Source organism: Oncorhynchus clarkii, chromosome 4, assembly GCF_045791955.1.
Source record: "Oncorhynchus clarkii lewisi isolate Uvic-CL-2024 chromosome 4, UVic_Ocla_1.0, whole genome shotgun sequence".
Classification (NCBI taxonomy): Eukaryota; Metazoa; Chordata; class Actinopteri; order Salmoniformes; family Salmonidae; genus Oncorhynchus; species Oncorhynchus clarkii.
In genome coordinates, this window is record NC_092150.1 from 33,104,870 (window position 1) to 33,176,958 (window position 72,089).

At 43.1% G+C, this 72,089-nt stretch overlaps 2 protein-coding genes across 2 annotated transcripts; one reads left to right on the forward strand and one right to left on the reverse strand.

The window, feature by feature from the left end:
• Positions 1-11,506: 11,506 nt before the first annotated feature.
• On the reverse strand, positions 11,507-16,100 carry LOC139406740 (glutamine synthetase-like). The gene is made up of 7 exons (XM_071149723.1): positions 15,951-16,100; positions 15,148-15,336; positions 14,650-14,811; positions 14,266-14,412; positions 13,992-14,119; positions 12,563-12,762; positions 11,507-12,337 (listed from the first exon to the last, which is right to left on the reverse strand). The coding sequence occupies exons 2-7, from the start codon at positions 15,311-15,313 to the stop codon at positions 12,019-12,021; spliced, it is 1,122 nt and encodes a 373-aa protein (XP_071005824.1). The 5' UTR covers positions 15,314-15,336; positions 15,951-16,100; the 3' UTR covers positions 11,507-12,018.
• Positions 16,101-16,829: 729 nt separating this feature from the next.
• On the forward strand, positions 16,830-57,058 carry LOC139407971 (regulator of G-protein signaling protein-like). The gene is made up of 21 exons (XM_071151830.1): positions 16,830-16,863; positions 17,025-17,104; positions 17,279-17,353; positions 17,763-17,892; positions 20,971-21,069; positions 21,202-21,363; positions 21,590-22,472; positions 22,744-22,933; positions 23,277-23,496; positions 25,423-25,636; positions 25,860-26,050; positions 26,299-26,416; positions 26,714-26,801; positions 26,954-27,122; positions 27,317-27,446; positions 32,946-33,084; positions 33,261-33,385; positions 33,573-33,718; positions 33,907-34,066; positions 34,208-34,249; positions 56,932-57,058. Exons 1-21 carry the CDS (start codon positions 16,830-16,832, stop codon positions 57,056-57,058), a joined length of 3,522 nt encoding a protein of 1,173 aa, XP_071007931.1.
• The last annotated feature ends 15,031 nt before the right edge of the window (positions 57,059-72,089 follow it).

The following is a 72,089-nucleotide window of genomic DNA, read 5'->3' on the forward strand; positions in this document are numbered from 1 at the left end:
ACAGGTCGGTGCATTCAACATGTCAATCTCTCACAAATACAAGTAGTGATGAAGTCAATCTCTCCTCCACTTCGAGTCAGGAGAGATTGACATGCATATCATTAATGGTAGCTTTCTGTGTACATCCAAGGGCCAGCTGTGCTGCCCTGTTGTGAGCCAATTGCAATTTTCCTAAGTGTGGCACCAGACCACACGACTGAACAGTAGTAGTGACTGAACTAGGGCCTGTAGGGCCTATCTTGTTGATAGTGCTGTTAAGAATGCAGAGCAGCACTTTATTATAGACAGTCTTCTCCCAATCCTAGCTACTGTTGTATCAATATGTTTTGAGCATGACAGTTTTACAATCCAGGGTAACTCCAAGCAGTTAAGTCTCCTCAACTTGCTCAATTTCCACATTATTCAATACAAGATTTAGTTAAGGTTTAGGTTTTAGTGAATGATTTGTCCCAAAAATAATGCTTTTAGTATTTGAAATATTTAGGACTAATTTATTCCTTTCCACCGCAGCTCTTTGTTACGTGTTGCTGTCATTTCAGTCATTGTGGTAGCTGACGTGTATAGTGTTGAGTCATCCGCATACATGGACACACTGGCTTTACTGGCATGTCGTAAAGATTGAAAAAAGTAAGGGGCCGAGACAGCTGCCCTGGGGAATTCCTGATTCTACCTGGATTTTGTTGGAGAGGCTTCCACTAAAGAACACGCTCTGTGTTCTGTTAGACAGTTGTCACACCTGCTCCCGCTCTCCCTCTCCTGCGGTCGAGGGTTCCAGACTGCCTATCAATTATGCCCACCTGTACCCTTCGTTACGCGCACCTGCGCCTCATTGGACCCATCTGAACTCCATCACTATTTGATTGCCTCCCTTTGTCTGTTTCCTGTGTCTGCATTGATGTTGTTACTTTGTCCCCTGTCCAGACGCTGTTCCTGGCCTGTTTTAAGTCTGTTATTCATTAAATATTCTTCCTGTACCTGCTTCCTGTCTCCAGCGTCGATCCTCACAGAATGTAGACACCACAATTGGAAGCATCAGGGAGGCCTGGGGTTTTGTTGGTGACGTCGGGTCCGGGTGCCATTTTCGATAGAACTGGGGGTGCCTCAGCTAGCTTGTCAGGCTTCCACGCCCAAACTGGCTTGAGAGGTTTTTCTTGCCCCGGTGGGCTCGGCAGGCGCCCACCCCATGTCAAGCCATCAGGCTTTCATGCCTCAACTGGATTGTCAGGTTCCCACGCCTCTGCCGGTTCATCTGGCTTCTACGCCCCAGCTGGCTTGTCCAGCGCCCAGGCGACCCGCTAGGCTCGCCCAGATGGGACGCCTGGTGGCGCCCCTAGTACTGTCACGTCTGCTCCCGCTCTCCCTCCTGTGCTCAAAGGCGCCAGATTTCCTATCATTACGCACAGCTGTCCCCTTCATAACGCGCACCTGCGCCTCATTGGACCCACCTGAACTCATCACTATTTGATTGCCTCCCTTTTATCTGTCTGTTTCCTCTGGGATAATGTACATTTGCTGAAGCATTATGACAACTCAGCGACATAATGGTAGGGATTAAATGAGCTGGACTTAGGTCATTGTCTCAACGCAGACTTAAACTTTTTTATCTAGGCAAGTCAGTTAAGAACAAATTCTTATTTACAATGACAGCCTAGGAACAGTTGGTTAACTGCCCTGTTCAGGGGCAGAATGATAGATTTTTACCTTGTCAGCTCGGGGATTTGATCTAGCAACCTTTTGGGTTACTCTAACCACTAGGCTACCTACCGTCCCCACATAATGCTGTGAAAAGAGCCAGGAACCCAACTGATTTGGGTGGATCCCATCCTCTTTATAATACAAGCTTTGTTTCCAGAAAGTATCAAAATTGTCAATAAATGTTACACCCCCATTAATTAGAATCAACATAATAATTCACATTTCCTGTTGCTGCAGAATTATTTTCCTGATGTAGCAAACTGGCTCAAATGAAGATCCTTCATCTGTACAGAGACAGCACAATTCTAATATTTTTCCACTAATTGGTTTTTTGACCAATCAGATCTTCTGGATCAATTGGGGGGGAATCTGAATTGGGCTTCCTAGGGAATATGTTGCCATTTGGAACGCAACCAGGGGGTTGAATTAAGACCAAGAGAGAACCAGCTTGTTCTTCTTTGCCCGTCTTGCTTATGAGATGGTCAAAGTAAAACATTTAGCTGGGTGTTTGTTTTGTCATTGACCTGAGCTGCAGTAGTTAACAGCTGTGTACAGCTTATGTTCCATCTCCAGCAGTGGAGTGGCACATGCCTGGACCTGTGGGACTGTTTCTATCCATATGGGATTTGTTTTACATGGTTGTTCTTCCAAGCTTGTTTGTTTGAACAGGTCAGTAACTCTCACGCTTTCCCCCTACAGCTGGGATGATGACGTCATCATGTGGTTATCCACGTACTGTGCATTCGGAAAGTATTCAGACCGCTTGGCTTTTTGTTACAGCCTTATTCTAAAATTGATTAAATTGTTTTTTTTCCTAATCAATATACACACAATACCCCATAATGACAAAACAAAAACAGTTTTTTAGAAATGTTTACAAATGTATTACAAACAAAAAACTGAAATATTACATTAACATAAGTATTCAGACCCTTTACTCAGTACTTTATTGAAGCACCTTTGGCAGCGATTACAGCCTCGAGTCTTCTTGGCTATGACACTATAATCTTGACACACTTGTATTTCGGGAGTGTTTCCTATTCTTCTCGGCAAATCCACTCAAGTTCTGTCAGGTTGGATGGGGAGGAACACTGCACAGCTATTTTCAGATCTCTCCAGAGACGTTTGATCAGGTTCAAGTACGCACTCTGGCTGGGCCACTCAAGGACATTCAGAGACTTGTCCCAAATCCACTCCTGCATTGTCTTGGCTGTGCGCTTAGGGTCATTGTCCTGTTGGAATCCCTCTGTACTTTGCTCCGTCCATCTTTCCCTCGATCCTGACTAGTCTCTCAGTCCCTACCGCTGAAAAACATCTGCACAGCATGATGCTGCCACCACCATGCTTCACCGTAGGGATGGTGCCTGGTTTCCTCCAGACATGATGCTTGGCATTCAGGCCAAATAGTTCAATCTTGGTTTCATCAGACCAGAGAATGTTGTTTCTCATGGTCTGAGATAGAGGTCGACCGATTAATCGGCATGGCCGATTAATTAAGGCCGATTTCAAGTTTTCATAACAATCGGTAACTTTCCTTTTTGGATGCCGATTATGGCCGATTACATTGCAATCCACGAGGAAACTGCGTGGCTGGCTGACCACCTGTTACGTGAGTGCAGCGTCAAAAGCACCTTGTGGCTGCAAGGAGCCAAGGTAAGTTACTAGCTAGCATTAAACGTATCTTATAAAAAACAATCAATCTTAACATAATCACTAGTTAACTACACATGGTTGATATTACTAGGTTAACTAGCTTGTCGTGCGTTGCATATAATCAATGTGGTGCCTGTTAATTTATCATCGAATCACAGCCTACTTCAACTTCGCCAAACAGGTGATGATTTAACAAAAGCACATTAGCGAAAAAAGCACTGTCGTTGCACAAATGTACTTAACCATAAACATCAATGCCTTTCTTAAAATCAATACACAGAAGTATATTTTTTTAAACCTGCATATTTAGTTAAAATAAATAAATTTCAGCAGGCAATATTAACTAGGGAAATTGTGTTCAGTGCAAGCAGAGTCCGGGTATATGCACAGTTTGGGCCGCCTGGCTCATTGCGAACTGTGAGAATTGCCAGAATGTTACATAATTATGACATAACATTGAAGGTTGTGCAATGCAACAGAAATATTTAGATTTAGGGTTCGATAAAATACGGAACGGTTCTGTATTTCACTGAAAGAATAAACTTTTTGTTTTCTAAATGATAGTTTCCAGATTTGACCAAATTAATGACCAAAGGCTCGTATTTCTGTGTTTATTATATTATAATTAAGTCTATAATTTGATATTTGATAGAGTAGACTGAGTGGTGGTAGGCAGCAGCAGGCTCGTAAGCCCCCATTCAAACAGCACTTTACTGCATTTGTCAACAGCTCTTAGCAATGCTTGATGCACAGCTCTGTTTATGACTTCAAGCCTATCAACTCCTGAGATTAGGCTGGCGATACTAAAGTGCCTATAAGAACATCCAATAGTCAAAGGTATATGAAATACAAATGGTATAGAGAGAAATAGTCAACACGTCATAATTCCTATAATAACTACAACCTAAAACTTCTTAACTGGGAATATTGAAGAACTGGGAATATTGAACCACCAGCTTTCATATGTTCTCATGTTCTGAGCAAGGAACTTAAACGTTAGCTTTTTTACAAGGCACATATTGCACATTCACTTTCTTCTCCAATACTGTGTTTTTGCATTATTTAAACCAAATTGAACATGTTTCATTATTTATTTGAGACTGAATAGATTTAGTTTATGTATTATATTAAGTTAAAATAAAAGTGTTCATTTTTCATTCAATATTGTTGTAATTGTCATTATTACAAATATATACATAAATCGGCAGATTAATCGGTATCAGCTTTTTTTGGTCCTCCAATAATCGGTATCAGTATTCGCGTTGAAAAATCATAATCCAGAAACAAGTCTCTCATCGTTGCCGCTTGCTATAGACCACCTTCTGCCCCCATCTGTGCCTTGGTCACCATATGTGAATTGATTGCCCCCCATCTATCCTCAGAGCTCGTGCTGTTAGGTGACCTAAACTGGGACATGCTTAACACCCTGGCCATCCTACAATCTAAACTTGATGCCTTCAATCTCACACAAATTATCAATGAACCTACCAGGTACAACCCCAAATCCATAAACACGGGCACCCTCATAGAAATCATCAGAACCAACCTGCCCTCCAAATACACCTCTGCTGTCTTCAACTAGGATCTCAGTGACCTCATTGCCTGCGTCCGTAATGACCACCCCTCATCACTGTCAAACGTTCCCTAAAACACTTCAGCGAGCAGGCCTTTCTAATCGACCTGGCCCGGGTATCCTGGAAGGATATTGACCTCATCCCGTCAGTAGAGGATGCCTGGTTATTCTTTAAACGTGCTTTCCTCACCATCTTAAATAAGCATGCCCATTCAGAAAAATTAGAACCAGAAACAGATATAGCCCTTGGTTCACTCCAGACCTGACTGCCCTTGACCAACACAAAAACATCTTGTGGTGTACTGCATTAGCATCGAATAGCCCCACGATATGCAACTTTTCAGGGAAGTTAGGAACCAATACTCACAGGCAGTTAGGAAAGCAAAGGCTAGCTTTTTCAAACAGAAATTTGCATCCTGTAGCACAAACTCCAAAAAGTTCTGGAACACTGTAAAGTCCATGGAGAATAAGAGCACCTCCTCCCAGCTGCCCACTGCACTGAGGCTAGGAAACACTGTCACCACCGATAAATCCACTATAATTGAGAATTTCAATAAGCATTTTTCTACGGCTGGCCATGCTTTCCACCTGGCTACTCCTACTCCGGTCAACAGCCCTGCATACCCCACAGCAAATTGCCCAAGCCTCCCCCATTTCTCCATCACCCAAATCCAGATAGCTGATGTTCTGAAAGAGCTGCAAAATCTGGACCTCTACAAATCAGCCGGGCTAGACAATCTGGACCCTCTCTTTCTAAAATTATCTGCAGAAATTGTTGCAACCCCTATTACTAGCCTGTTCAACCTCTCTTTCGTATCGTCTGAGATCCCCAAAGACTGGAAAGCTGCCGTAGTCATCCCCATCTTCAAAGGGGGTGACACTCTAGACCCAAACTCCTACAGACATATATCTATCCTACCCTGCCTTTCTAAGGTCTTCGAAAGCCAAGTTAACAAACAGATCACCGACCATTTAGAATCCCACCGCACCTTCTCCACTATGCAATCTGATTTCCGAGCTGGTCATGGGTGCACCTCAGCCATGCTCAAGGTCCTAAACGATATCCTAACCGCCATTGATAAGAGACAATACTGTGCAGTTGTATTCATCGACCTGGCCAAGGCTTTCGACTCTGTCAATCACCACATTTTTATTGGCAGACTCAACAGCCTTGGTTTCTCAAATGACTGCCTTGCCTGGTTTACCAACTCCTTCTCAGACAGAGTACAGTGTGTCAAATCGGAGGGCCTGTTGTCCGGACCTCTGGCTGTCTGTATGGGGGTGCCACAGGGTTCAATTCTCGGGCCGACTCCCTTCTCTGCATACATCAATGATGTCGCTCTTTTGCTGCTGGTGATTCTCTGTTCCACCTCTACGCAGACGACACCATTCTGTATACTTCTGGCCCTTCTTTGGACACGGTGTTAACTAACCTCCAGACGAGCTTCAATGCCATACAACACTCCTTCTGTGGCCTCCAACTGCTTTTAAAGCAAGTAAAACTAAATGCATGCTCTTCAACCGATCCCTGCCCGCACCTGCCCGCCCGTCCAGCATCACTCCTCTGGACAGTTCTGACTTAGAATATGTGGACAACTATAAATACCTAGGTGTCTGGTTAGACTGTAAACTCTCCTTCCAGAGTCACATTAAGCATCTCTAATCCAAAATTAAATCTAGAATCAGCTTCCTACTCCGCAACAAAGCATCCTTCACTCATGCTGCCAAACATACCCTCGTAAAACTGACCATCCTACCGATCCTTGACTTCGGCGAAGTAATTTATAAAATAGCCTCCAACACTCTACTCAGCAAATTGCAATCTATCACAGTGCCATCCCTTTTGTCACCAAAGCCCCATATACTACCCACCACTGCGACCTGAATGCTCTCGTTGGCTAGCCCTCACTTCATATTCATTGCCAATCCCACCCACTGGCTCCAGGTCATCTATAAGTCTTTGCTAGGTAAAGCCCCACCTTATCTCAGCTCACTGGTCACCATAGCCCATCTGTAAATAACCCATCCAACTACCTCATCCCTATACTGTTATTTTTATTTTTTTATTTTGCTCCTTTGCACCCCAGTATCTTTACTTGCACATTCATCTTCTGCACATCTATCACTTCAGTGTTTAATTTCTATATTGTAATTAGTTTGCCACTATGGCCTATTTATTGCCTTACCTCCCTTACCCTACCTCATTTGCACACACTGTATATAGACTTTTTCAATTGTATTATTGACTGTATGTTTGTTTATTCCATGTGTAACTCTGTTGTTTGTGTCGCACTGCTTTGCTTTTTTTTGGCCAGGTCGCAGTTGTAAATGAGAACTTGTTCTCAACTAGCCTACCTTTTTAAATAAAGGCGAAATAATGTTTGTTTTTTAAAATTAAAATAATCGGTCGACCTCTAGTCTGAGAGTGAGCTGTCATGTGCCTTTTACTGGGGAGTGGCTTCCGTCTGGCCACTCTACAATAAAGGCCTGATTGGTGGAGTGCTGCAGAGATGGTTGTCCTTCTGCAAGTTTCTCCTATCTCCACATAGGAACTCTAGAGCTCTGTCAGTGATCATCGGGTTCTTTGTCACCTCCCTGACCAAGGCCCTTCTCTCCCGATTGCTCAGTTTGGCCAGGCGGACAGCTCTAGGAAGAGTATTGGTGGTTCCAAACTTCTTCCATTTAAGAATGATGGAGGCCACTGTTCTTTGGGACCTCCACCGCAGCAGATTTTTTTTGGTAACCTTCCCCTGATCTGTGCCTCAACACAATCCTGTCTTGGAGCTCTATGGACAATTCCTTTGACCTCATGGCTTGGTTTTTCTTTGACATGCACTGTCAGATGTGAGAACTTCTATAGACAGGTTTGTATGCCAGCAGCATACCACCCTGCATCCCACTGCTGGCTTGCTTCTGAAGCTAAACAGTGTTGGTCCTGGTCAGTCCCTGGATAGGAGACCAGATGCTGCTGGAAGTGGTGTTGGAGGGCAAGTAGGAGGCACTCTTTCCTCTGGTCTAAAAAATATCCCAATTCCCCAGGGCAGTGATTGGGGACACTGCCCAGTGTAGGGTGCCATCTTTCAGATGGGACATTAAACAGGTGTCCTGACTCTCTGAGGTCATTAAAAATCCTATGGCACTTATTGTAAGAGTATGGGTGTTAACCCCGGTGTCCTGGCTAAAATTCCCAAGCTGTCCCTCATTCAGTCACCTAATCATCCCCAGCTTACAATTGGCTCACTCATCCCCCCCCTCTTCCCTGTAACTATTCCCCAGGTTGTTTGTTGTAAACGAGAATGTGTTCTCAGTCAACTTACCTGCTAAAATATTGGTAAAATAAAAAACTTGTACCTTTCCAAATAATGTCCAAACAATTGAATTTACCACTGTTGGACTCCAATCAAGTTGTAGAAACATCCCAAGGATGATCAATGGGAACAGGATGCACCTGAGCTCAATTTTGAGGCTCATAGCAAAGGGTCTGAATACTTATGCAAATAAGGATTTATTTTATTATTTACATTTGCAAACATTTCTAAAAACCTGTTTTTGCTTTGTCATTATGCAGTAGTGTGTAGATTGATGAGAATTGTTATTTAATCAACTTTAGGATAAGGCTGTAACGTAACCAAATGTGGAAAAAGTGAAGGGGTCAGAATACTTTCTGAATGCACTGTAGGTATAGATGCCGCGTTCAACATAAAACATTTGAACGATCATCCAACTCGGAATTCCAAGTCGGAAGCTCGGTTATCTTTCTAGAATTCCAACTTTCCGACCTGAAGATGAGTGACGTCATTATCTGACCTCGATTTCCCAGTTGTCTTTTATCAGATGTATGACAAACATATCAACAACCTTCCAGTAGGTATAGGGATAAATAGCATACTGGACATATTCACATCAGCCCTATGTAATGTCTAAATTTACAAATATGATTAGAACACTTGAACCTGGATAAGTATCTTTAAATCTAAACCAAGGGAGAGACAGTTTGAAAGATGTTTCCACTGTGGCTGGTTTCCAGGTTTCCTTGCCTTGCAGCCTTTAGGGTGGCTCAGGAACAGGCAGGCACCCCTCCTTCCTTTGTGACTGCAGTCTGCAGAACTAGGCTAAAGGTCCCAAAACAGACTTGTTTCCCTCACTTGCCAAGTGTGTCGTCATCTACAAGAGCAGAACGTGATTGGAGGGATGTTGGAAGCTCTCTCAGTATACTAAATATTGGTTGTGCAATTCCTTGTGTGGCTATTGTGATTTGTGCTAAAGCTTCTCTAGAAATATGCAAAAACCTGTCAAGAATGTGTAGACAGGCCATTGTCTTCAGATACTTCCTCCCTCACTGAATCTTTGCCGTTTGAAATACAGATATTAAGTTAAATTGATACCTATTCAAGTGAAAATTAAGTCTGGTCTGTACCATCATGAGTATTCAGTATGCATCAATCTTATTTCAATTGTTAAGCACTCAATATACAAATTTTCCTACAGTAAGTTATTAGGCTAATTTCATTCAGTCTCGTGAAACTAGTAAATTCAAGATGCCCTAAAAGATCTGAACAGCTGAGTGAAGAGGACAGGAGGGAAATTATATACTCATACTTTCATCACATTGTGGATTGATCCAAGGTTATGCTCCTGATTAAAGTCTAAATTGAGAAGCACATGTCCTCAGTGTTGATCTGACAAGCTTACCTTTACAGTCAAGTCTTACAGAATATTGCGTGTAAACCAGAATTAATCTCTGTGCCCTTGCTTCTGCTTTGCGGGGATCTAGGCCAGGTTACAGTAAAGCAACGTTAAAAGGGTAATCAGCAGTTGCTACAGCTGTTTTTCTACTTAATACTGTATGTACCCATTGATTATTGAAGATTAACTTAAAAGGCCTCGTGAGATTAGTTCAACTGTCGTACCCCATCAGAACCCAAAATAAGCTTCTTTTACTCAGTAAAATTGCCTCAACATTGTTAAATCTAATTTTGATTAGAGGTCGACCGATTATGATTTTTCAATGCCGATAACGATTATTGGAGGACCAAAAAAGCCGATACCGATTAATCGGACAATTTTTTTATTTGTAATAATGACAATTCCAACAATACTGAATTAACACTTATTTTAACTTAATTTAAAAAATCTATTAAATCAATTTAGCCTCAAATAAATAATGAAACATGTTCAATTTGGTTTAAATAATGCAAAAACAGTGTTGAAGAAGAAAGTAATATGTGCCATGTAAAAAAGCTAACGTTTAAGTTCCTTGCTCAGAACATGAGAATATATGAAAGTTGGTGGTTCCTTTTAACATGAGACTTCCATATGCCAAGGTAAGAGGTTTTAGGTTGTAGTTACTATAGTATTTATAGGACTTTCTCTCTACACCATTTGTATTTCATATACCTTTGACTATTGGATGTTCTTATAGGCACTATAGTATTGCCAGTGTAACAGTATAGCTTCCGTTCCCCTCCTCGCCCCTACTGGGCTCGAACCAGGAACACATCGACAACAGCCACACTCGAAGCATCGTTACCCAGCGCAAGGGGAATAACTACTCCAAATCTAAAAGCGAGTGACGTTTGAAACAGTATTAGCGCACACCCAGCTAACTAGCTAGCCATTTCACATTGGTTACACCAGCCATTAGGCTGATAGGCTTGAAGTCATAAACAGTGCTGTGCTTGAGAAGAGCTGCTGGCAAAACGCATGAAATGCTGTTTGAATGAATGATTACGGGCCTGCTGCTGCTCAGTCAGACTGCTCTATCAAATCAGACTTAATTATAACATAATAACACACAGAAATACGAGCCTTTGGTCATTAATATGATCGAATCCGGAAACTATCATTTCGAAAACAAAATGTTTATTATTTCAGTGAAATACGGAACCGTTCGGTATTTTATCTAACGGGGGTGGCATCCCTAAATCTAAATATTCTTGTTACATTGCACAACCTTCAATGTTATGTCATAATTACGTAAAATTCTGGCAAATTAGTTCGCAATGAGCCAGGCAGCCCAAACTGTTTCATATACCCTGACTCTGCGTGCCATGAACGCAAGCGAAATGACACAATTTCACCTGGTTAATATAGTAGTTATAACTAGCGATTATGATTGATTGTTTTTTATAAGATAAGTTTAATGCTAGCTAGCAATTTACCTTGGCTTCTACTGCATTCGCGTAACAGGCAGGCTACTCGTGGAGTGCATTGCGTTGGACTGTGCGGTTGCAAGATTGGAACCCCTGAGCCGACAGGGTGAAAATCTGTCGTTCTGCCCCTGAACAAGGCAGTTAGCCCACAGTTCCTAGGCAGTCATTGAAAATATGAATGTGTTCTTAAACTGACTTGCCTAGTTAAATAAAAGGTATAAAAAATAAATAATAACAATAATAATAGGAAATCGGCGCCCAAAAATACCGATTTCAGATTATTATGAAAACTTCAAATCGGCCCCAATTAATCGGCCATTCCGATTTATCGGTCAACCTCTAATTTTGATATCATGGATGGCCAGTTAATGCAGCCATAGCGCATTCTATAAATGTGATAAAATCATATACTATTAAAGTCAAACAAGAAAGATTATGGTAAAATTAGAATTTTTTTTATGTTACAAAAAATACAGAACCTGTCACTTGCAATATAAATTCCATAGCTGGCCACTAGAACAGTATACAAATCCTTAAGAGACGGACCCCCCCCCCCCCCCAAATCAAAAATCTACAGCATCTTGGTTAGTAAATCATGTTAAACAATATTATGAGTAGCAAATTGATACACAACTAGAAGTAGACCTATATATAGAAAACATGTATCCCTCCAACAGACATCTGTCTGGAATTGTTAAATCCATAGCATCAATTAAAAAGGGCAATGTTGGCAGTGATCAAAACTCTACCCTGAACATAGACTGCAGAATATACCGAAGATTCTCCCATGAAAAGGGTTAAAAAGCAAGCCATACATGGATGGTCAAGACTTGCAATATGCAAGGGGTTTACAAAGCCACAGACAAAACAGTACTTGGAATGACACTTGAGATGTAGCTCAATAGGACAGGAGGGGGATTATTTCAGACCAAAATAGTATCTAGTTCATTTGCTGTATTCTTTAGGCTCCTCCCCCTCTTCACTGAGCAAACATGTGCGTATCAGCGCTTCCGTGACTGCATATGGGTCGCAGTTAGCAGATGGACGGCGGTCCTCGAAGTAGCCCTTCTTGTCCTGACCCACCGAGCGGGGTATGCGGATGCTGGCGCCGCGGTTCGCCACGCCGGCAGAGAACTCGTGGATGTTGGACGTTTCGTGGTGACCGGTCAAGCGGCGGGCGTTGTCCAGCCCCCCTTTGGGGTCGTAGGCACAGATGTGGTAGCGGTGTCTCCTTCCCAACTTCTCAATCGAATCTTCGATGCCCCTGTGTGGATAGAAGACAGAAGGGGTTAATCCACTGCTGAAGAGACTTGAGATTTAAAAAGCTTATGAGGCCGGTTTCCCAGGTTGGATTAAGCTTAGTCTTCAACTAAGAAGCATAATCAATGGAGAATTGCCATTTGTCTAGACCTAGGCTTAATATGGGTCCAGGAAAACCAGCCCTAAAAATAGAGCAGTGGGTTTACAGCACAATTGAATCCATGCCTACCTCAATCCGCCATCTTCTCTCATCTCCTTGGTGCTGAAGTTTGTATGGCAGCCAGCGCCGTTCCAATTCCCAGGGATGGGCTTGGGGTCGAATGAGGCCACCACGCCAAAGTCTTCACACACCCGGTGGAGGATGAACCGAGCAGCCCAGAGGTGGTCACCCATGTTGATACCTTCACATGGCCCAACCTGGAACTCCCACTGGAAGACAATAAGAGTCAGAGAGATGATGGTTTTGAATATTTACAGAGTTTCATGGACACAGATTTAGCCTAATCCTGCACTAAAACTAATTCTAGGACTATGCTTTATCTGTATACTGAACACAAATATAAATGCAACATGTAAAGTGTTGGTCCCATGTTTCAGGAGCTGAAAAATTAGCCAAGAACTCTTCCAATACGCAGAAAAAGCTTATTTCTCAAATTGTGCACATTTGTTTACATCCCTGTTAGTGAGCATTTCTCTTTTGCCAAGATAACCCATCCATCTGACAGGTGTGGCATATTAAGAAGCTGATTAAACAGCATGATCATTACACAGGTGCAACCTTGTACTGGTGACAATAAAAGGCCACTAAAATGTGCAGTTTTGTTACAACAATGCCACAGATGTCTCAAGTTTTGTGGGAATGTGCAATTGGCATGGTAACTGCAGGAATGTCAACCAGAGCTGTTGACAGATAGAGAAATTAACATTCAGTTACCATAAAAGTCACCACCAACATCGTTTTAGAGATTTGGCAGTACATCCAACCGGCCTCACAACGGCAGACCGCATTTATGGCGTCGTGTTGGCGAGCAGTGTGCTGATGTCAACGTTGTGAACAGTGCCCCAAGGTGGCAGTGAGATTATGGTACGGGCAGGCATAAGCTACGAACAATTGCATTTTATCAATGGAAATTTGAATGCACAGATACCTATCCTAAGGCTCATTCTCATGCCATTTATCCGCCGCCATCACCTCATGTTTCAGCATGATAATGCGCGGTCCCATGTCGAAAGGATCTGTACACAATTCCTGGAAGCTGAAAATATCCCAATTCTTCCAGGACCTGCATAGTCAGACATGTCACCCATTGAGCAAGTTTGGGATGCTCTGGATTGAGGTGTACGATAGCGTGTTCCAGTTACTGCCAATATACAGAAACTTCACACAGCCATTGAAGAGGAGTGGGACAACATTCCACAGGCCACAATTAACAGCCTGATCAACTATGCAAAGTGTCGCTCTGCATGAGGCAAATGGTGGTCACAAGATACTGACAGGTTTTCTGATCCACACACTTTTTTTATAAAGATATCTGTATTCCCGGTCATATGAAATCTATAGATTAGGGCCTCGTTTATTTAAATTGACCGATTTCCTTATATGAACTAAAACGTTGCATTTATATTTTTGTTCAGTAGAATAGTCAAGTGGTTCTTACCTGAGCTGGCATGACTTCAGCATTGGTGCCACATATCGTAACCCCAGCATAAAGACAAGCTCTATAGTGGGCTTCTACGATGTCTCTACCATACGCCTTGTCTGCTCCCACACCACAGTAGTACGGGCCTGTTCAAAAACACTGCATCATCAGGCTCAACAGTTTAGATGCTAAACATTTAATACTCTACTTGAATATACCGACTGAAAGTAGCTATGGATAAAATATGCTAATGAATGGTATTTTATACTTAAACTTAACCTCTCAAACTAACCTTGTGGACCAGGGAAGCCGTTTGAAGGCCAGCCAAACGGATGTCCGTCTGTTCCCAGGATGGTGTACTCCTGTTCCATGCCAAACCACGGCACCTGGTTCTCTACCATCTCCATGATCTTCTTACACATCAGCCTGAGGTTCGTTTCTGGAGGGGAACAAACATTGTACTGGTCATTCAAACCATTTCTGCTACACTGAGCCAATGGGGCCTGGGTTCAATAAGATACTTAAGGCTGGGCCATGTTCAGCAGGCATGAAATGGAAGAAAACAGGGTGGTATTATCCAAATGTATCCAATAAACCTAATTTTAATTTTCTATTTCAAATGTTTGAGCGCCAATGAATATGACCCCCCCAATGTCACTTTACTGCTTAGGTTTACCTGTAGGCTTGCGGTTGTATTTGAGCACTTCACACAGGACCAGTTTGTTGGGGTCTTTCCTGAAGGGGTCTCTGAACATGGCAGCAGGGATAAGGTACATATCGCTGTTGGAGCCCTCCGACTGGTACGTACTAGAACCATCAAAGTTCCACTCTGGGAGATCTGAAGGAGGGAGGGAACCGTGCGATAAGAGCAACTCAGGGATTCAAATACCCGTTAGGTTCAGGGTTATTAGTCAAAGCAACCCGTATTTTTGAATTTATGCTGTATTAGAAAAGTAACTGTTGGAGCTCTTTGAGCAATGTGTTACAAGGGTGTAACCAGTCTCATCTATATTCATTTAGAAAATAGTTTGCCACTCCGACCCCCCCCAAAAAAAGTAATTTCTGCCACCCACCACTGAAAAAACATTAGGGAAAACACTGGGTGTAGCACAAAAGTTTCTTATTACCCATTTCAACAGGCATAGATCAATGCAAATCAAATGTCAGATCTTACCATCAATGTTCTTGGGTTCAGAATCCAGAGTTCTGGTCTTGCAGCGGAGCCCCTCTCCAGTCCCATCTATCCAGATGTACATGGCCTGGACCTTGTCTCCCTGAGAAAGGTCCATATAATGCTGCTTCACAGTTTTACTCAAACTGGCACTCTCTGACGTGGCCATTTTTCAATGAGCGCCTGGAAAACCTTGGAACAAAGAGCAATCATTTGGAATCCACTTGAAGCGTTTGATTCTTAGAATTAAGCCATTTGAGGTCTACAACTATGGTATTATGCCCACCCACTGATTTATAGTAATAGTTGATCTACTCAAAACGTCGTAACAAAAAAATAAAATGTTCAAAACTTATGTATTGTAAGTTTGCCTAATTACTATTACACCAACGTGTGATGAGAACGCAATCAACATTCTGCAATATCGAGTTAAATCCATGAACGTTTTCCACAAGAGAAAACAGTCCGGGTTACAATAAAGCACGTACGCGAGCATGCTGCTATGTCAGTTTACAATAGGTTACAATACTGATGCCTGTTTACGACTGGTTACGATGGAAAATAAAAGCGCAATGGTTTCTGTTGCCAGGTTATGATAGTCAAAAACGTCTGGCACGCACTATCCATACATGGCACATAATCAACAACAATAATAAATAACTAATATAAATGGAATTCACCATAATTCGGCTAAGAGGTGCGAAACTATAAAGAGAAACAGCACACCAATTAGTCAATATGATAAATACACAATGTCATTTTCGTAGTCGCTCCTAGAACTTTTAAAATAATTTAGGAATAATGACCTTATATCAAGTAAGGAATTAGGATCAAAAGCCTGGTACAGCCTTCTGTAAATGTTCTGTGTAATTCCAAATGTTTTTGTTTCATTCTCTACCGCAAAATTTGTCCTAACGGTTCGATTTATAAAAGAGAGATATGACCCCCTCGCCTCAGATTGGCTAGAAAAGAACGTGATCCCTTCGTGATCAGGTGATGGGGAGCTCATGGTTTGCGTTCATTGGTCGTCCGGAAAAATGTGGAGTTTCATTCAATAGCCTGGCTAAAATCCTTCCAAACAAGTATTTATTTCAAGACTCTACTCTTTGTTTGCTAAAGGAATGATAACTATCCTTACCAAAACCTCAAATACGTTTATTTATTTGAACAGTATGATAATTTGTTTAAAAAATATGAAACGGGGAAAAAGATTATGCATGGAATAATTTATATAATATGGTAATTATAAAGAACGATGATTAAGTAAAATACGCCCCTTGACGAAATGAAAACGGAATATTCCTAGAATCAATTATGTTGTGGTGCCTCTAAAGAACAAATGTTCCTAAATTATGAAAAATAAGACCATGATGCTCTTTGACTGTTCTTTGCCTTCTATTGGCTAAAATATCGACGTTCCGTACTATTTTATTATAAGATGGACATTTGTTATGATGAAGAAACAAGAATGAAAAAAATACAGCCTACCGATTTACAAGCCAATTAACCAACAACGTAATGAACTGTAACAATTCATACAGGTTTACGTTACGATTTTATGATTAAATTATTACGTCATTGGTGAAATAGAGCGACTGTATGTGAAACCACATGGCTGAATAAAGGCACAGTCTGCCTAGTAGACAACCTGCGTTTTTGAGGTATTATAGAATGAACGAATAAAAATGACCAACAACTCATCAATACTGAAACCATCTGGTATGTTCTGCATAATACTATAATACCGGTAGGCCAGCACAATGCCATTCCTTAGGCCATTATTTGCTGAAGCCTAACATGACCCACTTAACATGATAAAATGTAGGCTTATGTTTTTTTTCAACAACACCACAATTTGTTCACATTTGTATCTATTTTAGGTGGCGATGATGACCGACTGTCAGATCTTCTGAAAAATGACGTTTTCGTGGATTTCTTTAACACGTTTCTGAACCTACCGGTGAGCCCCTTCTGCGATATAAAATAGAACACAGCTCTCTCACAGAATTTAGAATAGAATATAACTGAACAGAATAGAATAGATCTTTCACAGAATTTATACTAGAACATAACTGAGTAGAATAAAATAATTGTCACAGAATGTATGTCACATTTGAATCTGTTTTCTGCCTAGGTGTTTGGTCAAACTCCTCTCTTCTTTCTGTCGGACAACGAATGGTTAACTTGTCCTGAGTTACTTCAAGGCAAGGTAGAGAATACAAAACCTAACGAATGGCGCCCTCCTGTGGCTCATTTATGAAACAGTACTCGCTGTCTATATATAAAAATAAAAAAAATTGAACCATAGGGTTCAAATAGAGTTCAAAACAGAACTTTTACTCTCCATACCCATGAGAAAGACAATACAAATGAATTTCTTCATTTTGAAAAAAAAATGTCAGTAGGCCTGGGTATTTTTTATTTAATATTGTAGCGACCTTAACGGAACACCTATCAACCTCAGCAAGAGGTTCAGACCACTTGTCATAAAGGTTAAGGTGTTGGATTAATAGTTGCCAGACCTGTGTTCGAGTCCTGGTCAAGGCTACCCCCTGAATTTGTTATACTTTGTTAAAATGTTATGATTTATATGCTATTCTAATTTTTTGACATAACAGGAGGTGAACAGAGGAGGATTTCAGAAGTGGTTGACTGCTCATCGCTTCACCTTGTTCAAGGAAACAGAGTTGTTCCATTACTACACTCTCTGTAAAGAATTCTTGGAGTTCTCAAACCATCATTCAGAAGGTAATCCGATTAGTTATATATACAGTATATATATTTTTGCAGTATGATAGCGGTACTGTACAACTAAAGCATAGAGAAACGTGACAGGGAAGGAACCATAGTTTTGGTCAGTGTTTCCCTGTTGACTCTTATTAGTGATGAACATCTAAATGGTACAAAAACACCCTTTACCTGTTGAAAGTGAAAGTATAGGAAGGGTTTCTAAGTACAAATATTTGGGTTAAGGGTACAATGAGCGATATACATGGAAAGGTAATGTCATAAATGTTGAAACGAAGTGTAAGAAGGTGGTGAATCATACGCACTCGGTCTCTGGTTATGAATGGGGGGCTGACAGACAATCGTTGATGGACATTTATAGAGCTCTGATTAGGATGACACTTGATTACGGGTGTATAGTTTAAGGAAGCGGCAAAGACTTGGCTTCAGAGGCTAGACAGGATCCAGTATATAGCTTTAAGGATATGTATTGGTGGATTTAAATCAACATCTGTATGTGCATTACTAGTGGAGACAGGTGAGATGCCTTTGGATAAATGGCGTAAAATTGTCATTAGCTTGTTGGGTTAGGTTGAAAGGCTGTGAGGTTGAGCATCCCACTGCTACTGTTCTAGATAACTGTTGGGAATACTAGTAGGCAGTGGTTTGTACCTTGTCAGCTCTGGGATTTGAACTTGCAGCCTTTCGGGTTAATAGTCCAACGCTCTAACCACTAGGCTACCCTGCCGCCCCATAACAGATATATTCAGTTGAATTGTTGGTGATATTAGTTGCCCTCCAGTGGGTGAAGGACATACAACCTGTTAGTATGCTCAGATTCTCTGTTTTGGTTGGACAGTTTTTATGCTTTTTTTAGCCACTTTTCACGATGGATCCAAGGACCCAGATAGTGGGCGCACAGGAGCAGGTGTTTACATTTCTGAATTTGATGTGCAGATATGTAGAAAATTAACAGTCCATTTGGCCCAGCTGGAACAGCGTTGTGTTCTCCAATTCGTTTTTGAAATAAGAAAAAAAAAATCAAGGACACCAGAGTTGGAGGGCAGCAAAAGCAATGTGGTCGCAAAAGCAATCTAACCACATCGTCATCATTGCGTTGATCCAAATAATTGTAGTCACATATTCAAATGATCTGTAGAACAAACATTACTCATCTTTCGGCATTGGTGCGCAATTGCCTCAACTGCCCCACCAGTCTATATTGATCCTGGGGATGGGTTGGGGCTGTGGTCTAGCTGTTGCTACAGCTTCGGTGGCCAGAGTGGCCATCTAAAGCTCAATTTTCCTAAATTCTTCGTCCGAATACTCAAGCTCAAATAAATATGTTTCGAAGACACAATCGGTGCCCCTCCAGTAGTGGCGACCCGTCAGTCAGTGCAGGTGGGGCTCTGTTTTGAGCCCCACATTTTGAGCAAAAAAACAAAAATTCTAATAAAAATGTCTATTTTTGGAGGGGAGGCATACTTATTTTGCATGTTATTTTGGCATTAATACGTGTCACATATCAGTTTGCAAACAATGTAAAATATATATATATGTCATTGAGGTAATAAAGCCTCATACAAACATGGTCTCTTTTTTGTTTTCTTGAGGTAGCTCAAAAATGCTGGTGTTTCAGCCTAGCTCAGTGCTTTCTGTGGTGGTGGGGCAAGCCAGCAGAAAATAGGAGCACTGCGCCGTGATTGGCTCAGTGTTCTGTCACTCATGGGGACATTACGTCACAGGCCAAGTCTAAGTCCTTAGTAAGGGTAGACATCGAACATTTAATCTACTTTGGGTCCTGCCATAGAGTTACATTAGAAGAGCCCTTCCAAAAAGGCTCAAGGTCATTGGCCACAGATAAAATGACATAATCGCCACTGCCCTCCAGTAGTTTTCTTCATCACTCACAACTATTTCATCGTCAGACATGTTCGTAGGTTGTTCTTTACTTTGTTTAACTAATGTGTAAGGTGGTCTTCACTTCTCTGCCCAGAAAATACCCACATGAAAAAAGTGTAGTTTACTATAGAATAAATACTCCAGTACTTACTATAGAATTCTGTAGTAAATTGTAGTATACTGTAGTATCCCTCGATCATTTGTAGTACTTACTCAATAAATTTGTAGTAAACTGTAGAACACTATAGTAAATACTACAGTATTATCCGCCAAGAAACACTGTAGTAAGTACTACAGTAATCTCCACAAAACACTAAATTTAAAAAAAAAACAACTATATATAGCGCACATGCACAGTTGTTACCCAGCTGTGGCAGTCGGCTACATAAAATAACTATATAAAATAATCGCAAAAGTTTTAGGTGGAAAAGTACACATTTACTGACTTAAAACCAATAGTATTTTTTTTTTTTTTTTAAATAGCTAATTTGGCCGTACGCTTTCAATAAAACAACTAATTTGTCCACACCACAGATTTCTGAATCATGAATCATGAACTGGCAATGGAGCAGAGCGAGACATGCATCCAGCAATGTCATGAGTCACGTGACCCATTTTTACAGCTGTTTTAGTACAGCACTGCAGGGAGAGAGAAAGGAGGAGAGGGCAAACTCCACTGAATTAGTTTCAATGTATGAAATCACTTGGGAATTCCAGGATTTTGGGTAAACTTTTCTTTTAACCTTTTACAAACAAGAAAACCTGAGTCATTTAATAAACTTTGCTTGTTTTTTTATATCTGCCTCCCACCAGGGGTGGACTGGCCATCTGGCATTTCTGGCAAATGCAAGATGGGCTGGTCTATTTTTAGCCAAGTGGGCCTGTCTAACTTGTTTGTTTTTTTGTGTGCAAAATGATCATTATCTGGCTAATAATGGGGGCCTCAATGAAAAAAATGGGCCAGTGTGGAGTCCTCGAGGGGGAAAATGGGCCGGTGTGGGGGGGGGTAGGGGGGGGTAGGGGGGGGTAGGGGGGGGGGGGGGGGGGGGGGACAAGTTCGCTACCCTGCCCCATCCGCCATGTCTTTATGGCACATGTGTTTACTGTCAATTCCATGAAGGTCTGTGTGAAAACCCTGCTGACAGATTCAGAGTAAGGTGCTGTACAATGCTAATTTGAGGTTCTTGTTGGTTAAAGTGTTGAAATGGACAACAGCGGACCAGTGGCTACTAAGGAGATGCATTGGGAGTGGGAGAGGGATGAGACGATTCAGCACTTTCATCAAGGGCACTTGTGGTAGGTGACTGGTGTTGGTGTGTGTGTGTGTGTTCCTGGCCTATGAAGTGGCATTACTCATTTATTTTCTATGCTACTGTGTATTTTCCACGTGTGGTCATTCATCGACTCATGCTTCCTGTGTGTGTGCAGGGAAGGAGCTGGTGTCGTTCTGTGTGAGAGTGTCCAGGTTGTTCAACATGGACTGTGAGGATGCAGGTCAGAAACACAGATACCGGGCCCTGCTGACTGTCATCAGAGCCATCCATCTCACAGAGGGATCCAGCATCATGGCTATCTGTCACATACCACGAGGTAAAGAGACTAAACTGGTGACAAAGTACATTACCCTGGGATCGATAGTCACCATGAATAAAGATGATTCATTCAAGAGATGGCCAGGCCACATCACCGTTACCTGTCCTGAACCTACTCACCTGCCCCTTCTCTGACCTATAGGGCTACATACTGTTTGTGCTGTGTTGATGTATTTTCTTGATTTAAATCCCTTTGTCTGTGCTCTCCTGTGTCTGTCTGGTAGATACAATGATTAGCATTCTATCCAGTGAGCTACCCGACAGTGCCAGAAAGCAGATCATCGGTCAGATGTATAACAAAGCTTTACATCGGCTGCAGCTCTATTGGCTTCCTCAGTTTCTAAGATACTGCAAGGACTCACTCTGGAGAGCTGCAGAGTGCAGCCACATCGTTCAGGAGTACAGCGCCATCACATCCCACTCTGCTTCTGAGGATGTGCCTGGTACACCTGCTCAACTGGACCCAGGCCTGGGACAGGTGAAGGAGGCAGAGCTGACTGGGAGTGCAACTGGGACCTACTGTTCCAAAAACACCAAGAGACTCCTCTGGATGCGCCACGAGGAACCACAGAACAGATCCAAAATGGCAGCCCGGGAGACTGAGAAGATCCAAGATGGACGTCTCTGTTGCCAGTGGCTTCGTCTTGAGGGTGAAACAGGCCAGGAACGGTGCACTAATGCTGTGCATAGCAGTCAAACCAAATACCAGATTGATGCCACAACTGAACAATACCTCAACATGCCTGACGATGCAAAATCCCAAACCTGCAACAAACAAACCAGCAAAGTGGATAACCTCAAGTCCAGCCACAGAAGTGGTAACCTTCTCCCAAACATTGATGTTGAAGGGGTCCAGGAGGGAGAAGTACTTATTCCACACACCTGTATGGAGACTCCTGCCTACTACCAACCGTCTGTCTTACCAGCTCCCCCTGCACCAGCAACTCCAGAGTCCCACCGCTACAACTACCTTCAGCCTGCCCTGTCAGCTGACAGCTTGGCTGGTGGGCCCTTAGCTGCCTTCCTGAGGGCCAGGGGACTGGAGACAGAGCTGCAGCATCTAGGGCTTTGGCAGGACCTGGACCTGGTCCTTAGCCTGGTGCTCAGGTATGGAGATATTTAAAAAATAATGTAAATAGTTGAAAAATAAATCATGAACAAATGTGTTGTGAAAATACTGAATGCAACTTTAAAAATGAAACGTCTGTGAAAATGCCCAAAGCGAGAAATATGTTTATAAAATGTGCTGTGTTAAACAGAAATAAACATTGTGGTATTGTGGTATGTGCTAATAATGATTTGTTTTTGGTATTGATGACTCGTTCACTTTTGTAGACTCTTTTATTTGACTGTAATATACTGTATCCTCCATACTCAGGGCCCAGGGAGATGACTCCCTCCACAGCCAGAGACAGGCTGTGGCCAGGAGGATCACACACACCTACCTGGGGGAGAACGCAGAGAGGGTAGGCCTCCTGGAGAGCGACACCAGCAGGCAGCTCCGCAGACTCCTGCCCTCTGGAGCAGTCATACCGTGGATATACACAGCCAAACACGAGATCTGTAAGGTAAAGTCAGCATGTTGACATACACTTAATATTTGAATGTTTTTGAAATCCTGTGAATCTTTCAAAATGTCTTGAGTCGATATCTTAGTAATGGCCATTTTTTTTGTAGGTGCTTTGTGCATCTTACGATTCCTTTTTGGACGAAGACGACAAACATTTCTGCTCCTGTCTGGTAACTGATTTGATTTTGTTTTATGCAAATTGATTATACAATATAACTGTATTGTCCATGGTTACAACGGAAATGTGTACCCCCCCTTCTACATGCACGTATCTGTCCACCTCCCCTTGAACTCTGTTGATGGTTATGTTATCACATTTCCCCTTATGATTTGACTACAAGGAGAGTGCCGGTGTGAACTGTGGTCAGAGGTTATCTGCTATTGGCCAGAACACAAAAGAGCAGCAGGTCAGGAGGATGAGGGAGGCTCTGGCCCTTTGTCAGTCCTTTTGTAGCCATGGAGCCACGGAGCAGCCCTCTGATTGGCAGGAGGACTGGGCCCTGATGGCTCTAGAGGACGTGAAGAGAGGAGGGTCTGTCCACCTGCACTACAAAAAGACTGGTAGGAACATAACCAAGGGCTAACACAGAAGAGTTAATGAGAATAAGGTGAATGTGCAGATTCAGTTGTAGCTAAGGCTACGAGAGAGCAATGCTGGTGTTACTACAGCGTGAACAATGAAAGCTCAATGATGAGTTCAAACTCCATTTATAGTTGCATTGTAACATTTGTATTACAGTTGAAGTCGGAAGTACACCTTAGCCAAATACATTTAAACTCAGTTTTTCACAATTCCTGACATTTAATCCTAGTAAAAATTATAGTCAAGGGGTCAGTTAGGATCACCACTTTATTTTAAGAATGTGAAATGTCCGAAAAATAGTAGAGAATAATTTATTTCAGCGTTTACTTCTTTCATCATATTCCCAGTGGGTCAGAAGTTTACATACACTCAATTAGTATTTGGTAGCATTGCCTTTAAATTGTTTAACCTGGGTCAAATGTTTCGGGTAGCCTTCCACAAGCTTTCCACAATAAGATGGGTGAATTTTGGCCCTTTCCTCCTGACAGAGCTGGTATAACTGAGTCAGGTTTGTAGGCTTCCTTGCTCGCACATGCTTTTTCAGTTCTGCCCACATATTTTCTCTAGGATTGAGGTCAGGGCTTTGTGATGGCCACTCCAGTACCTTGACTTTGTTGTCCTTAAGCCATTTTGCCACAACTTTGGAAGTATGCTTGGGGTCATTGTCCATTTGGAAGACCCATTTGTGACCAAGGTTTAACTGATGTATTGATATGTTGCTTCAAAATATCCACAAAATGTTCCTACCTCATGATGCCATCTATTTTGTGAAGTGCACCGGTCCCTCCGGCAGCAAAGCACCCCCACAGCATGATGCTGCCTCCCCCGTGCTTCACGGTTGCGATGGTGTTCTTCGGCTTGCAAGCCTCCCCCTTTTTCCTCCAAACATAACGATGGTCATCATGGCCAAACAGTTCTATTTTTGTTTCATCATTTCTACAAAAAGTATGATCTTTGTCCCCATGTGCAGTTGCAAACCGTAGTCTGGCTTTTTTATGGCGGTTTTGAAGCAGTTGCTGAGCGGCCTTTCGGGTTATGTCGATATAGGACTCGTTTTACTGTGGCTATAGATACTTTTTGTACCTGTTTCCTCCAGCATCTTCACAAGGTCCTTTGCTGTTGTTCAGGGATTGATTTGCACTTTTCGCACCAAAGTACATTAATCTCTAGGAGACAGAACGTGTCTCCTTCCTGAGCGGTATAATGGCTGCGTGGTCGTCATGGTGTTTATACATGCATACTGTTGTTTGTACAAATGAACGTGGTACCTTCAGGCGTTTGGAAATTGCTCCCAAGGATGAACCAGACTTGTGGAGGTCTCCAAATTCTTTTCTGAGGGCTTGGCTGATTTCTTTTGATTTTCCCATGATGTCAAGCAAAGAGGCACTGAGTTTGAAGGTAGACCTTGAAATACATCCACAGGTACACCTCCAATTGACTCAAATTATGTCAATTAGCCTATCAGAAGCTTCTAAAGCCATGACATCATTTTCTGGAATTTTCCAAACTGTTTAAAGGCACAGTCAACTTAGTGTATGTAAACTTCTGACCCACTGGAATTGTGATACAGTGAGGTAAAAGTGAAATAATCTGTCTGTAAACAATTGTTGGAAAAATTACTTGTGTCATGCACAAAGTAGATGTCCTAACCGACTTGCCAAAACTATAGTTTTGTTAACAAGAAATAAACGAGTTTTAATGACTCCAACCTAACTTCTTGGCGCACCCATCCCATTCGCAGGATCATTTTCGTCAACATCCGCTGAATCGCAGAGCGCCAAATTCAAATTAAACTACTAAAAATATTTAATTTTCATGAAATCACAGCAATCTGTATGTGGAGAGCAAACTTCCACGATAAGGACTCTAGGCCCTGTGAATACTGTCATTGTGTCTGTCTCTAGAGCCACGTGATCTGCCGTTTGACTTGCTGGCAGTGAGGTACCCAAAGCTGGCACTGGAGAATCTGAGTGTTAACTATTTGCTGTATCAGAAGAAGAAGCCTTTCTCAGACGGCGAAAGCTCTAAGCCAGTATCCGCTGGTTCCATGATGAAGAAAGCCCCTCTGATGTTGAAGAAAGACAACAGTTTTGTTCGCATGCCGTCTATGAGGCCAAGGTACTGTTGGGACACCACCTGAAATGCTACCATCTCATTGAGTCATTGTTTATCTAATGAGTGTATCTAATCTAGCATAACTAAGAATCTTCAGCTACCGCTGATTTTGCAGACGCCGGCTATTTTGTAGAAGGTTTTACTGAAATAAGAGCTCTATGAGCACCTTCTAAATGACTCAAATGTTAATTTGTATATGGCTGTATTGTTTGTCTCTGTGCTACAGGTCGTTTGGAGATGTGCTCCGGAACCCTGTGAGTCTGGACTACTTCAAGCGCTTTCTGCGTTTCCACTATGCCCAAGGAGCGCTGCTCTTCATACTGGAAGTAGAGAAGCTGAGAGCCATCGACCGGCCCAAACCTCAGAAGATCAAAATCCTCGCCATCGTGAATAAGTTCTTACGCCGGGAGGACCCCAGTACAGTCCTCAAATCCTTATTCATTATTCCTGTCAGATTCTGTCTAGAGTAGGGTCCTTGGTGACCTTTAGCCAAGCTGACATCAATGGTGGCGTTATTCACTTTGCTGCTGATAGTCTTAAAGGACTGTTTGTATGACGCTGAAAGAGATGTATTGAAGTGAAAAGGCTAACACGACTAGTATCCCTCTACAGTAATATATTGGAGCTATAGTAAAGTTTAAACGCTAACTAGCATCGTCCCACAGTGGGCTACCTGCAGTGCAGTGCTGACATCATCTCCCAGGCGGCTCAGATGAGAACCGTTTCCTGTGAGGTTCTCTACACCATCCAGGACCTGGTCACCAAGTCACTGGAAGGAACATGGTATTGGGATGATTTATCCTTGTGGACATGAGTTGATTTAGCCTGGTCCTATATTTATTTGTGCTATATAGCCAACTCCTATGGTTGATGTTGTGCTAAACATGACAATAACCTTAGAAGTTGGCAAGACGGAACAAACAAATCTGGGACCAGGCTATGGATGATTGATCCTACTTGACAGAACTGTGTGATTGATGTGATGTGATGTGTGTGTGTGTGTGTGTGTGTGTGTGTGTTTGGATGCAGACAAAACAGTGTGCGTTAATCCGATGTGTGTGTTTGGATGATTCCTTGCAGGTTCAAGCAGTACCAAGACACGTTCCCACCCTGTCCTGCTGTGGGCTCAGACTCCTGCCTGAGAGGAGCCATACTGAAGACCAAACTGGTAGGAACAACACCCGGCCTCTCATCCTCTATGTACTGTTAGACACTAGACAGTTGTACAATCACTGTATAACCCTCTTGGGCAATGGTATCTAAAATGCTCTGTCATTCATTCACTCACTCACTCACTCCTTATTGCACCTCACCCTGAAGAAAAATGTCTGGCTGGTGTTTTGCCGATTCATCAAGACAGTCTGTAAGTTTCAAACCGCCATGAAGGATCCTCGCACAAGGACTGAGTTTGAGCTGTACCTGAGAATGAGCTACCGCCACTTCTCCGAATGTAAGCTGTACTCAGTCCCCTCTCTCCATTCTGTTCCTGGTTCTGGTGCTGAACAAAGTATAGTTTGACAGGTGCTACAGAAAAAATACATATGAATTAAAAGGACAAAACTCCAGTACACTGATCTTGGATGTTCCACAAACCAATGTTTCGGTGTTACACCTTCATCCGGATTTTAAATCTAGTTCTGGTGCTAGAAGTACACACCAATAAGTTGACCTTGTCTCCTATAGCATGTGACTCCCGTGCCCCTCCTAAAGACGAGGGGGATACCTCCCACATGAAGAGACGGGTCATTAACGGTAAAGTCATCATCATTGACTTCCTCATCAACGACCTATCTTTTTACCTGGAGAGTGAGAGGTAAGATTGAATCGTCTCACAAGGTCATAAATATGTTTTCCTTCTTACATTATTGACATTCACTTCTTTTTACAGAAGTACTTTGCTGTGATTGTTTTCAATTCAAATTAAGACTGTCTGAGTGGGGAAAACTGAAAATGTGCTGTTATTGACAGAGATTTGGAACTCTCTTTCTTATTGGTCTGTAAACAAATTTACTAGCCAAAATTCCATCCCATCACAACAGGCTGAACTTTCAGGCTATCTTTTCAAGCAGCTCTTACACCAGTGGTTCCCAAACGTTTTTGGCCCTAGACCCCATTTTGCGATGTGAAAATTCTCACGACCCCAACCATGTGGAAAAAAGGATGTAATTAACAGCCAATGTTTACTTTTTTATTTGGGGCTATGGTAGTCAATTGAAATTCTAACAGCATTTATGACTGTATTCTCAACTCACCATGACATACTTTTAATGTGGGGCTAATGACAGTCAATTGCAAATGAGTCTGACATAATGCATCATATCTCAGCACCACTAATGAGATGGGTGTGCTTGATGTCACATCGGGGATTCTCAAAGTCAGAGGGTGTGGTCGACAGTACGCACCTCACCCCTTCTGTCACATCCAACCTGGATCGATATTTGGTTTTAATGAAGATGAGAGCACCGTATCACACAGATATGAGCTGGCGAAGGGTACGATGAGTTTTAAGGGAGACGACAGGGTATTCCTTTTTATTCAGGAACCAAAACTCCTCCGTAGTGACCAGTGAATGCATCCGGTCACATGACAGCTCGGTTCAGCTGTTCGATTTCACATACCGGCATGTCAACTGAGACAGGATCAAAGTCAAACGGGTTGGGAAGTAGACCTCAAAGTGCTCTTCCAAGCGTTGGAGGTGAGCAGTCATCACTCGTGTGGGACACTTACTGATGCTGTTTTCTGTTAGAAACATACACAGCTGAGGGAAGGGGACATGGTTCAATTTTGAAAGACTCTCTCTCCAATAAGAATTTTCCCCTCTGAATCCATTGATTTGGTCACTCATCTGTAGAACGTTTTTGTATTTCCCCTGCATGGTTGCATTCAGTTCGTTCAGATCCCAAATATGTCTGTTACATAGGCAAGGATATTTTTTCTTTTCATCATACAGAAAGTCAACCAAGTCTTAAATTGTTTTTTTTTCCATCCATTGTGAATGACAACAGTTCCTCTCTCAATACGAAAAATCAACTCAACACTCCCCCTCGATAACCACCAAGCCTCAGTGTGAAATAGAACATTGTCAAGCTCTGATTCCATATCTCCACAGAGGTTTGGGAACCGTCATGCGCACAGTTGGTGTGTTTTGATGTAGTTTACAAATGCAGTTACCTGCTGCAGTATATCTCCGAGTTCTGTGCTCAGCTCTTTTGATGCCAGTTTCTCTCAGTGTGTCAAACAATGCGCCCATATGGCAGTGGGAGACACATTCATAACTAGAGTGCAGAGGCCCCTGCCCGCTGTCCCGCCATACTGTAGATGGAGCCCCATCTGTGCAAAAGCCCACCATTCGATCTCATGGAGTCTGTTTTTCATCAATATAGCCATGCTCGGGAATTGTGAGACAGAACCATATGTCCTTGTGAATAGCATCCCCAGACATGTATAGCGGACAAAAGTCAATGCATGGGCATCTCGGGCCCTCTCAACTAACGTCCATTTGGAGAGCATAAGTTGGGGAGTTTTGTATTGCTAGCAATAACATAAATTCTTTAAGTGTTATCTGACAAAGCTATTGATGGGAGTTTCTCTACCTCTGCCTCCCCAAACATTGTATTCCCCATATCAGTTGTGGATGGTAATATCAAAGTCTCTGCAATAGTGTGTGGTTTGATAGCGTAGTGGGCATAGCCATTGACCGTGGGTATGATTCAAGTGCAACGGTCAAGTGTGGCCTTTTCCCATGATCTAAGGGCGCTATCTGGTTGAATTTAATATTTTAGATTTGAACCATTTTCATTTAGATTTTTAAGGTTAACCACATTATAATGATTTTGAGATACAAAGAGAATATTATATTGTTTTTATATTTTTGTTCATTTTATGTTGTCAGGATTTAGGAAATTCTCCCGCAACCCCATTTTCATGTCAGCGACCTCTATTTTGGGAACTGCTGTCTTACACTTAAAGGGAATTATCATAATTTTCACAATTTCACAGTATCATTTCAACCTCATAGTGTGAAAATATATACAGTATATACACTGAGCGTACAAAACATTGAGAACACCTTCCTAATATTGAGTTACATATCTCACCTTTCGATTGGTGTGTAGCCCAAACCGTTTGGATGCTACAGACAGTACCGACTTCAGATGAGTCCTGTGACGCTTGTGGGGGTTGTAGAGCAAAACGGGGAACACCATCTTTTTGTACCCCAAACAGGACGCTACAGACATTTTTGTGAGAAGCCCAATTTGTCGGATAGGTGTGGTAAAGAGGTCCATGGAACTCGACCCAGACAACGGAAATGCCATGGAAATGCGCGGGGAAAAGATCCTGAATTAAATGTGTATTTAACGCTATGTTGGGGTATAATGCTTCCTTACATTCTACCTGCAAACGTGCAATCTTTGGACAATAACATAGATGACCTACGTGGAAGATTAAACTACCAACGGGACATTCAAAACTGTAATATCTTATGCTTCACGAAGGCGTGGCTGAACGACGACAATATCAACATACAGCTGGCTGGTTATACGCTGCACCAGCAGGATAGAACAGCGGCATCTGGTAAAACAAGGGGCGGCAGACTATGTATTTTTGTAAATAACAGCTGGTGCAAGATATCTAAGGAAGTCTCGAGCTATTGCTCGCCTGAGGTAGAGTATCTCATGTTAAACTGTAGACCACACTATCTACCTAGAGAGTTTTCATCTGTATTTTTCATAGCTGTTTACATACCACCACAGTCAGAGGCTGGGACTAAGACTGCATTGAATGAGCTGTATTCCACCATAAGCAAACAAGAAATTGCTCATCCAGAGGTGGCGCTCCTAGTGGCCGGGGACTTTAATGCAGGGAAACTTATCTGTTTTACCAAATTTCTATCACCATGTTAATTGTGCAACTAAAATAAAAAAACTCTGGACCACCTTTACACCACACACGGAGATGCATACAAAGCTCTCCCTCGCTCTCCATTTGGCAAATCTGACCATAATTATATCCTCCTGATTCCTGCTCACAAGCAAAAATTAAAGGACGAAGCACCAGTGACTAGATCAATAAAAAAGTGGTCAGGTGAAGCAGTTGCTAAGCTACAGGACTATTTTGCTAGCACAGACTGGAATTTGTTCCTGGATTCCTCCGATGGCATTGAGGAGTACACCACATCAGTCATTGGCTTCATCAATAAGTGCATGGATGATGTTGTCTCCACAGTGACCGTATGTACATACCCCAACCAGATGCCATGGATTACAGGCAACATCCACACTGAGCTAAAGGCTAGAGCTGCCGCTTTTAGGAGCGGGATTTTAACCCTGAAGCTTATAAGAAATCCCGCTATGCCCTCCGATGAACCATCAAACAGGCAAAGCGTCAATACAGGACTAAGATCAAATCGTACTACACCGGCTCTGAGGCTCGTCGGATGTGTTAGGGCTTGCAAACCATTATAGACTACTAAGAGAAGCACAGCCGAGAGCTGCCCAGTGACACGAGCCTATCAGAATAGCTGTCCTACTTCTATGTATTGTGAGCATGTGCTGACCAACTGGCAAGTGTCTTCACTGACATTTTCAACATCTCCCCGTTCGAGTCTGTAATACCAAAATGTTTTAAGCAGACCACCATAGTGCCTGTGCCCAAGAACACTAAGGATACCTGCCTAAACGACTACCAACCCCATAGCACTCACGTCTGTAGCCATGAAGTGTTTTGAAAAGCTGGTCATGGCTCACATCAACACCATTATCCCAGAAACCCTAGACCCACTCCAATTTGCATACCGCCCCAACAGATCCACAGATGATGCAATCTCTATTGCACTCCACACTGCCCTTTCCCACCTGGAAAAAAGGCACACCTATGTGAGAATGTTATTCATTGACTACAGTTCAGCGTTCAACACCATAGTGGCCTTTAAACTCATCAATAAGCTAAGGACCCTGGGACTAAACACCTCCCTCTGCAACTGGATCCTGGACTTCCTGACGGGCCGCCCCCAGGTGGTAAGGGTAGGTAACAACACATCCGCCACGCTGATTCTCAACACAGGGGCCCCTCAGGGGGGCATGCTCAGTCCTCTCCTGTACTCCCTGTTCACTCATGACTGCACTGTGGTGCCAGGACGACAACCTCTCCCTCAACGTGATCAAGACAAAGGAGATGATTGTGGACTACAGGAAAAAGAGGACCGAGCACGCCCCCATTCTCATCGACGGGGCTGCAGTGGAGCAGCTTGAGAGCTTCAAGATCCTTGGTGTCCACATCACCAACAAACTAACATGGTTCAAGCACACCAAGACAGTCTTGAAGAGGGCATGACAAAACCTATTCCCCCTCAGAAGACTGAAAAGATTTGGCATAGGTCCTCAGATCCACAAAAGGTTCTACAGCTGCACCATTGAGAGCATCCTGACTGGTTGCATCACTGCCTGGTATGGCAACTGCTCGTCCTCCGACCGCAAGGCACTGCAGAGGGTAATGCGAACGGCCCAGTACATCACTGGGGCCAAGCTTCCTGCCATCCAGGACCTCTATACCAGGTGGTGTCAGAAGAAGGCCCTAAAAATTGTCAAAGACTCCAGCCACCCTAGTCATAGACTGTTCTCTCTGCTACCGCACGGCAAGTGGTACCGGAACGCCAAGTCTAGGTCCAAGAGGCTTCTAACCCCCCCCCCTTACACATATTACTTCAACTAACCGGAGGTGCCCCACCCACACTGTTGCTCTTTAATTACTTGTTGCTTTTATTTCTTTATTTTTTCTGTATTTAAAAAAAAATGCATTGTTGGTTAGGGGCTCGTAAGTAAGCATTTCACTGTAAGGTCTACACCTCTTGCATTCGGCGCATGTGACTAATATAATTTGATTTGATTTGTATGGATGTTCACCCCAATCAGTGTAACAACGACTGCCCACCACCACCGATTTCTGTACGCTATTTTTGTTAGCAGCTTATACGAACGGGGGTTAGTATTTAGCAGTCACTTCTTCTAAACCTGAATATAGGGACTACTTCTAAATGTTATGCAGGGAAAACAGCCAAATACTGTATATCCAAATCGGAGTTTAGTAACCACATTGTAGGCCTATACCCTTTAGATCAGATTTGTTGAATGTGTGCCAATCTGGCAGCTTTCTTCTATCCCCCAGCTTTCTTCTGTACCCCAATAAAGACAGATTTTTATTGGGATGTTTTTATCATGCCAATTAGATATCCGCGGGGGCGTGGACATCGACTCTTTAATGTGGGTTGTGTCCTGATACCGCTAAGCTGTTGTTTGTTGTTGTTGTGCTGCAGGTTCAGGAACCTGGCAGATTCAGGCACAGTGATGGCATCTGCAGGGATGTATGGAGAGAATGACCATGCTATGCTACACCAGAAGGCTGACATGATCATTAAGATTTTCCTCAAGTCAGAGATCTCTCCCAAACTTAGGGTAGGACTACTTAGTTCAGATGTCTATACGGTACTATGGTTTTATATGATATCACGTTTTATATGATACTTAAAAATATATATATTTCCATCTGCAGTCCCATTGGCTGTCTTTTTATATCCCATATCGTGTTATGGTTAATATCATATGGTAACTCTATGCTGCTTTGTTTGTAGATAAACATAGCTGAGACCCAGAGGGATGCCATCCTGCAGCAGTGCTCCACTGGGAAAGTAGACAGAGGACTGTTCCACCCAGCTATCGTAACCATCTTCCCCAACCTTGTCTTCTGCTGGAAAAAGTGACCTATAGCTAGTGTTATTATTGCTTTCACTTATGTTGCAATGATATTACAGTACATGCTTGTTACACATGTTGGTATTTAGGGAGACCTCTGTATCTGTGAGCTTATTTAATAAAACATTTCACGGGGCAACAGTCTGATATTACTTTGAGTGCTGAGTGAACTGATCCCTCCCCTGCTTTAGGTTCTGTAATCAGAAGTTGACAAAGAACCTGGATGGAGTCAAGGCTACTAAGAAGCAGGAGGTTTCCTCCACCCCAGACTACATGGGCCCGCTGCTCATAGACAACGACTGGTACCGCAAGGTCAAAACCATCATGTCCATAACAGGTCAGTTCCACTGTCCAAGACAGAGAGCAGAGTAGGGAATCTTTATAAGCCCAGACGAGCAATATGGTGCACAGCTCGGAGTAAATAAATGTACGGTACATATAGATGATACAAGACATGGAGTACAAACAGTTTGGCTAAAGACTCTCCGGTTGGTTGTTTGAGAAGTGACACCTCTCTGTCAACAGAGGACCACACCACTCTGAGGTTTACAGTCCACCATGGACTCAAACTGATCCTGCCTCAAGCCATACTGGATCTGAAGCGGTCACACAATAATATGCCACTGCCACACAAGGCCCCCAGTCCCCAGAGATCTGTGCCATCCTACAGCGGGCCACACGCTGAGTATGTATTTCTGTATTAAGTGGAGAAATAAAATGTGCTTGATTGATGTCAAACGGTTGTTCCACTATTTGGAGACAGACACCTGTGCATGTACAGTATGTAAATATACACGGCTTATATGTGTGATCTGTCTTTTTCTAGCCACCTAGTGTTGGACGCACATCACAAACCCCAGCGACACAGGTGAGTGCTTTCTTGTTTGTGTTTCATCTTATGCATAGCACCGGGGGATGCAGTCGCTCCGCTCACAACCCAGACCTATACCATACGTCAGCAGGAGGGAGAAGATTCTTTAGACCTCTAAATGAGTTACTTGTCTGATTTTGTTTTCGAGGATGCCAAAATGATTAGTCAATTTCGTTGCCGTTGTTGTAGTTTCCACCCACCACCAGCAGAGAGCAGCATAGGCCAAGACGGATCCTCTTTCTGATCAGCGAGGACGACTGGAGCGGCCAGTTGCAGTGAATAAACAATACTAATTTACTCATGCGTTAGATGTACTTATTGATTTTTTTTCTTCTAAAAAGCTAAAATCACAAAGGTGGCACTTATTTTTTTCTAATTTGTTACACATCATTTTTACGAAGAAAACAACAGAGCAACCAATACAATGTTTATGTAACCCATGGAAGATCGTATGTAGTTCCAAAGCTTATTTTTAAAGGCAGAGTAAAGAACTGGTTAATTGTTTGCTCTGCTCTCCTCCTAGGCTGTGTTTCTAAAATATATATATATATATTTTAGGCTTAGCTCAAAGCCATTAAGTCAGGCACTTAAATGGGAATCGAGTCTCAACATTGGTATTCCTCCCGCTAACAGAAAGGGTACAGTAATTGGCTAATTTCAGCTCTAACGTGTGCCATAAAAGCCCTTACGATCTCTTTTAATTAAGCCTCAGTGAAAAGCCTTGCTTTGCAACATTAAAAACGGTGTCAAATCAGTATGTAGAACAATGCTGTACATATCAGAAAATTGATCTACACAGTAGTGGAATTAAAAAGTTTCCAACAGGGAATAACTAGGGCAGGCCAGTAGAAATGTTTTATTTTATAGGGTCTGGACTCGTTGTATATTACCTCCTTTGTTACCACTGTAGAAAAGCAATTAAAACGGAAGATTTGTGTTTTTATTCCTAAAGAAACTGTCAGCTCCGCTGTCTTAATAAAAAAAAGAGATCCTCATGCACACTCTGCTTAAGTATTAGGGCAGGCTAATTTACATTGTGGCTTGGAGTGAATGAAGGTCTGGGAGGAGGAAAATGTTCGGCTGAGGGCGAACAAAGGCACTGCCTGCGCTAATTCTTGGCGACGGAAATCCTGTTTCTGCATGTTATTGTGACAGAGAATATGAGTCTATCTGAAACCTTGTCAGAGTTATTAAAAATGACGGTCTGCACAGTGTGAATCTGAATGCTGCCTTAGGCCCTGTTTTTATTATGTATTGTGAAGTTAGTCTTTTCTTTCAACTCCCTCACATTACACTTTCAAGTGGCGCTGCTGCTGTCATTGTTCAGTTTGTTTGTTTGTTCTCTGACTATGAGAGCATTAAAATGTTGAATTTATTCTGATAAATACATTTAACATTTGGAATTGATTAGTGCCACTTGTGGTTTTAACTGAGAATGTTAAATCATCAAAGGTTAACACTATCATTACAAATGTGGACTTAAACCTTAGTAATACTGAAATGTTCAGAATGAGTACACAATACAGTATATTTCTATAAAGATCCCTACACTCATGAGTGTTTCCTGTGCGACCTCTTGCCTCAACTCAGTCAGTCTGCCATGCAACCCCCTTTTATTTCCTCTCCTCTTCTCAGCTAAATGTCAACAGTCTCTAGTTTGTAGTCTTGGTGAGAGGGGGGAGGGAGGTGGAGAGTGAGCGAGAAGGAGACCTGCCAGAGGCATTAGACAACGAACGGCTAATTTCCCTAAAACACACTTTTAATTAAACAAATGGCCATGAAGAGGGGAGAGGAAAATATAAATGGTGAGAGACTGTCAAAGAATTTCCTGTGTGAGGAGGAGTTCATTAATATTTACAGACCCTGTGGTGTTTCCAGTCTTTATTATTGGCTGCGGCCCAAATTGCACTGTGTTCCCTATATAGTGCACTATTGACCAGAGCCATATGAGTCCTGGTCAAAAGTAGTGCACTACAACAGAATAGGGTGGCATTTGGAATGTGACCATTGTCTCTGGTTCCACTCACCAGCACTACCAGAAACCAGACTGTTATGGTCTTTAGAACTAACAGTAATGAGTGTGCTGTGGCCTCTGTGGAATGGTTACACAGTAGCAGGAGTTATTGGTATAGACCTGGTCCAAATTTCGGCCTACTTGACCCTGGTAAATGGTGGAGGTGATGCTGACATGCGCAGGACCAAGATACTAGGTAGCGCATGTTTAACTCATTCTGTCGTGTTCAGCTATTAGCTGATTAGATTGGGTGTCAAATCCAATCTGTTGTGTTTAAAATGTAAGATGTGGCTTTGAGGCTGCCTTGAGTTTGTCTCTCTTCAGACCCAGTCATATGCTTCATTAAACACATTAGGATGCAAGGTGCAGGAGGCACGCTACACACACACACATGCAAAATGTCTTAATTGTGTTCTGTGGACTAGAGTTACAAGGCAGTGAATACACTTTGAGAAAAAAGGGTTCCAAAAAGGTTATTTGTTAAGGGGATAGGGTTCTAACAAGAATTGTTTTCATCTGAAGAACCCTTTTTGGAAGCCGAAGGTTCTTTGTAAGACAAAGAGTTCTACCTAAAACTTGTTTCATCCTAAGTTTTTAAAGAAATGGTGCTGATGATTATTTGGAATGCAAGAAAGATTCATTGGAAGGCAAGGATTCCACATAGAAACCTTCTGAATGTTTTTTTTCTTCTTTTAAATAGTGCCTGAGCATTAGTGTTTACCTCAGTGTTTAAAGAGCAACTGCCCCCCAAAACACAACTTATCATTTAAACAACAGCCTATGTTGCATCCATATGAGTCAGAAACATTTATTATACTGTCAAAATTGACTACAATGTGTAAATATGATAATTTTGGCCATGAAGTCAGTCTCGTCCAAAACAGAGTTTTGTGAGACTTGTGGTCGTGACCGCCTCACAATGTAAATGAAGGTTGGGTTTGTTTCAGTCCAGCCCACATACCAACAGCTGGCAGCACACAAGTAATCATCAATTTGGAGTCCAGCTCAATGCGACCCAATCATAATGTGGTAAATTTGGGTTGACTTTGGATATAATTTGGGACCATCAGTAAATTACAGAATGTACATTTCCAACTGCTCCAAATTTCAATGACTTAAAAACCTCAAAATAACTATACATTTTTTTAAAGTTAATATACAAATATTGAAAGCATTTAATGAGAACTAAAAGGTGTGCAACATGAAATATTGTCTCATTTACATTGTGTCATTTATTCACGGTCATTAATTAGCCCTGGAGATGGGCTATCTGAAGTTAAACCTACTTTGCCACGGTTTCACACCAGCCTGCTGAAGCTAATTGGCACAATAATTTGGCTAACTCTTCCCACTTGCGAGCACACACGAGTCACCCACATCAAACCACACCCTGAAACCAACTCACTTTTGAATTCAGTCATGGTTCTTAGTATTTCTTAATGAACCAAATCTTCAGTTGCCCGTTACATTTTAAGGGTTCTGAACAGTCAAAATCATGTTTTTCATGAAATTGGATGGTATTTGGATGAAACCAGAACAAAAGCACGTGAAGGATTTCCCCAAACTCTGACTCAGTTTTCATGTCATTACATCAAGAGACATGCCAAACAGGTGATTTTATACAAACGTCTTGACATCATTGATATTTATGATATACACTATACATTGTATGCTTGGGGGGTGCAACTAAATATTAGGAAGGTGTTCCTAATGTTTGGTATACTCAGTGTATGAACATTGTGTGGCAGTCAGTGTATATATATTTATTGAAATGTACGTAGACCTCACCCTGTAAAGTTTCAACTGAAATTGTCCAAGATGAACTAGCTAGCATAGGTGGTATGTCCATAAGGCTTCCCCCCAAAGTAAATGTAATTTAATTGCCAAAATGATATGGCCTAACTATCTGTAGATAGTTTTAAATCGCATTGCCCTCAGTCGGAAAGGCCCGCAATTTGGGCAGCTCGCACGGCAAATACCAAATATACTCAACAAAAATATACAAACAACATGTAAAGTGTTTCATGAGCTGAAATAAAAGATCCCAGAAATGTTCCATACATACAAAAAGCTTATTTCTCTCAAATTTAGTGCACAATTTTGTTTACATCCATGTTAGTGAACATTTCTCCTTTGCCAAGATAATCCATCCGCTTGAAAGGTGTGGCATATCAAGAAGCTGATTAAACAGCATGATCATTACACAGGTGTAACTTGTGCTGGGGTCAATAAAAGGCCACTCTAAAATGTGAAGTGTCACACAACACAATTGCACAGATGTCTCAAGTTCAACCTAATAATTTCTGCACAAATGGTAAAAAGAACGTCTCAGGGAAGCTCATCTGCGTGCTTCTCGTCCTCCCCAGGGTCTTGAGCTGACTGCAGTTCAGCATCGAATCCGACTTCAGTGGTTAAATGCTCACCTTCGATGGCCACTGGCATGCTGGAGAAGTGTGCTCTTCACAGACGAATCCCAGTTTCAACTGTATGAGGAAGATGGCAGACAGCGTGTATGGTGTTGTGTGGGTAGCGGTTTGCTGACGTTAACGTTGTGAACAGAGTGATGCATGGTAGCGGTGGGGTTAGTGTATGGGCAGACATAAGCTACGGACAACAAACACAATTGCATTTTATCAATGAAAATTTGAATACACAGAGATACCGTGACGAGATCCTCTGGCCCGATTGTCGTGTCATTCAACAGCCGCCATCACCTCATGTTTCAGCATGGTAATGCACGGCCCCATGTCGCAAGGATCTGTACACAATTCCTGGAAGCTGAAAATGTCCCAGTTCTTCCATGGCCTTCATACTTACCACCAGACATGTTTGGGATGCTCTATATTGACGTGTACGCAGCGTGTTCCAGTTCCCACCAATATCCAGCAACTTCGCACAGCCATTGAAGAGGAGTGGGAAAAAATTCCACAAGCCACAACAGCCTCATCAACTCTATGCGAAGAAGATACAGTGCATTCGGAAAGTATTCAGACCACTTAACTTTTTCCACATTTTGTTTAAGTAACAGCCTTATTCTAAAACTGATTAAAAAATATATATTCTCATCAATCTACACACAATACCTCATAATGACAAAGCAAAAACAGGTGTTTAGAAATATTTGCTAATTTATAAAATAAACTGAAAATCACATTTACATAATTATTCAGACACTTTATTCAGTACTTTGTTGAAGCACCTTTGGCAGTGATTACAGCCTCGAGTCTTCTTGGGTATGACGCTACAAGCTTGGCACGACGCTACAAGCTTGGCACGTCTGTATTTGGGGAGTTTCTCCCATTCTCTCAAGCTCTGTCAGGTTGGATGGGGAGCATCGCTGCACAGCTATTTTCAGGTCTCTCGAGAGATGTTCGATCAGGTTCAAGTCCGGGCCCTGGCTGGCCCACTCAAGGACATTCAGAGACTTGTCCCAAAGCCACTCCTGCGTTGTCTTGGCTGTGTACTTAGGGTCGTTGTCCTGTTGGAAGATGAACCTTCGCCCTAGTCTGAGAACCTGCTCCAGAGCGCTCAGGACCTCATCAAGGATCTCTCTGCATTTTTCTCTGTTCATCTTTCGCTCGATCATGACAAGTCTTCCAGTCCCTGCCGCTGAATAACATCCCTGCAGCATGATGCTGCCACCACCATGCTTCACCGTAGGGATGGTGCCATGTTTCCTCCAGATATGATGATTGGCATTCAGGCCAAAGAGTTAAATCTTGGTTTCATCAGACCAGAGAATATTGTTTCTCATGGTACGAGAGTGCTTTAGGTGCCTTTTGGCAAACTCTAAGTGGGCTGTCATGTGCCTTTTGCTGAGGAGTGGTTTCCGTCAGGCCACTCTACCATAAAGGCCTGATTGGTGGAGTGCTGCAGAGATGGTTGTCCTTCTGGAAGGTTCTCCCATCTTCACAGAGGAACTCTGGAGCACTGTCAGAGTGACCATCTTTTCATCTTTATTAAATTAGCAAACATTTCTAAGAAACTGTTTTTGTTTTGTCATTGTGGGGTATTGTGTGTAGATTGATGAATTATATATATATATTTTATCCATTTTAGAATAAGGATGTAACGTTTCAAAATGTGGAAAAAGTAAATTGGTCTGAATACTTTCTGAATGCACTGTATCTTTTTTTGAGGTGTCTGTGACCAACAGATCCATATCTCTATTCCCAGTCATGTGAAATCCATAGATTAGGGCTTAATGAATGTATTTCAATTGACTGATTTCCTTATATGAACTTTAACTCTTTGAAATTGTTGCATGTTGTGCATTTATATGTTTGTTCATTGTAGATTGTTGGGTTTAAAAATACAACCGTGGGAAAGTTTTGAAAGCAGATGGCTAATGCTGTAAAGAGAAGAGAAGAGAAGACAATGAAAATACTGTCTTTTAGTTATCAAAATTCTCAACTTAATTTTGTGAATAGTGTAACCTATCATATTGGCACCTGTGGAGAGCACCGGCCCGGTGAGTGCACACATTCACTCTTTATTATTGTTGGGTCATTGGCTCTTGAAATGTTTTGTTTCTGGGCAATCATTTCCTCCTCCAGGTTAGATGGATGTCATATTTTATTTGTGTCTCCCCTTCTCATACGCCTATTATATAGATCAAACTGCATCTCTTTTATTGATATGTTTGTCAGTGGCAGCACTACCCTGTAATAGTTATATTATTCGCCTAAATTATGACTATGTAAGCTACTCATCACCTTAGGAATAGTAGCCTATCTTACAAAAAAAACTTCAAACGTGATTATGCTTTATTATAAAACTGCATTCTTGTGGTAAAAATGTGCTTCCCCAAACTTGAAACTCACATGCTGCCTTTGCTAGCTATTTGTAGCTTGATAAAACAGTGGTGACATATTCATTTTGGGGTAGCTAGCTAAATTATACAGCCAACATGTTGTCTGTTGAAACTGTTACAATAACCCAGCAGTTGGATAAACAGAATTTCTCCAATGAAGAGTTTATGTATGACAGAATTGGATGTTGCATGCAATTTCAATGTTGTTTGAGTTGCTTTGTGTATCAGAACATTTTCTTGATGTAATATCACTGCGACACTGCGTGTATGTTACATGACATACAGTAGGTGTTTTCAAAGAACTGTCAGTCACGGTGATCTCCCCGCCCACTCAGCGTACTAGCTCCCCACCCACTCGGTCTGTATTTTCAGACGTCCTCGTAGTTTGACACAAAGAAAGTCATTTTTCTAACATTTTGAGAATTTCTATCTGGGAAAAGATATTATGAGTGATGTTTTAGTCACTCAAAGTCTATTTAAAATGGGAATCAGAATGACTGTTTGGGACTTTCAACTTTTTAACATGAGTTTAAGTAACCTGATCAGTTTAGAAAGATGGGTGTGAATGTTTTAAACTGTACCTATATGGGAATATTTGTGCATGTATATGGTATTCCTTTAATAATTGTATATATACAGTACTGACATAGTTTGTCTCATCTAATCAAATTGTATTACTGACATGCGTCGAATACAGTGAATTGCTTACTTACAAGCCCTAACCAACAATGCAGTTTAAAAAATAAGATTAAAGAATAAGAAATAAAAGTAACAAGTAGTTAAAGAGCAACAGTAAAATAACAATAGCGAGGCTATATACAGGGGGTACCGGTACAGAGTCAATGTGCGGGGGCAATGGTTAGTTGAGGTAATTGAGGTAATATGTACATGTAGGTGGAGTTATTAAAGTGACTATGCATAGATAATAACAGAGAGTAGCAGCGGTGTAAAAGGGGGGAAATGTAAATAGTCTGGGTAGCCATTTCATTAGATGTTCAGGAGTCTTATGGCTTGGGGGTAGAAGCTGTTTAGAAGCCTCTTGGACCTAGACTTGGTGCTCCGGTACCACTTGCCGTGCGGTATCAGAGAGAACAGTCGATGCCTAGGGAGGCTGGAGTCTTTGACAATTTTAAGGGCTTTCCTCTGACACCACTTGGTATAGAGGTCCTGGATGGCAGGAAGCTTGGCCCCAGTGATGTACTGGGCCGTACGCACTACCCTCTGTATTGCCGTGCGGACAGAGGACGAGCAGTTACCATACCAGGCAGTGATGCAACTAGTCAGAATGCTCTCGATGGTGAAGCTGTTGAGGATCTGGTTGAGCTGTTGAGGATCTGAGGACCCATGCCAAATGTTTTCAGTCTCCTGAGGGGGAATAGGTTTTGTTGTGCCGTCTTCACGACTGCCTTGGTGTGCTTGTTACCATGTTAGTTTGTTGGTGATGTGGACACCAAGGAACTTGAAGCTCTCAACCTGCTCCACTACAGCCCCTTTTCCCATAGTCCACAATCATCTCCTTTGTCTTGATCATGTTGAGGGAGAGGTTGTCTTCCTGCCACCACATGGCCAGGTCTCTGACCTCCTCCCTGTATGGCTTCTTGTCGTTGTCGCTGATCAGGCCTACCACTGTTGTGTCATCGGCAAACTTAATGCTGGTGTTGGACTCGTACCTGGCCTGAACAGGGAGTACAGGATGGGGCTGAGCACGCACCCCTGAGGAGCCCCTGTGTGGAGGATCAGCGTGGCGGATGTGTTGTTACCTAACCTTACCACCTGGGGGCGGCCTGTCGAACTCCAGGTCCAGTTGCAGAGGGAGGTGTTTAGTCCCAGGGTCCTTAGCTTATTGATGAGCTTTGAGGGCACTATGGTGTTGAATGCTGAGCTGTAGTCAATGAATAGCATTCTCACATGGGTGTTCCTTTTGTCCAGGTGGGAAAGGGCAGTGTGGAATGCAATAGAGATTGCATCATTTGTTGATCTGTTGGGGCGGTATGCAAATTGGAGTGGGTCTAGGGTTTCTGGGATAATGGTGTTGATGTGAGCCATGAACAACCTTTCAAAGCACTTCATGTCTGCAGACGTGAGTGCAACGGGTCGGTAGTCATTTAGGCAGGTTACCTTAGTGTTCTTGGGCACAGGGACTATGGTGGTCTGCATAAAAAATGTTGGCATTACAGACTCGGATAGGGAGACGTTGAAAATGTCAGTGAAGGCACTTGCCAGTTGGTCAGGGCATGCTCGCAACACACGTCCTGGTAATCCATCTGGCCCTGCGGCTTTGTGAATGTTGACCTGTTTAAAGGTCTTACTCACATCGGATGCGGAGAGCGTAATCACACAGACGTTCGGAACAGCTGGTGCTCTCATGCATGTTTCAGTGTTATTTGCCTCGAAGCGATCATAGAAGTAGTATAGCTCGTCTGGTAGGCTCGTGTCACTGGGTAGTTCTCGGCTGTACTTCCCTTTGTAGTCTGTAATGGTTTGCAAGCTCTGACACATCCAATTAGCTTCGGAGCCGGTGTAGTACGATTTGATCTTAGTCCTGTATTGACACTTTGCCTGTTTGATGGTTCGTCGGAGGGCATAGCGGGATTTCTTATAAGCTTCAGGGTTAGGGTCCTGCTCCTTGAAAGTGGAAGCTCTACCCTTTAGCCCAGTGCGGATGTTGCCTGTAATCCATGGCTTCTGGTTGGGGTATGTACATACAGTCACTGTGGGTATGACATCATCGATGCACTTAATGATGAAGCCAATGACTGATGTGGTGTACGTAGGAAGTACCAGTGACTCTGTCAATAAAAAAGTGGTCAGATGAAGCAGATCCTAAGCTACAGGACTGTTTTGCTAGCACAGACTGGAAAATGTTTGTCCAGTCTGTGCTAGCAAAACAGTCCTGTAGCTTAGCATCTGCTTCATCTGACCACTTTTTTATTGACCGAGTTACTGGTACTTCCTGCTTTAATTTTGGCTTGTAAGCATGCTAACATGCTGTTAGAAATTTGGTAAAACCGATTTAAGTTCCCCTCTATTAAAGTCCCCGGCCCCTGGGAGTGCCACCTCTGGATGAGCGTTTTCCTGTTTGCTTATGGTGGAATACAGCTCATTGAGTGTGGTCTGAGTGCCAGCATTGGTGTGTGGTGGTATGTAGACAGCTACGAAAATACAGATGAAAACTCTCTAGGTAGATAGTATCATGAGATACTCTACCTCAAGCAATCAAAACCTTGAGACTTCCTTAGATATTGTGCACCAGCTGTTGTTTACATATTTGCATAGTCCTCCACCCCTTGTCTTCTCAGACACTGCTGTTCTAAGCTGCCGATACAGTGTATAACCAGCCAGCTGTATGTTGATAATGTCATCGTTCAGCCACGACTCCGTGAAGCATAAGACATTACAGTTTGTCCCGTTGGTAGTTTAACCTTTCTCGTAGGTCGTCGATTTTATTTTCCAATGATTCCACGTTAGCTAGTAGAACAGAGGGCAGGGGGGTTTATTCAATCGCCTACGAATTCTCAGAAGGCAGCCCGATATCCATACTCTTTTTGTCCGTCGTCTCTTCACGCAAATGATGGGGATTTGGGCCTGTTCACGGGAAAGCAGTATGACGTTCACATCGGGCTCGTCGGACTTGTTAATTAAAGGAAAAAATAGCTTCTGTCAGTTCATGGTGAGTAATCGCAGTTCTGATGTCCAGAAGTTATTTCCGCTCATAAGAGACAGTAACAGCAAGATTATGTACAAAATAAGTTAAAAAATAAGCAATAAAATGAACATAAAAACACAATTGGTTAGGAGCACGTAAAACATCAGCCATCTTGTCCGGCACCGTATTATTCTTTGCCATGATTTCTGTCTTTCAAAAACGTTTTTGTTTTTAGCAGAGAGTAGAAGAATCGAAGGGAGTGTGACTGAACCAGCAGTGTATTGTATGGTGCACAGCCAATTGGCCTGTTTTACCTGTTGATGTTTCAGTGTAACATTTCTAGTGTTCTCTCAGTGGTGTAAAAGAACCCTAGTGTTGTTGTTAATAACCAGAGTTGAGTGTGAGATGATTGGTCCTGTGTGGCTCAGTTGGTAGAGCAAGGCACTTGCAATACCAGGGTTGTGGGTTTGATTCCCATGGGAGACCAGTATGAACAATTATGGAACTGTATGCACTCACTACTGTAAGTCACTCTGGACAAGAGCGTTACTAAAATGTTATTTTTTTTAATGGTTATCCCATTAATCAATCTTCCCTACTCTGGCAGTCATTCTGAATGCAGGTTGTGGGTGATTAAAGGTTCTAATTGTGTATGTTCTCACTGCCTGGATTCCAATAGGAATTACACTTCACTTTGCTAATCCAACATAATGTGACTTGCAGGCTTGATGCGGCCTGTAAACCAGGAGTTTCATAACACCACTGTGTTAGGGTATAACTAGGCCTTCAAAGAAAGGCCTTATGATATATGTAATGTTTTGTCATAAAGAGTTTAATCTTAAAGGCTAATAAAGCTGGTGGAACCGTTCATAGAGGGTTCTAGGAAGAGACCTTCAAAGATAAAATGGTTCTTGGTAGATCCCTTCATAGAGGGTTCTACTGTAGGTAGAACCATTTCCAAAGGGTTCTTCCTAGCACCAAAAAGGCTTCCCCTATGGTGAAAAACCCTATATGGTTCTACTATGCATTTTTTTTTCTAAGAGTGCACTGCATGTTGAGGCCTTGTGTTACCATCTGAATATTAGGGCCGAAGAATTGTGGGCAGTATCTCCAGTCTGGCACCCATCCTGAACTATTTTCTTACTTTGGACCCAGCTAGGGGCTGTGGAGGCCAGGGGCCAGTGGATGGGTCTCCTCCTTACAGCCCTCAGTAGTCAGGTGGCCCTCAGCCATTCCAGTTGTCTGTCGAGTGTCGGCCTCAATCAGTGTCATGCTGGGGCAGGAAGGAAGACCATCGTACCATTTTTAGATACTACATTGCTTTTAATTGCAGGGTAAATCGCATCATACGACAGAGACACTAAGCCAGATTAAGCCTCAACACTTGTGTTGCATATGTAATAAGCACAGTAAAACCCCTAATTAGCTTGTTGTCTTGTTGTCAGTGTGTTGCGGCCGGTCAGGATAGAAGGAAGGAAGGAGGGAGGGACAGCGGCAGGGCTCAGGCAGATGGCTACACGTTTCCTCGCAGGCACAACCCAGCCCTGCAGAGGAGGAGAGGGAGGAAGAGAGGAGGATGGGAGGGAGGAGGGAGGAGAGAAGAAAGGAAGCCCATGTCAGACGATGCTCTGTCAAGCAGGCGACCAACCGCCATCATCCCCCCTCCCCCCTCACCTCCCCTCAACAGCCACAGGAGCAAAAGTTAAGAATAGAAGAATCTTGTCACATTGCATGTAAATACATCTCATGTTTAGAGGGGTGATATATACAAGGGCAGATTCCCGAAACAAACAACTCCCGCCTTGGATCTGGGATCTGTAATCCAGACTGTGTTTCCTCTAGTTATTAGTCCCTGTTGGTCAGACCCTGTCACATATCTGTACCTCTTAGAGTTGAGCTCGGGGACCCAAGTTGACATCATCCGTTGTGGGCTGTATTTTGGCCCCGTTTATTTAAGCTAATTTGATTACAGTGTGAATACGCTACTGGATGATGTGGAACTCTGATATCATCCTCAAAAGTATTTCAAAATACTTTGTGCGTTCAAAACATCACATTCAATTTCTCTTTTATGACCCAAGAGCGTGACCAGAATATGCTAATAGAATGAGTAAGAGCTTTGTTCCACTACTGAAGAAAATATGTGTAGTGTGTTATACTGTCTTCTCTAGTCCATTCTGACCTGACCTAGGAAATTCCCTAGAAAATATGATTCTGTAGCCTGTCCATTTCCATCTTTGTGTGCCTAGGAGATTAACATGCTTTTAAGATCAGGACTAAGGTTTAAACTGGGCCTAGGAAACTGGCCCTGAGTCTTTAAGGGATAGAGAAATGTAGAAACAGTACAAAAGGCAGTACTGTATAAAACCCTGATTCTAGAGAGGGAAGGCAGGTGTAAAAGCCAGTCTACCTCAAGTGACCACTCCTAAAACTCATCCACCCTATTAGGGCTTAAATATGGCTCTTGTGGAGACTCAGCGTCCCCGAGTCATGGTGTGCATCTCAAACGACACCTTATCCCCTATATAGTACCTATGGGCCCTGGTCAAAATTAGTGCACTGTATAGGAAATAGGGTGAGCAGCGGGCCAGGGAACTTGTCTCCCCCCCCTGTGTGTGTGTGTGTGTGTGTGTGTGTTTTATTTTATTTATTTTGTATCTTTTATTTTTTGCAGCTCTGGAACAGGAAGCGGCCAGCAGGAATTTTTGTGTTGCCAAATGGTGAGACATAAATCTGGGGATAATTCTGTGTCTGCGTCGACCAAATAATGGAATTTAAAAAAAAAAGTATACTGTTTGTCAGATGTTGTTGTGGTTGATGAGACCTTTATGAGAAGGACCCTCTTGTTATTTTCTTTAAAAAAAATAATCCTGATCCCTGTCGACGACGGGAAGCCAACAACTAATGCTATTGTTGTGGAACATGTTGGCTTTGTTTGATTCACACTGCTATTTCTATGTTGGCTGTAAATACATATGTACGTGGGGTCCACAATTATTGGATCCCTTGATAAAAATGAGCCAAAAAGACTGTTTCAAATGAACAATACAAATACTGTGCTATATTTATTTTTCTAAAATGTTTTATGAGATTGGAGCACACATTGGTAGGGATCTTAGAACAGTCCTCTATACAAGAATCTTTCCAGATCATTGATATCCTTTGTCTGCGCTTCTAGACTGAGACATAAGTAGTACTTCTAGGTTTTACACAGTTAAATGTTACAAATAACTAAAACATTTTTTTGTAAAGAAATAAAATTGTATTGGTCATGTAAACAGATTTGCAGATGTTATTGCAGGTGCAGCGAAATTCTTATGTTTCTAGCTCCAACAGTGCAGTTATATCTAGCAATACAATAATACACACGTTGTTCAAAAAGTAAAACACATAGAAATGAAGAAATATATGAGCAGTCAATATCAGAACGAGCAATGTCAGAGTCCGGAATATACATTTCATGTATATAAATGGTGTGTGTAGACAGTATGGACAGTATATGACTAGAAAAGGTGTTTACAGCAGTAGTTATATAGGATGAGCAATGATTAGAATACAGTATATATGTATGAAGTAGGTTAAACAGTATGTAAACATTGTTAATGTGACCAGTGTTCAATGTCTCTATATACATGGGGCAGCCGGGGGCTGGACGGCTAGTGATGATTGTTCAACAGTCTGATGGCCTGGAGATAGAAGCTGTTTTTCAGTCTCGGTCCCGACTTTGATGCACCTGTACTGTCTCCGTCTGCTAGATGGTAGAAGGGTGAACAGCCTGTGGCTCGGGTGGCTGAGGTCCTTGATGATCTTCTTGGCCTTCCTATGACACCGGGTGCTGTAGTTTTCCTAGAGGGCAAGAATTGTGCCCCCTGTGATGTGTTGGTCTGACTGCATCACCCTCTGGAGAGCCATGTGGTTGCGGGTGGTGCAGTTGCCATACCAGGCTGTGATGCAGCCTGACAGAATGCTCTCAATTGTGCATCTGTAGAAATTTGTGAGGGTCTTAGGGGTCATGCCAAATTTCTTTAGCCTCCTTTTTCATCATGGTGTCGTGTGATGGGACCATTTCAGGTCCCTGGTGCTGTGCAATGATTTTAGTATTTTATTAGGATCCCATTAGCTATTGCTGAAGCAGCAGCTACTCTTCCTTGGGTCCATACAAAACATAAAACATGACATAATACAGAACATCAATAGACAAGTACAGAACTACATACATGTAAAATAAGAACAATAGAACCCAAAAAGCTCCTACGAACAATTACAAGCATATGCAGTTGAAGTCGGAAGTTTACATACACCTCAGCCAAATACATTCAAACTCTGTTTTTTTAAAATACAATTCCTGACATTTAATCCTAGTAAAAATTCCCTGTCTTAGGTCAGTTAGGATCACCACTTTATTTTAGGAATGTGAAATGTCAGAATAATAGTTGAAAGAATGATTTCAGCTTTTATTTCTTTCATTACATTCCCAGAAGGGTCAGAAGTTTACATAAACTCAATTAGTACTTGGCAGCATTGCCTTTAAATTGCTTAACTTGGGTCAAACATTTCGGGTAGCCTTCCACAAGCTTCCCACAATAAGATGGGTGAATTTTGGCCCTTTTGGTCTTTTTCAGTTCTGCCCACACATTTTCTATTGGATTGGGATCAGGGCTTTTTAATGGCCACTCCAATACCTTGACTTTGTTGTCCTTAAGTCATTTTGCCACAACTTTGGAAATATGTTTGGGGTCATTGTCCATTTGGAAGACCCATTTGCGACCAAGCTTTAACTTCCTGACTGATGTCTTGAGATGTTGCTTCAATATATCCACAACATTTACCTCCCTCATGACGCCATCTGTTTTGTGAAGTGCACCAGACCCTCCTGCAGCAAAGCACCCCCACAACATGATGCTGCCACCCCCGTGCTTCACGGTTGAGATGGCGTTTTTCGGCTTGCAAGCTTCCCCTTTTTTACTCCAAACATAACGATGGTCATTATGGCCAAACAGTTCTTTTTTTGTTTCATCAGACTAGAGGTCATTTCCTCAAAAAGTATGATCTTTGTCCCCATGTGCAGTTGCAAACCGTAGTCTGGCATTTTTATGGCGATTTTGGAGCAGTGACTTATTCCTTGCTGAGGTTATGTCGATATAGGACTCGTTTTACTGTGGACATAGATACTTTTGTACCTGTTTCCTCCAGCATCTTCACAAGGTCCTTTGCTGTTGTTCTGCGATTGATTTGCACTTTTCATACCAAAGTACATTCATCTCTAGGAGACAGAATGCGTGTCCTTCCTGAGCGGTATGACGGCATGTTTGTACAGATGACGGTATTTTTGTAGAGATGAACGTGGTACCTTTAGGCATTTGGAAATTGCTCCCAAGGATGAACCAGACTTGTGGAGGTCTCCAAAATAAAATCTGAGGTATGATTTATTTTGATTTTCCCATGATGTCAAGCAAAGAGGCACTGAGTTTGAAGGTAGGCCTTGAAATACATCCACAGGTACACCTCCAATTGACTCAAATTATGTCAATTAGCCTATCAGAAATCAAATCAAATCAAATGTTATTGGTCACATACACATGGTTAGCAGATGTTAATGCGAGTGTAACGAAATGCTTGTGCTTCTAGTTCCGACAATGCAGTAATAACCAACGAGTAATCTAACCTAACAATTCCAAAACTACTACCTTATACACACAAGTGTAAAGGGATAAAGAATATGTACATAAAGATATATGAATGAGTGATGGTACAGAACGGCATAGGCAAGATGCAGTAGATGGTATCGAGTACAGTATATACAGTGGGGCAAAAAAGTATTTAGTCAGCCACCAATTGTGCAAGTTCTCCCACTTAAAAAGATGAGAGAGGCCTGTAATTTTTATCATAGGTACACTTCAACTATGACAGACAAAATGAGAAAAAAAATCCAGAAAATCACGTTGTAGGATTTTTAATGAATTTATTTGCAAATTATGGTGGAAAATAAGTATTTGGTCAATAACAAAAGTTTATCTCAATACTTTGTTATCTACCCTTTGTTGGCAATGACAGAGGTCAAACGTTTTCTGTCTTCACAAGGTTCACAAAGTCTTCACAAGGTTTTCACACACTGTTGCTGGTATTTTGGCCCATTCCTCCATGCAGATCTCCTCTAGAGCAGTGATGTTTTGGGGCTGTTGCTGGGCAACACAGACTTTAGTTTTGGCTGGAAGCAACAAAATGGAATCGTGTTCAGCTTTTCCCGAAAGGAGGGCGGGGGAGGGCCTTATATGCATCGCGGAAGTTAGAATAGCAATGATCCAGGGTTTTACCAGCCCTGGTAGCACAATGGATATGCTGATACAGTTTAGGGAGTCTTGTTTTCAGATTAGCCTTGTTAAAATCCCCAGCTACAATGAATGCAGCCTCAGGATATGTGGTTTCCAGTTTGCATAGAGTCAAATAAAGTTTGTTCAGGGCCATCGATGTGTCTGCTTGGGGGGTAATATATACGGCTGTGATTATAATCGAAGATAATTCCCTTGGTAGATATTGCGGTCAACATTTTATTGTGAGGAATTCTAAGTCAGGTGAACAGAAGGACTTGAATTCATGTATGTTGTTATGATCACACCACGTCTTGTTAATCATAAGGCATACCCCCCCCCCCCCCCCCCCCCCCGCCCCTCTTCTTACCAGAAAGATGGTTGTGTCTGTCGGCGCGATGCGTGGAGAAACCAGCTAGTTGCACCGACTCCGTTAGCTTCTCTCGAGTGAGCCATGTTTCCGTGAAGCAAAGAACGTTACAGTCTCTGATGTCTCTCTGGAATGCTACCCTTGCTCGGATTTCATCAACCTTGTTGTCAAGAGACTGGACATTGGCGAGTAGTATGCTAGGGAGTGGTGTGCGATGTGCCCGTCTCCGGTACCTGACCAGAAGACCGCTTCGTTTGCCTCTTTTACAACGTTGTTGTTTTGGGTCGTCGGCTGGGATCCAATCCATTGTCCTGGGTGGAAGGCAGAACACAGGGTCCGCTTCGGGGAAGTCATTTTCCTGGTCTTAATGATGGTGAGTTGACATTGCTCTTATATTCAGTAGTTCCTCCCGACTGTATGTAATAAAACCTAAGATTACCTGGGGTATCAATGTAAGAAATAACACGTAAAAAAAAAAACCTGCATAGTTTCCTACGAACGCGAAGCGAGGCGGCCATCTCTGTCGGCGCCGGAAGCTTCTAAAGCCATGACATAATTTTCTGGAATTTTCCAAGCTGTTTAAAGGCACAGTCAACTTCTGACCCACTGGAATTATGTGAAAGTGAATAAGTGAAATAATCTGTCTGTAAACAATTGTTGGAAAAATGACCGACTTGACAAAACTGTAGTTTGTTAACAAGAAATGTGTGGAGTGGTTGAAAAACGGGTTTTAATGACTCCATCCTAGATGTATGTAAACTTCCGACTTCAACTGTACATGTGCATTTTTTGTTAATTAGGTCAGTTAGGGGAGAGGCGCTGTGCTGTAAGGGTTGTTTTAATTGTTTTGTTTTTTAAAGCTGTAATTTGAGATTGAAGGCCATTCTATAAAAAAATATATATATATTTCACCTTTATTTAACGAGGTAGGCAAGTTGAGAACAAGTTCTCATTTACATCTGCAACCTGGCCAAGATAAAGCAAAGCAGTGCGACACAAACAACAACACAGAGTTACACATGGAGTAAACAAGGGTACAGTCAATAGAAACAAGAAAGTCTATATACAGTGCGTGCAAATGGAGTGAGGAGGTAAGGTAATAAATAGGCCATAGTTTTACATTACAATTTAACTTACAATTTAGCAAGTTAACACTGGAGTGATAGATGAGCAGATGATGAAAGAGCAGAACAGTTAATAAAAACAATATGGGGATGAGGTAGGTAGAATGGATGGGCTATTTACAGATGGGCTATGTACAGCTGCAGCGATTGGTTAGCTGCTCTGATAGCTGATGTTTAAAGTTAGTGAGGAAGATATGAGTCTCCAGCTTCCGCAATTTTTTTTCTTCCAGTCATTGGCAGCAGTCATTGGCAGTTCCTTGTGATCATGGCTCTATAGAATACTGTGCGTTGACTTGAATTCATTCTGGATTTGGGGACTGTGATTAGACCCCCGATGGCATGTCTAGTGGGGTAAGTATGTCTGTCAGAGCTTGATTATTGATTATACAGACAATTTGGAATTTTCAACACAGTAATAAAACAAATCTAAATGTCATGCAGTCAATCTCTCCTCTACTTTGAGCCAAGAGAGACTGACATGCATACTGTTGACATTAGCCCCCTGTGTACATTAAAAGGCAAGGCATGCTGATCTGTTCTGGGCCAGCAGCAGCTTTTCTAGACCCTTCTTTGCAGCACTTGACCATATCACTGGGCAGTAGTCAAGATTCAATAAAGCTAGAGCCTGCAGGACTTGTTTGGTCGACTGTGGTGTTAAAAATGCTGAGCTTCTCCTTATCACACACAGACCTCTCCCCATCTTTACAATTGAATTAATATGCATTGACCATGACAATTTCAAATCTAAAGTGACACCAATAAGTTGTTTGTTCACACTCAAAAAAAATGGTGGGTTAAAAACAAACCAATTTTGGTTATTGATTACCCAGCACTGGGTAAATATTGGACAGAGCACATGCTGGGTTATTTTGACCCAGCCAGTTGGGTTGTGTGAATAACCCAACATGTTGGGATGTTGGGATTACCCAAACAGGTTAATTTACCATCAATTGGTTATTTTTTACTTTCATGCTGGGTTGACCCAGCAGCTGGGTCTTTGTTAATGTAATCCTAATGTTATTTCCAGGACGTGTGGCTTATTAGGGGTGTGGCTTTCAGGTAGGTCTTATTGGCCACTCGTGAGAGTATATGTCATTCCTGTTCTTCATGTTAAGTTTACATACTGCAACAACGACAACAAATCTTTAAAATGTTTAGCATTTTCCATAACAGGGTTCATCAACTAGATTTAGCCGCAAGCCTGATTTTTAAAAAATGTAAGCATTTTTTCTTGTTTTTCTTGAGCAGACGGTCAGGGGGACGGAACATAATTAAAAATCATTTGTAGACTGCAAATTGACTGCAATTAGCCCAAACAGATATAATATTTGACTAAAACATAATATTTTCAAACCTTGCTTATATTAGTATGCAATCACATCTCTCTATCTCTCTATCATGTGTGGGACTACTTGGGAACAGATTTCCAAAGTTAAAATCACTTGGAGTTGATTTCCTGGTGTTTTTAAAATCTTTTATGTCCAACAATGAAAATTTGTTGGACATGGTATGACAATCGTTCCACAGGAATGCTGGCCCATGTTGACTCCAATGCTTCCCACGGTTGTGTCAAGTTGGCTGGATCTCCTTTGGGTGGTGGACCATTTTGCATTAAAACACATTTTCATACATATCTTAAATCGATTAAAAAATCTGAGAACAGTAATATTTTACACACATGAAGGTACCCATAAGCAGTCATTTCTGATTAAACAAACAAATGTGAAAAAATTGTGGATATAGTGTTTTCGAAATTAACTCTTCAGCTATTCATTAAGTTATTTCCCTCCTAAATATTATTATCAGTAATAATAATAAAAGTAACAATAATAATAATGTTGACTATATTGAATTGTCATTTTGTCAATGTTACAGAGACTGTCAATGTCACAGTTTAACTGAAAAGGTCGTGTTAATGGGGTCGTTCCATATCATTTCAGCAAGCCATGACACCCACCAATTTGGCCAATTTGGATGCAATCAATTGGCTTAATTTCTCAGAGATCTGATTATATTTCAACAAATATAATGTTGCAGGAAGGCTAATTCTATATGTTTGTAACAACATAAACGATTTCAGAACAATTTGAGATGGTAGGTGTCAAAATCCTCTTTCTTGTTTTTTTTAAGGTGGAACAACCCAGTGGTGCAGAGCTGTTCTTTACTCTGAAAAGATCTGATTCTAAGACCAGCATAGTTAGAAAATCGTTTAACACCCAGTGATAGAAAAAAAAAGATTTACTTTCAATTAAGGAAGCATTATTGCAAAAAGGTCATTTCAAAAACTGCGTTTCCTATTACAAATTCAATTACCGGCCTCAGAAAATAAATTACGAGAAAGGGAGGTTTCATTGAATATCATTCTTAATGATAGACTCCGGAATGTAATAACTCTGCCAATTAACCATTTTTATTTGATTTAGGTAGATTTTATGATCTTCTTTCACAATATCAATTAAATGAAATGGCTTGTATTGCCGATGTTAATAATAGGGGAGCTATGAGGGAAGAATCCTTGACTAGGCTAATTAATGTATCGTTATAACCATTTAATTTAAATTTAATCACTAAAACGCGTTTGTAGGTCATGACTCATGAGACCATAGCATAATGTAGCCTACAAAGAAAACACAGGAACATATTGATTGTGTGACATTTCATTTATTCATGTGGTTATAGAAAACAGTTACTTAATAATAATGGGATTATCCATAACAGTAACTTTTTCATATAAAATATAACATATTTCACTTTCAGAAAAATATGACAAATCTAGTGCATTCATGGTGATAAAAGCGCTCAGAAATGCTGAACTTTTATTTTATCAGGTGTGCCGAACCATAATCGTCCGTTTGACAGGTGAGTCTTCGTTCTGTCTGTCTGGGTCCTTACACTTGTTACAGAGATATCAATCAATCAGTGACGGTCAGATATAAATCCAGCGAAGCAGCAGTTGAGGTCAGCTCTTTTAATTTGCTCACACTGCGTTCTGAAACCGGAATATTCAGCAGTTTGATAGAGATTTGCTGTTTGTGCACATTGCAAAGATTAATGCTGGCGTTTTTAAAACATTCCCAGAGATAGACATATAATAATATTCACTCCACAGATTGTAGGTGGTGTCAAATCCAGATATGTTAGTTATGTTTCTAAACATTTGCTAGCTGAAGTATTAATCGACGTTATAATAGTACACTTTACAAATTACAATTACATGTTCTTAGTTTTATAATCTTGCACTAATGTAGTCTACTGTCGACGTTCGTTTTCGCTTTCATTCCGCCAGGGGGCAGTATAACCGAGCGAGGTGATCAGTGGATCTCTCTCCACGTCTTGAACCACATCACCTTGGACAGGGGACATAAACAGAGGAACAGCAGGCCAAGTTCCTCAGGTGACGTTTTTTTTGTTCCCCCAAAACCCATAATTCATTTGATATCAAATTTGATTACAATTACAAAGGCATTGACTATTAACAGATTTATAAGCATGAATGTATTATCATGAGAGTTACCCCAAACGATGAAAAGTATAGGCTATAATAAACAAACTAAATTTAATATTTCCATTTCCCTGATGTTGTATCTGAAATAATGTATTAATTTTAATGAATAATGGATGCGGTATATGCAGACATTTTAACACGTACCTCTGAATCAAGTTGCAAAGTAGAATTGTTCTCTCACATCCATGAGTTCAGGATACGTTATAATCTAACACACTGGCACTGTCTTATTATCACTGCATATTGTGCATAAGGCTTTATTTACACCTCTGCCAGGTGGTAGGAAAGCCTTCACAGAATTATAAGGGATTTTGGTTCATATTTAGGTAAACAAAAAGAGGGGAATCCTGTAGTATGTAGCCCTATAGTATGTAGCATGTAGCCCTATATTTATTATTAAGAATTTGTTCTTAACTGACTTGCCTAGTTAAATAAAGGTAAAATTAAATTTAGGTACAATATCCAGATGTGGGTTGACTGAAAACACTCACATTATGATCACAAATGCAATGGTGAGCTAGCAACTGAAAACAAAACAAGTTATTGAACAAGCCGTAGTCAATTCTGCTTGACACTATTGATTTCATATGTTGCTCCCTCTCTTTCCCCCCTCCTATCTCTTTTCTTTACTCTTTCTTTTCTCTCTCTCTCTCTCTCTCTCTTCCTCTCTTTCCTTTTCTCTCTCTTCCTCTTCTCTCTCTACATGGAGTGTCTATCAGAGTTCAGCCGTTGAAAGGGGATTAAAGACTAGCCACGTGTGTGTATGTGTGTGTGTTCGTACGTGTCTGTTTGTGTGCATTCGTGCATCACTGTGTGTGTGTGTGTGTGTGTGTGTGTGTGTACAGTTTACGAATATGTGTGCTTGTGTGACTGTGCATCTCTGTGTGTGTGTGCATCAGCAGCAGCTGGTTCAGGCTGTTTTCCTGTGCTCTGCCTTTGCCCAATCTCAGCGCCAGCCCAAACTCAGCCCCCAGCCCTAACCCACAGCTTCCAGCCCCCACCTCAGCCCAGTCCAGCTGTGATTGATGCGCTCCTGTAGCTGACGGTGCTGAGGCCGGAGCACTGGGACCCCACCATCCAGACTGATGTTTATTTGTGGTCAGAAACCAACTCCCTTGCGTCGTTGGTCACGGCAAGCAGGGGTCCCTGCTAGCTAGTCAAACACCTTAATCCTCACAAACCGACCAATGCAGCTCGCAGAATAAGCTCAGAAAGGACAGGCAGGGGTTGCTTTTTATTGTCAGCTAGTATGGTGAACAAATCTCTTCATGCTTTTGCTGTTTTAGAAGCGTTTTCAAAGAACGGTGGAAAATTATGTTCATCGATAACAATGGAATGCATTTTTTTACAAACTAATAGATCACATGTAGCTGGTCTAGAGATACGCAAGAGGTTGTCTCTGGCTTGGCTTTGATTTATGCCAGAAAAAAATTATGAAATGTAATTAAGAAAATAAGCATTTGTTAGCCATGGACAATTAAGTAAAGAGTGAGTTAAACATTAGCATAGTGTATGCTTGATGAACAGGTAATTGATTTAGAGAGGCTATATGTATAGTTTTTCTTTATTAGTTTAAGATGGTAGGCTGGGCAGGCCACGCAGTCCAAACAAAATGTAAAAATATTTTTTTTCCCCTCCCATGATACAAAGATGAATGATGACATTCTAACTGGGAAGTTGGGGCGAGTGACAAGATCGTTCCTCTTTGATCGTGGTTCGACTTGGGGTTCTTAACAGAGTGCCTAGTGAAAACTAGCTTTGTACTGCTCTGGCGAGACGAACAGAAACCTCCTTGAATGTGACATTCTGCAGAGGTTCAAGGAACTGATCGGGCAAAGTGCAATCAACAGGCTGAGCCAAAGCTCCATGGCTAACTCCCTGTGGGGCTATAAGGTTTATACCACTGGGTTCTGTACTGCAGTCGGGCTGCTTCCCAAATGGCTCCCTATGGGACCTCGTCAAAAGTAGTGCACTATAGTACATTTTATGGTGCTATTTGGGACGCAGTCAGGGCAGGCGCTCTGGGGAAGAGCTGGGCTGTGGAGCTCACTGGTGGAGACGAGTTAGGGTAGTGGTTTGTTTATGTTTCAGATGGAACCAAGAAGCATGTTGTGTTCACATTCACATGGAGGGGAGCTGATATTGCAATTCGTTTTTTTTTTTAAACTGTCATTTTCTGCGGAAATAGGTTATAATTATGTAATTATAGTACCCTCCTATACATATATAGTGGAGCAACAGGGCCAAAAGCAAGACCTCAACAGCAACCAACTACTGTAACTTTTTACGAACATGTCAAAGGGGAAAAATATATACATTCAATTCTCAGTTAGTTTTAGTACATCCAGTTACTTGGATTTTGTCTCTCTCTCTCCATATCGTCTGCTTACGTTTGTTTTATATCGGCTTGCCATCACTACTTCATCGCTTCACCTCACCCCAGGTTAACGGTGGACTTGTAAAATTAACGACCCTTAAAGATATACAAGTTCTCAATGTTAGAGCCATGATATATGATTTAATGTAGTAATTACTGTTAGCCGAACTGCTTCCATGCTCTTATTCCCACTGGCCAAAATAAAAATTGGAGGCTTTTGTTTTGTTAGGGTTGCGTAACGAGGTATGCTGTGCTGGTTAAATCGGCATAAAGTGAAGGTGCTGACTCTGCTGTGGTTGGTTTATTTTCTCATGGTTCAGAAAGGTTCAGAATGGATGAAGCCAACACCTGGCTCTGTCAGATGGCTTGGCCCTGCAGTGCTTTGTTATATTAAAATAGAATTACATTAAAATTGTCTAGCAATGCAAGTTGTAAATCTTATCTATAGGTCTCCTCTGTTTCGGAGTATGTTTGTGATAATTTAGGATACTCGTACTGCAGATCAGAGGAAGCTGGTGAGGGGAGGTTGGCTCATAATGATGAATAGAATGGAGTGAATGGCGATGTATCAAACACATACTATGAGCCCGTCCTCCCCATTTGAAGTGCCACCAGCCACCACTGCGGTAGATCCAAGGAGCAACACGGCATGGAGATCAACTGGACTGGTCTAGGCTTGGACAGAGACCCTCAGGATCCATCACATACTACATGCACTCACTCCAAGGAATCCACAACTGAGACAGCCAGGTACCAATCTCTCCACTCCACTGTGTCTAAAACTTTGACTGAATCTCCGCCAGGCATAATAAGAGTAGCATCACCAAGCCACTCTACACCGACAGGCTACCAGGGGCCTATCTGATGCAGGAATAGAGATGAGAGAGGCGAGATTGATCTCCCATAATGCTTGGTCTTGATGAGACAATGAAAAATGACCCCCGCCAGTGGCTTGTCAATATCAGGGCCGGAGATGCACCGACGGTCGTAGGTTCTTATTTAATCCGGTTTTCCTTAAGATGATAGCTCTTGTTCCATTTTCACTGCCTGTCTGTCAGCTTGACATGGCAATATTCCCCCGTCCTCACTTTCCTGGTCGGTTTCATTTATTTCCAAACACTATTTCACACCCGGGTGGCTTTAACTAGCATTATATAGTATTGAGGCAGACTCAGGGAGATAGAATTGTGACAGATACAACACTTTCTGTGTGTAACTACAGAATATTGTAAATAGTAGACAGTCAATAAAGATGGTGAGCTCAGGGTGAAAAACTGCCCTTATATGTTCCAGTGTTGCTTGGTTTCCAGGTAACCTTCTGCCTGTGGAAATTATTCAAAATGTCCCATTTTCTACGGTGTGCTCTTTTGTTCATTTTCACCAATTATTTATTTGTCAGTTGCGCCAATCAAGTTATTAACATGCAAATGCTATTTAATTTATGGCCATTTATGGAGCATTTCAAATAAATAAATGACCATAAATTAAATGGCATTTGCATGTTAACTTAAGATTTGTTTTTATGGATAAAAATAAATCTCTCTCTCTCTCTCTCTGCTCCACGAAGCAAGCAGGCAGGCAGCAGCAGCTCTCCTGGTGGAACCACAGCATGTAGTGGCTGACATATCAGTGATGTTTATTAAGAGACGAGTCTATCAGGTTTCATAAGCCCGTACCTCGCAGACGCCACATCTTTTGTTTCTTCCGGAGGGTGTCATCAATCTTAATGCAGCGGGAGGCTGCTGCTTCGCTCCCCTGAGCGGTTGATGGGAGATCACAAAGCCCTCCCTCCTTTCCTCCCTCCATCCCTCCCTCCTTCCTTCCCTCCCATCTGAGTTGACTAGCCCAGCTCGACTCTGTGGTAAAGGCAGGTAGCTAACAGGCAGCAGGGTAGAAAGAAGACTATATACTCCGGTGATTACCCCCAATGATTGAGAGGCAGGATGGGTGCTACTACAGTATATACTGTATGTGGACATGACACCCGCATTCGCCCTCAGTCACTAAAAGGATTGTTCTTGGCAAAATGAACGTTGTGCGCTTCTATGTACATCACATTTATGGGGTGACGTATACAGTGCATTCGGAAAGTATTCAGACCCCTTCACTCTTTCCACATTTTGTTACGTTACAGCCGTGTTCTAAAATGGATTCAATTGGTTTTCTCTCATCAATCTACACACAATACCCCATAACGAGAAAGCAAAAATAGGTTTTAGAAATTTTTGCAAATGTATTAAAAATAAAAAAACTAAAATATTACATTTACATCAGTATTCAGACCCTTTACTCAGTACTTTTTTTAAACACCTTTGGCAGCGTTTACAGCCTCAAATCTTCATGGGTATGACGCTACAAGCTTGGCACACCTGTATTTGGGGAGTTTCTCCCATTCTTCTCTACAGATCCTCTTAAGCTCTGTCAAGTTGGATGGGGAGCGTTGCTGCACAGCTATTTTCAGGTTGCTTTAGAGATATTCGATTGGGTTCCAGTCTGGGCTCTGGCTGGGCCACTCAAGACCATTCAGAGACTTGTTCCGAAGCCACTCCTGCGTTGTCTTGGTTGTGTGCTAAGGGTCGTTATCCTGTTGGAAGGTGAACCTTCGAAACCATTCTGAGGTCTTGAGCGCTCTGGAGCAGGTTTTCATCAAGGATCTTTCTGTACTTTGCTCCGTTCATCTTTGCCTTGATCCTGACTTGTCTCCCTGTCCCTGAAGCAGAAAAACATCCCCACAGCATGATGCCTCAACCACCATGCTTCACCGTAGGATCAAATCAAAGTGTATTTGTCACGTGCACCAAATACAACAGGTGTAGACCTTACAGGGAAATGCTTACTTACAGGACCTAACCAACAGTGCACTTTTGAACAATAGATAAGTAAAGAATTAAAAAACAACATTAAAAAGACAGTGAATACAACAGTAGTGAAGGCTATATACAGTAGCGAGGCTAATTGAGGTAGTATGTACATGTAGGTATGGATGGTGCAAGAAAACCAGGTTTTCTCCAAATCGTGAAGCTTGGCATTCAGGCCAAAGAGTTCAATTTTGGTTTCATCAGACCAGAGAATCCTGTTTCTTATGGTCTGAGAGTCCTCTACCATACACGCCTGATTGGTGGAGTGATGCAGAGATGCTTGTCTTTCTGGAAGGTTCTCCAATCTCCACAGAGGAACTCTGGAGCTCTGTCAGAGTGATCATTGGGTTCTTAGTCACCTCCCTTCTCAGTTTGGTCCTGCGGCCAGCTCTAGGAAGAGTCTTGGTGGTTCCAAAACTTCTTCCATTTAAGAATTATGAAGGCCACTGTGTTCTTGGGGACCTTCAATGCAGCATTTTTTGGTACCCTTCCCCAGATCTGTGCCTCGACACAATCCTGTCTCGGAGCTCTATGGACCTTACCTTCGACCTCATGGCTTGGTTTTTGCTCTGACATGCACTGTCAACTCTGGGACCTTATATAGACAGGTGTGTGCCTTTCCAAATCATGTCTAATTAATTTAATTCATCACAGGTGGACTCCAATAAGGATGTAGAAACATCTCAAAGGATGATCAATGGAAACAGGAGGCACCTGAGCTCAATTTCTGTCACACCCTGACCTTCGAGAGCCTTTTTATTCTCTATTTTGGTTGGGTCGGGGTGTGACTAGGGGGGGTGTTCCTATCTAGGTTGTTGAATTCTATGTTGGCCTGGCGTGGTTCCCAATCAGAGGCAGCTGTTTATCGTTGTCTCTGATTGGGGATCATATTTAGGCAGCCATTTCCCCACTGTGTTTTGTGGGATCTTGTTTTTGTGTTGTTGCCTTCCACTTCAATAAATATGTGGAACCCAGATCACGCTGCGCGTTGGTCTGAGTATGCTTCCAACGACGATCGTGACAATTTCGAGTCTCATAGCAAAGGATCTGAATACTTGTGCCTCAATGTCAACAGTGAAAAGGCAACTCGGGGATGCTGGCCTTCTAGGCAGAGTTCCTCTGTCCAGTGTCTGTGTTCTTTTGCCCATCTTAATCTTTTCTTTTTATTGGCCAGTCTGAGATATGGCTTTTCCTTAGCATCTCTGCCTAGAAGGCCAGCATCCTGGAATCACCTTTTCACTGTTGACGTTGAGACGGGTGTTTTGCGGGTACTATTTAATGAAGCTTCCAGTTGAGTACTTGAGGACTTGTCGCCTGTTTCTCAATCTAGACACTCTAATGTATTATCCTCTTGCTCCGTTGTGCACCGGGGCCTCCCACTCCTCTTTCTATTCTGGTTAGAGACAATTTGCGCTGTTCTGTGAAGGGAGTAGTACACAGCTTTCTACCAGATCTACAGTTTCTTGGCAATTTCTCACATGGAATAGCCTTAATTTCTCAGAACAAGAATAGACTGATGAGTTTCAGAATAAAGGTCTTTGTTTCTGGCCATTTTGAGCCTGTAATCGAACCCACAAATGTTGATGCTCCAGATACCCAACAAGTCTAAAGAAGGCCAGTTTTATTGCTCCTTTAATCAGAACAACAGTTTTCAGCTGTGCTAACATAATTTCAAAAGGGTTTTCTAATGATCAATTATCCTTTTAAAATGATGAACTTGGATTAGCTAACACAACGTGCCATTGGAACAAAGGAGTGATGGTTGCTGATAATGGGCCTCTGTACCCCTATGTAGATATTCCATAAAAATCAGCCATTTCCAGCCACAATAGTCATTTACAACATTAACAATGTCAACACTGCATTTCCGATCAATTTGATGTTATTTTAATGGACAAACAAATGTGCTTTTCTTACAAAAACAAGGACATTTGTAAGTGTCCCCAAACTTTTGAACGCTAGTGTACATTTTCGAATAAGGCTGTAACGTAAGAAAATGTTGAAAAAGTGAAGTGGTTTGAATACTTTCTGAATGCACTGTATGATGTATTATTCAGTATAGCTACCATCTCTGGTAGGCCATAACCCGCAGACATTGGGATACAGTACCAGTCTGTACCAAAGGGACAAAAATGCATCTACTGTACTTCTGGTTCTTATGTTCTCCTTTAAAAGAAATTCACAGATCTACAAAAAATGTATATTTTCGGTTGGTGCAAGTGCTATCAAAAAGGGTTAATTTAATATCTACTAATTAGGCTTCTTCCCTTTAGATCATATTGGAGAAAATATATCAACATAAACGGTTATTGCTGTATTGAGAGAAGGTAAATATCCCATTTAAATGTTTTCATGGTGTGTCTCCACTGTAATATGAAATTGATGTACTTGGCCTGTAGCACTAGCATGGATAAAAAAGTGCCCTCTGAGTCAGCCGAAATAAAATGAAAGTAGATAACGGCATCAACTCAGAGGCTTCTGAAGTGTGATAACTTGTATGTAAATCTCTGTGGCTGGAGCGGAGGCCTTCATTAAGTGCGCTTTGGGTAGATTTATTGACTGATCTGTGCAGAAGTCGTTTGTAGTAAGACACTGTGGCTGTATCCCAAATGGCACCCGATTCACTACATAGTGCATTACTTTACAGCAGACCCCTATGGGCCCGGGTCAAAATAAATGCATTATATAGGGTATAGGGGGCCATTTAGGACCCAAGCACTATAACACGGTAGAACCTGGACATGATGTATATACTCCACTTAGCTCGAGCTTTCTCTGGCTGGAACGCTGAATGGACCGATGTCATACTGCACTTTCTACACCAGTGTTTCTCTCAACCGTGTTTTATACCTGGCAGGGACCAGCAAGCTATGGTCCCTTTTGTGTCAGAGACTGGCATGCTATTCTCTCCTGTTTATTTCTCGGCGTAACACATCATGGGCAAACCGAAATGGTCCACCCACACAGACAGCGTGGTGAAGAAGGCGCAACAGCGCCTCTCAACCTCAGGAGGCTGAAAAAATTTGGCTTGTCACCTAAAACCCTCACAAACCTCTACAGATACACAATTGAGAGTATCCTTTCAGACTGTATCACCGCTTGGTACAACAACTGCACCGTCCTCGAAAGCAAGGCTCTCCAGAGGGTGGTGCGGTCTGCCCTCCATGACACCTACAGCACCCGATGTCACAGGAAGGCCAGAAATATCATCAAGGGCAACAACCACCCGAGCCACTGTCTGTTCACCCCGCTATCATCCAGAAGGCGAGGTCAGTACTGGTGCATCAAAGCTGGGACCAAAAGACTGAAAAACAGCTTCTATCTCAAGGCCATCAGACTGTTAAACAGCCATCACTAACACAGAGAAGCTGCTGCCTACATACAGGCTCAAATCACTGGCCACTTGAATAAATTAATTTAATAATGGTATCACAAGTCACTTTAAATAAGGCCACTTTAATAATGTTTACATATCCTACATTACTCATCTCATATGTACAGTATATACTGTATTTAATACCATCTATTGCATCTTGCCTATGCCGCATGGCCATTGCGCATATATATATGTACATATTCTTATTCCATCCCCTTATATTGTGTGTATAAGGTAGTCGTTGTGAAGATTACTTGTTAGATATTATTGCTCTGTCGGACTAGAAGCACAAGCATTTCGCTACACTCGCATTAACATCTGCTAACCATGTGTATGTGACCAATACAATTTTATATGAATTTGTAGTGTTGGTATACCACACTGACCTTTTCAGAAGACATGCAGGCCCTTGTCACTCACTCTTGTAACGGGAACCTGTTTCTTCCCATTTTCCTGGGACTCTTAGGGTACTACTACAACTAGTATTACCATCACAACTACTACTAGTATTACCGTCACAACTACTAGTAGTATTACCATCACAACTACTACTTCTATAATTGTTTCTGTCAGCAAAAATAATTGTTATATGGAATAGCAGTAAGCAATTGGCTTGTTTGAAATACCGATTACAGATATTCTTATTGTCTAGTCTGAGGTGATTGTACTCCAAAAAGAGGTTTGTTTGGTATCCCTCCTGGCTTCTACACCCTCTCTATCAAGATGGTAATGAATCGAAGCGATCATTTCATACTAATTGCTTTTCCAAGATGATAATCCAAGCAATAAACTACAGAGAGGCTCTGAGGGGAAATAAAGCCAAACAAAATAAACGAGAGCGAAAGAGGAGGAAATGTGAATCAATATCTCCTATTAGACACGCTGTTGCTTAAACCAACAATGGCCCAAGCTGAATGTGGTCCTATGCATTGTGTGTACAGGTGTGTGGGGTAATTGAATTCTCTATTGAAAAAGTGATCCTGATTTAGAACTGCATAATAAGAGGGGAAATTCAATCAAAGCCGACAGAGTTACTATTCAGAGTTTCATGTCAAAGTCATTTTGATGAATGTGACTGTGTGTATTTGAATGAATGGGTTTTGTGGTAGGAAGGTGTGAGAGGGAGGGAATACATGGAGCTGGTATATTTGTTTGTGTTTGTGTGTGTGTGCGTGTGCGTGTGTGCGTGCGTGCGGTGTCTGTGTGGGAGAATGTGAATGGCTCGTGTGTTTATGAAAGGGTTTGTGTACGTGCGTTTGAGGTGTGCTTGTCTTGAATGTGGGTTGTGTTTTGTTTTTTGAAGTGAATTATGTTTATTCGAGTGGGAGTTGTGTGTGTGGTTTTGTGTGGTTGTACAGTACAGTATGTGTGTGCCAGGTGGTGTATTGTGTTAATAGATAGAGATCAGTAAGGAAATGGCACTCCCTTCCAGCCCAGTGTTGACACCAGCTCCACCTCAGCTCCATCTGTCAAGCTGTCCTCCCTGTGACCTTTCACCCCCGATCCCCGTCTCCCGCTCTCTCTACACTAAGGGAAAACAGACCAGGCCAGACCAACACTCCTGGAGCAATATGGAGACTAGTTTACAAATGATACACAAATGCATTAAACACACACACACATGCGTGTGCAAGCACACATACACACATACACGCACACACAACCCTCTCAGTCCACTACCTTCAGAGCAGCATCTGAGAGTACATTATCCAGGTGGCCAAAGAGAAACGAGAAGTGAAGCAGGGGTTTTCTTGTCTTCAATGTGCTTCCTGTTTTGTCTGGTGGTATCCTGTAACAGGGACATGACGTGGATAGTTGGTATACCTGCTCCATAAAAAAAACACGTGTTACACAACACCATAAAACTGTATTGTGTCTGATTTTCTTTTTTTAAAGTAGCCCTTGTGTTTCACATAGAATGACATGGTATTATATAACATTATAACTTTCAAAAATGAAGCTAGATAGCTTTTGTCAGCCACACACATGCAAACAGAATTTTGGTCTGTTTTCCTGTTTGACTTTCAAAGTATTCATTTGATAATCACAGCTCCCATGTGTCCCCATGGATACCAGTGGCCTATCAGCTTTGATTGAATGTTCTGTGAGAAAGTGCTTCTGCAGGAGAAAGGTGTTAATCAGTGGCTCTGCTGATTACTTTTTAGTCTGTGGATGTGTCCCAAATGGCACTTTGTTTCCTATATAGTACACTACTTTTTACAAGGGCCCATAGGGTATGCAGTATATAGGGAATAGGATGCCATTTGGGAAGCAGGCTGTGTGTCAGATAGTAATCTGTTCGAAACTTTCAGTTGTGTCTTATCCTCTCCTGGTAATCCACCTGCCCAACGTCGCTGTCTCTCTGGCTTCTCATCCAGTTTGTCTTTTGTTGAGAGAGTGAGTGAGTGGACAGAGACATCTGGAGTGGTGAAGGAGAACTCTCTTTCTTTTTAAAGCTCCAATCTGATAGGACAAGACACAAAAGAAGCCAATCAGAGTTGTGCTGGAGTCAGTATATTGGAGACACATATATCACTGACCCAACAGTCACCGTTCGGAGAGAGGGAGAGACAGAGAAGAGAGAGCGAGAGAGAAATTGGAAGGAGGGGTATAAATGGAGAAACTGGAATGAGAGAGATTGGATGGAGGGAGAGAAAGAGAGAACAGAGAGAGATTGATTGGTAACCCTTCCTATATATTTCTCTGCCTCTTCTCCCACTGCAAACTCAAAGTGATGAGTGGTTAGTATTTCATCATCGTGCTCATCCTAACCTATAGCCCTGATGAGCCACTGAACGTGATAAATCATTAGGAATTAGTTATTTTCCCTGTGATGGTATCTGGGACACAATATCAATGTTTGTGATATTATGTGTAATTATGTTGTCAGATTGCAGACAGATGCCTCTAGTAGTGTACCTGGAATACATGAGACGAATACCTGATGACGATGACTGGCAAGAAGCTGGATTTGTCTTTTAAGATAAGCCTTCCACGCTGTGCGATGGATTTTAAAACTCCAAAATGCATCCGTTGTGACAGTTGTTCCTACACAGTTGGGCAACATTTACGCACAGCACTGCCATGCTCATAATCCTTCTAGGAGAAGATATTAGGCAGAACATCCCAGGCGGATGAAGTTATTAGATTATTCCAGGGACCAAACACAAGGGCTGGGAGAGGAGGAGGCAGAGGAAAGGAGAAGAGCTGGGTGGTGATGAGGGAGGCAGGGGAGTGGCAGGGTTGAAGGAAGGGAAGAGGAGGAGTCAGGGAAGAGGAGAGGGCAGGGGAGAGGAGAGAGCAGGGGAGAGGAGGAGGCAGGGGAGAGGAGGAGGCAGGGGAGAGGAGGAGGCATGGGAGAGGAGTGGGCAGGGGAGAGCAGGAGGCATGGGAGAGGAGGAGGCATGGGAGAGGAGAGAGGAGAGGAGGAGGCATGGGAGAGGAGTGGGCAGGGGAGAGGAGTGGGCAGGGGAGAGGAGAGGAGGAGGCATGGGAGAGGAGGAGGCATGGGAGAGGAGAGGGCAGGGGAGAGGAGGAGGCAGGGGAGAGGAGAGGGCAGGGGAGAGGAGAGGAGGAGGCAGGGGAGAGGAGAGGGCAGGGGAGAGCAGGAGGCATGGGAGAGGAGGAGGCATGGAAGAGGAGAGGGCAGGGGAGAGGAGGAAGCATGGGAGAGGGCAGGGGAGAGGAGAGGAGGAGGCATGGGAGAGGACGAGGCATGGGAGAGGAGGAGGCATGGGAGAGGAGAGGGCAGGGGAGAGGAGGAGGCAGGGGAGAGGAGAGGGCAGGGGAGAGGGCAGGGGAGAGGAGAGGAGGAGGCAGGGGAGAGGAGAGGAGTAGGCAGGGGAGAGGAGGGCAGGGGAGAGGAGAGGAGAAGGCAGGGGAGAGGAGAGGGCAGGGGGAGGAGGAGGCATGGGAGAGGGCAGGGGAGAGGAGAAGGCATGGGAGAGGAGGAGGCATGGGAGAGGAGAGGGCAGGGGAGAGGAGAGGGCAGGGGAGAGGAGAGGAGGAGGCATGGGAGAGGAGGAGGCAGGGGAGAGGAGAGGAGGAGGCAGGGGAGAGGAGAGGGCAAGGGAGAGCAGGCGGCATGGGAGAGGAGGAGGCATGGTAGAGGAGTGGGCAGGGGAGAGGAGGAGGCATGGGAGAGGGCAGGGGAGAGGAGAGGAGGAGGCATGGGAGAGGACGAGGCATGGGAGAGGAGGAGGCATGGGAGAGGAGAGGGCAGGGGAGAGGAGGAGGCAGGGGAGAGGAGAGGGCAGGGGAGAGGGCAGGGGAGAGGAGAGGAGGAGGCAGGGGAGAGGAGAGGGCAGGGGAGAGGAGAGGAGTAGGCAGGGGAGAAGAGAGGGCAGGGGAGAGGAGGGCAGGGGAGAGGAGAGGAGAAGGCATGGGAGAGGAGAGGGCAGGGGAGAGGAGGAGGCATGGGAGAGGGCAGGGGAGAGGAGGAGGCATGGGAGAGGGCAGGGGAGAGGAGGAGGCAGGGGAGAGGACAGGGGAGAGGAGGAGGCAGGGGAGAGGGCAGGGGAGAGGAGGAGGCATGGGAGAGGGCAGGGGAGAGGAGGAGGCATGGGAGAGGGCAGGGGAGAGGAGGAGGCAGGGGAGAGGAGGAGGCAGGGGAGAGGGCAGGGGAGAGGAGGAGGCATGGGAGAGGGCAGGGGAGAGGAGGAGGCAGGGGAGAGGGCAGGGGAGAGGAGGAGGCATGGGAGAGGGCAGGGGAGAGGAGGAGGCAGGGGAGAGGCAGAGGCAGGGGAGAGGAGGAGGCATGGGGAGAGGAGCGGGGAGAGGAGGCGGCAAGTGAAAGGAGGCAGGGAAGAAGAGGCATGCTGTGGAAAGGGAGAGGAGAGACGGGGGACAGAAGGAAGTCAAGGGAGAGGAGTTTGCTGACAACATGGTTGTAGGCCTGATAACCAGTGGAGAGGAGGAGGCAGGGGAGAGGAGAGGGCAAGGGAGAGCAGGAGGCATGGGAGAGGAGGAGGCATGGTAGAGGAGAGGGCAGGGGAGAGGAGGAGGCATGGGAGAGTGCAGGGGAGAGGAGAGGAGGAGGCATGGGAGAGGACGAGGCATGGGAGAGGAGGAGCAATGGGAGAGGAGAGGGCAGGGGAGAGGAGGAGGCAGGGGAGAGGAGAGGGCAGGGGAGAGGGCAGGGGAGAGGAGAGGAGGAGGCAGGGGAGAGGAGAGGGCAGGGGAGAGGAGAGGAGTAGGCAGGGGAGAGGAGAGGGCAGGGGAGAGGAGGGCAGGGGAGAGGAGAGGAGAAGGCAGGGGAGAGGAGAGGGCAGGGGAGAGGAGGGCAGGGGAGAGGAGGGCAGGGGAGAGGAGAGAAGAAGGCAGGGGAGAGGAGAGGGCAGGGGAGAGGAGGAGGCATGGGAGAGGGCAGGGGAGAGGAGGGCAGGGGAGAGGAGAGGAGAAGGCAGGGGAGAGGAGTAGGCAGGGGAGAGGAGAGGGCAGGGGAGAGGAGGGCAGGGGAGAGGAGAGGAGAGGGCAGGGGAGAGGAGAGGGCAGGGGAGAGGAGGAGGCATGGGAGAGGGCAGGGGAGAGGAGGAGGCATGGGAGAGGGCAGGGGAGAGGAGGAGGCAGGGGAGAGGGCAGGAGAGAGGAGGAGGCATGGGAGAGGGCAGGGGAGAGGAGGAGGCAGGGGAGAGGAGGAGGCAGGGGAGAGGGCAGGGGAGAGGAGGAGGCATGGGAGAGGGCAGGGGAGAGGAGGAGGCAGGGGAGAGGGCAGGGGAGAGGAGAGGGCAGGGGAGAGGAGGAGGCAGGGGAGAGGAGGAGGCAGGGGAGAGGCAGAGGCAGGGGAGAGGAGGAGGCATGGGGAGAGGAGCGGGGAGAGGAGGCGGCAAGTGAAAGGAGGCAGGGAAGAAGAGGCATGCTGTGGAAAGGGAGAGGAGAGACGGGGGACAGAAGGAAGTCAAGGGAGAGGAGTTTGCTGACAACATGGTCGTAGGCCTGATAACCAACAATGAGGAGTCAGTCTATAGGAAGGAGGTAAGTGAACTGGCATTGTGATGTCATGACAACAACCTCTCCCTCAATGTTAGCACAACAAAGGAGTTGATTGTTGACTTTAGGAAGCAGAGGAGGGAGCATATCAATGGGACTGCAGTACAGTGTCACGGGTTTTAAGTTCCTCGGTGTCCACATCACTGAGAACTTATCATGGACCCACAATACCACCTCTCTTCTCTACTTCCTAAGACGGCTGAATAAATGTTGGCGTCATGACGCGGGTCCTCTCCAAATACTACCGCTGCACCATCGAGAGCTTCATGACTGGCTGTATCACAGCCTGGTACGGGAATTCCTCTGTCCACTACTGGAAGGCCCTCCTGTGGGTGGTGAAGATGGTCCAGTACATCACTGAGACCGTGCTCCCACCCATCCAGAATATCTACTTGAAACGGTGCCTGAGGAAGGCTTGCATCATCATCAAGGACCTCACACACCCCAGCTACGATCGGTTCTCTCCCTTACTGTCGGGCAGACGGTATCGGAGCATGAGATCTGATACCAACAGGCTCAGAGACAGTTTCTATCTACAAGCAATTCAATCAAATCCAATTGTATTGGTCACATACACATATTTAGCAGATGTTATTGCGGGTGTAACAAAATGCTTGTGTTCCTAGTGCCAACAGTGCAGTAATATCTAACAATTCAAAGGCTGAACATTTGAACAGGACTGACCACCTGCTCTGATTCTCCAGGCCTTAGCACACATGCTCTCACTCATTCACACACCCACACAGACATACACACAGAGACATATACATTCATGCTACACATATCACAACTGCTGGTACCAGACTCTTATTATAGTGCTCAGTGTATACTGCCCCCCCCCCATCCCCCTTCACCAAAACACGTGTAAATAAAAAAACTATAAATTGTGCCTTCCTGCATTATACTTATGCAACAAAAAAAAATCTACGGAGCCATATACTTCTTATCTTTTATTACGTCTTATCGTTGTTGCATTGTCGAAAAGGAACCTGTAAGTAAGCATTTGGATGGACGGTGTATACCATGTGTATCCTGTCCATACGACTGAGAAAACAACTTTAAACAATAAACGTGTCTTGTCTGTTTAGCCTGCATTCAGCTGTTCTACTACAACAACAACAACAAAAACATTCTAAAAATGGCTAGTTTTGTCCATGGGCCATTTCGTTGGACGATGTACACCATGCTTATCCCGTACATGCGACTAACAAAACACAGGGGAGAGGAGAGGGCAGGGGAGAGGAGGAGGCAGAGGAGAGGGATAGTGCCAGGCTGTGGAGGGAGATCATGTGGTGTGTTAGCAATCAGGAGGTGTTAGGTCCTACCAGTGAGAGGCATCAGGGATGCAGACAGCGCAGGGTATTAGCTGTACACAGGAACAAACTCTGAGCCCATCATCCCAGACACAATAATGGGAAAACAGATAGCTACCCTAGAAAACGGATCTGTCAGCCAGCC

Bases quoted from the DNA above. Each gene is read 5' to 3' on its own strand.
- LOC139406740 (XM_071149723.1), bottom strand. From the start codon at position 15,313: ATGGCCACGTCAGAGAGTGCCAGTTTGAGTAAAACTGTGAAGCAGCAT. The intron at 14,120-14,265 runs GTTAGTTTGAGA...GTTTTTGAACAG, and splicing joins CGGCTTCCCTGGTCCACAAG to GCCCGTACTACTGTGGTGTG. The intron at 12,338-12,562 runs GTAGGCATGGAT...CTATCCACACAG, and splicing joins AGAGAAGATGGCGGATTGAG to GGGCATCGAAGATTCGATTG.
- LOC139407971 (XM_071151830.1), top strand. From the start codon at position 16,830: ATGACCAACAACTCATCAATACTGAAACCATCTG. The intron at 17,105-17,278 runs GTGAGCCCCTTC...TTTTCTGCCTAG, and splicing joins ACACGTTTCTGAACCTACCG to GTGTTTGGTCAAACTCCTCT. The intron at 27,447-32,945 runs GTAAGATTGAAT...GTTGTGCTGCAG, and splicing joins TTTTACCTGGAGAGTGAGAG to GTTCAGGAACCTGGCAGATT.